Source organism: Pyrus communis, chromosome 12 (assembly GCF_963583255.1).
Source record: "Pyrus communis chromosome 12, drPyrComm1.1, whole genome shotgun sequence".
NCBI lineage: Eukaryota > Viridiplantae > Streptophyta > Magnoliopsida > Rosales > Rosaceae > Pyrus > Pyrus communis.
Window position 1 is genome coordinate 849,328 of NC_084814.1, and position 71,202 is coordinate 920,529.

At 35.1% G+C, this 71,202-nt stretch overlaps 7 protein-coding genes across 9 annotated transcripts; 1 reads left to right on the forward strand and 6 right to left on the reverse strand.

Moving 5' to 3' along the window:
• Positions 1–3,145: 3,145 nt before the first annotated feature.
• LOC137711466 (uncharacterized) lies at positions 3,146–4,773 on the reverse strand. The gene is made up of 5 exons (XM_068450711.1): positions 4,639–4,773; positions 4,438–4,489; positions 4,096–4,239; positions 3,547–3,699; positions 3,146–3,431 (listed from the first exon to the last, which is right to left on the reverse strand). The coding sequence occupies exons 2-4, from the start codon at positions 4,469–4,471 to the stop codon at positions 3,623–3,625; spliced, it is 255 nt and encodes an 84-aa protein (XP_068306812.1). The 5' UTR covers positions 4,472–4,489; positions 4,639–4,773; the 3' UTR covers positions 3,146–3,431; positions 3,547–3,622.
• Positions 4,774–7,278: 2,505 nt separating this feature from the next.
• On the reverse strand, positions 7,279–9,157 carry LOC137709805 (uncharacterized). Its single transcript, XM_068448789.1, has 4 exons — positions 9,073–9,157; positions 7,851–8,595; positions 7,670–7,753; positions 7,279–7,559 (listed from the first exon to the last, which is right to left on the reverse strand). Exons 2-4 carry the CDS (start codon positions 8,545–8,547, stop codon positions 7,513–7,515), a joined length of 828 nt encoding a protein of 275 aa, XP_068304890.1. The 5' UTR covers positions 8,548–8,595; positions 9,073–9,157; the 3' UTR covers positions 7,279–7,512.
• A 1,642-nt stretch (positions 9,158–10,799) lies between these two features.
• On the reverse strand, positions 10,800–14,438 carry LOC137710531 (catalase isozyme 1). Its single transcript, XM_068449575.1, has 8 exons — positions 14,298–14,438; positions 14,015–14,111; positions 12,969–13,246; positions 11,802–12,578; positions 11,528–11,617; positions 11,228–11,295; positions 11,055–11,148; positions 10,800–10,955 (listed from the first exon to the last, which is right to left on the reverse strand). The coding sequence occupies exons 1-8, from the start codon at positions 14,310–14,312 to the stop codon at positions 10,896–10,898; spliced, it is 1,479 nt and encodes a 492-aa protein (XP_068305676.1). The 5' UTR covers positions 14,313–14,438; the 3' UTR covers positions 10,800–10,895.
• Positions 14,439–17,915: 3,477 nt separating this feature from the next.
• LOC137709784 (uncharacterized) lies at positions 17,916–19,963 on the reverse strand. The gene is made up of 4 exons (XM_068448768.1): positions 19,851–19,963; positions 18,552–19,296; positions 18,369–18,452; positions 17,916–18,258 (listed from the first exon to the last, which is right to left on the reverse strand). Exons 2-4 carry the CDS (start codon positions 19,246–19,248, stop codon positions 18,212–18,214), a joined length of 828 nt encoding a protein of 275 aa, XP_068304869.1. The 5' UTR covers positions 19,249–19,296; positions 19,851–19,963; the 3' UTR covers positions 17,916–18,211.
• Positions 19,964–26,400: 6,437 nt separating this feature from the next.
• On the forward strand, positions 26,401–30,185 carry LOC137711245 (protein NLP5-like). Its single transcript, XM_068450474.1, is given in 5 exon segments — positions 26,401–27,392; positions 27,890–27,937; positions 28,030–28,942; positions 29,303–30,163; positions 30,166–30,185. Coding segments are annotated over 5 exon segments (2,790 nt in total). The 5' UTR covers positions 26,401–26,444.
• A 1,696-nt stretch (positions 30,186–31,881) lies between these two features.
• On the reverse strand, positions 31,882–45,761 carry LOC137710444 (uncharacterized). The gene is made up of 38 exons (XM_068449467.1): positions 45,658–45,761; positions 45,147–45,246; positions 44,901–45,008; positions 44,640–44,756; positions 43,823–43,973; positions 43,070–43,317; positions 42,745–42,930; positions 41,811–41,887; positions 41,588–41,705; positions 41,048–41,131; positions 40,633–40,728; positions 40,334–40,435; positions 39,964–40,032; positions 39,352–39,447; positions 39,127–39,234; positions 38,883–38,996; positions 38,618–38,701; positions 38,356–38,484; positions 37,962–38,160; positions 37,705–37,845; positions 37,537–37,580; positions 37,032–37,115; positions 36,848–36,916; positions 36,676–36,752; positions 36,136–36,205; positions 35,285–35,434; positions 34,962–35,027; positions 34,722–34,866; positions 34,519–34,583; positions 34,347–34,412; positions 33,644–33,737; positions 33,420–33,456; positions 33,220–33,277; positions 33,020–33,130; positions 32,747–32,814; positions 32,480–32,546; positions 32,322–32,390; positions 31,882–32,144 (listed from the first exon to the last, which is right to left on the reverse strand). Exons 1-38 carry the CDS (start codon positions 45,744–45,746, stop codon positions 32,058–32,060), a joined length of 3,843 nt encoding a protein of 1,280 aa, XP_068305568.1. The 5' UTR covers positions 45,747–45,761; the 3' UTR covers positions 31,882–32,057.
• Positions 45,762–61,475: 15,714 nt separating this feature from the next.
• LOC137711261 (probable serine/threonine-protein kinase PBL11) lies at positions 61,476–68,143 on the reverse strand. Of its 3 annotated transcripts, none has more exons than XM_068450493.1 (6): positions 67,986–68,143; positions 67,254–67,705; positions 66,186–66,321; positions 65,553–65,686; positions 65,290–65,413; positions 61,476–62,116 (listed from the first exon to the last, which is right to left on the reverse strand). In XM_068450493.1, exons 1-6 carry the CDS (start codon positions 68,050–68,052, stop codon positions 61,662–61,664), a joined length of 1,368 nt encoding a protein of 455 aa, XP_068306594.1. In that variant the 5' UTR covers positions 68,053–68,143; the 3' UTR covers positions 61,476–61,661. The 3 variants fall into 3 exon arrangements, with proteins under 3 accessions (XP_068306594.1, XP_068306595.1, XP_068306596.1); XM_068450494.1 differs by having other exon boundaries at positions 67,254–67,702; positions 67,986–68,136; XM_068450495.1 differs by having other exon boundaries at positions 67,254–67,666; positions 67,986–68,135.
• Between the last annotated feature and the right edge of the window lie 3,059 nt (positions 68,144–71,202).

The following is a 71,202-nucleotide window of genomic DNA, read 5'->3' on the forward strand; positions in this document are numbered from 1 at the left end:
CTTTGTACTACAATTTAAGGATACTTTTGTTAATTATAAAGCAGGAGTATTAGTTTCGACTTCCGTAGATGACAAGTTGACACTAAATTTTCTTAACTGACTCATTGTGTAACATAACATTATTTAAAAAATTGTTTGTCTAAAACATCAAACCTAATCAAAACTGAAGCAAAGCATTACAACCTCTTCTACCATAGAAAAGACACCAAAAATGTGAAAACAAAGGTATATGTAGTCTGGACAATTTTGGAGCAGTGATGAATTGAATTGAGATAATACACAGGTAAGAGTAAAACCCTACCTGTTGCTCTTGTTGGAGAAAACGCCGAGTAGACGAGGCAGCGTCAGTTTCTCGATATGAACTTCACAGCTAACGATACAAATGTGTTTTGAATGCTTTTCATCTTTGCATGTACAATATCATTTTTCTCTTCTCTCAGTTATAGTATTGTTTTGCATGTAGTCCAGCATTCAAGCGAACATGATTTTGGCTTCATTCATGAGCCCTGGGTTTAAAACTCATTGTTGTAATAGTTTTCAAACCCTTCCACTCCTCTTAATAATAATAATAATTTTTAAAAAATTAGAGTATTGTCTCATCAAAGAAAATCAACCCAATTTCACAAATTTTGTACCCACATTTGAGAAGAACATATTTGAGTTTGTCTTCGCTTAAATGACAAATCAAAGTGGGAACTCGATTTTATCTTCGCTTAACAAGTTATTAATGTGGAGTGTGATTAGAGATTAAATTTTTTACATTTTCTCTAAATCTAGTTAAAAAAGCTCATTAAAAAGTCCATTGAATATGCTTTTAGTCTTAGAATATCTCTAATCGTGTTAGGAAGAGAATTCATTTTAATGAGTCACATAGTCAAAAACTAACTCCAACGTAATAGGCAATTGACAAATTTTGCCTATTCTCTCAAAGTAGGCCAATAGGGCCTCACATATATCTCTATAATAAAAGTAGAGAAATATGACAAGGCTAAAAGATAAAATAAGATGTTATAGATGAAAGAAATATAATTTTGCCACTTAATTTGCTTTATCATTGGAATTAGGGATGGATTTAAAAAATCCAAAAAAATCAAACCGAACACCGAACCAAGATAAAAAAAGATCAAACTGAATTAAAAAAAATCAAGCCGAATTAATTAAATTAATATTTTTTTATTTAATTATTTGTTTTGGATATGTACATGTGTTGGAATGTGTAATGGGTCATTATTATATTATTAAAATAATTAAAGTGTGGCTGACAAAAGTTGATCAATCAAGCACATGGGTGCTTGCTTTCTAAAGACAACTCTCTCTCTCTCTCTCTTTCTCTCTCTACAACCCAGAAGGCAGTAACCACCCAATTTCATCTCGTCTTTGTTGTGACTTCTCAGCCTCTCTCTCTCCACCGTGGAATTATTGCACCTCCATGCTGCTTTGCTTTCTTCCTCTCTTCCTCCAAATCAGACTCTCTCTCCCTCTTCTTGCACCTCCATGAACCCGCGGGGCATTCCTTTCCTTCACTCCAAAGCTTGGCTGCAGACGGTTCCTTGCAAGCTCGAAGAAGGTGCTGCATCCAATCTCACCACCAGATATTCTGTCTCTCTCTTTCATAGCCATGGCATGGCAATTACTCATGACGTGATTGTGATCGTGACTTAACACCAAATTATCTTATTTTTATACTTTTCAATTCAAATATAAAAATATATGTCCACCTAACATATAATTATATTAATAATTGGGTACAAGCGAAAAATCATTCAAACGACAAGAACCAATATTAGCGTGCAGGTATGCGATATATTGCGAAACGTCGGTGACATTTTGTATGGTGATCGCAGAAAGACAGAGAGCGAGGTGGAAAAAATCAATGTGAATAATTGAGAACGGGAACGTCATGCATTCGTCCTTCCTTATCCTAGTTTTGGTGTTTTGCTGACTTCTATGCACAACCACTGATGCCGGGTGACATTGTCCGCTCCTACGCTTTGAAAACTTGAATTAGAACACCCCATTTTGGTGGTTTATTAGAGGCATCTCTTGAAGATTTATATAAAACAATCAAAACTCTTAGAAGAAATTTTTAATGGGTCAGAAACATAGTTTTGTGCATCAAGTGTCATTTTATTATGGGATAAATTTTTTGTCGAGTAAATTGTAACAATTGTCCCTTAACTTTAACTCAATTTGAGTAATGATCTCTCAACTAAAAATTCATTACCATTGGTCTCTCAACTAAAAATCTATTACCATTGGTCCCTCAACTTTAATCAAACTAGCGAAATGATCCCTTAACTTTAACCCAATTCGAGCAATAGTCCCTTAACTTTAACCTAATTGTAGCAATGATCCTTCTAACATTACTTGTTTTAACAGAATTCTGACGAAGTTGACGAAAATGATCATAGTTACACGTTTTGATGAGTTGAGGGACCCCAATTGTAGCAATAATCTTTCCAACATAACTCATTTTGACGAAGTTGACAAAAATGACCATAACTACACATTTTGATGAATTGAGAGACCAATGGTAATGGATTTTTAGTTGAGGGATCATTTCTCCAATTTGATTAAAGTTGAAGGATCACTGCTACAATTTACCCTTTTCTGTCAGTTAATAATATTATGACACTAGTAAACTGAGCCGTATTCTCAACACACTGAAAAGTTTCTACTATTTTAAAAAGTTAAATTTAGCCACACAATATTACTGTCTAGTGGTATTCCTTCTCACTTATAAGTGAGAGGTCTTAGGCTCGATTCTCGCCAAAGGCAAATTGAACCACATTATTGTTAACTCATTATAAAACTAAGTCCACCTTCTATTTTTTAATGTTGATAATATCGTTTGTTAAAAAATTAAAAATAAAAAGTTAAATTTAAAAAATTTATCTCTAATAAATGTTGTCAAAGACTATTTAATTATAGCAAAAGAGCAATCATTCTTGAAATTTAGAAAGCAACCAGTAAATTTTACCCGCACATTGTTGCGAGAGCGAAAATATAACTATAGATAATGTTTTTAACATGTAAATATGCAAAGAGTGTTATAAATACTAAACAGAAAATGGATATATCAAAATCAATTTGAACATATGATAAAAGTCCCTATGACAGCATCAAAGCAACTATAATCACAAAGAAGTTGAGAGATTACTTTCTAATTATCAAAATCACTCCTGGAGTTATGCAGACACAAAATCTCACAATATTATTACCACAACCTTATGCATAATAGGAACAACACTATAATCATCTGCCTACCAGAAATTAACTCTTCTACATCAGCAAGTTTAACAGTATAATAAATTGAAAATATCAACTTTATGGTAAATATATGAAACACTTATAGGCTTGCTCAAAGCAAAAGCTTTGAAAAGCTTGTCAACATCCTCTAAGGTAGTTGTTTTGTCAAACGAAGCAGTGATCTGAAAGGAGTTTAACATTCAGTAACCTCATGAAGTAAAAGCACTCCATCCTCCGTCCTATAGAACATTTAATGAAATAACTGATGCAAGCGACTCACGAAAATAAAAAACTTACAGTGCTCGAGTCTACTGCTCTCAAATTTAATCCAAGCTTGTTAGCAGCATCCGAAATTGCATGTGCGTCAGCAACCTTAACCTTCACAGTGTTGAAGAAGGGAAGGCTCTAAACTTCCACGGTTCCAAGTTTCTTCAATCCAACTGCAAATGCCTGCCATAGAACAATTAATATGAATAAATGTTGACAGAAATTGATAGTAACTTAATATCCCCAAAAAAATAATGAGAAAATATGAAAATCAACCCCAAGGTGATGCACAATCGGAGATTCATAAAAGCCAGACAGAATGATAGCAACAAATTTAAAAGATTAAAAAGAAGTAACTTAATATCCCCAAAAAAATAATGAGAAAGTATGAAAATCAACCCCGAGGTGATGCACAATCGGAGATTCAAAAAAGCTAGACAGAATGATAGCAACAAATTTAAAAGATTAAAAAGAAGACAACCAACCAACCTTTGAACAAAGAACACAGGGACAGAAAACATAAAATTAATAACAGGGAAAAATGAAGAACTTAAAAAGATGGAGAAAGGAATATGTGACCAAACGGAGGAGTTGAGCCCGAGTCAGTAAGCCAAGTCAAGTAACAAGTCTCAGAGAGATTGAACTCGGCAGCCAAAACCTGCAACCACTGGTCGTCTCTGTCTTCCTCCAGCAAGCAAACCGCTGCTGGGTTCCCCTTGAAAGCTGAGCCAGTGAGCACATCCATGAAAAATGAGATGGACCAATGCTTTAACCGAAACACAAAATAACCATCAAACATTATAATTCCAAAATCATTACTCAAAGTGGGCTAAAAAGGGCTATTACCACCACTAAAATTACCCTCTTGTGAATTTGAATCAGAAGTCTTTGATAAATAATAATGTGAACCTTCATAGTTACCTCCAGGCCAAAAAGCCTCTGGATCTATTCCCATGATTGATGTCTGGTTTACCTACTTAAAGATTAATGTAGACAAATGTGAATTTGGTTAGTAATTAGTAATCTTTGTTTAACCGGTATTTTTATTCCTACTTAACAAACCAATTTGAATGGCTTAAAACTCAAAAAATGCAAAATTTAAGAGAAAAGTTTCAGTCAGACCTTATTTCAAACACATTGCTCTGTTCTTCTTGAGGCTGCAGAACAACACCTCCACCAACATTGATTTACAGAATCTGTTTCAATCACTTACTCATCAATCCAATAGAGCACGATGTTCAAAGGTTACTATTTACAGCATCTATTGTCCAGTGAGGCTCATCATGGGGAAAGCACCGTCCGAAAACTTTGTCCACAAACCCCTAAAACCTGTATCAAGCAGATGAAATAGACTTCAGTTTCGGTCGGGCAGAATTCAAAACTTAAAACCGGGCCTTAGAAAAAGCTTATTAACTTCTCAACCAACAACCTTAAGCTCCAAAGCAGTTCATTACCCTAATCTCAAAATTCCTCCACCCTTCAGTGTGAGTATAAAGACATCCTATTTTTTTACCACATAAACAACAAATCACATGTGATGTGTAATATATATTTTTCTTTTCAAATTTGAATTTGGCGTATCACTACCAAAATCAGAAATTTAATCTAAGAATTGTATAAAACATACTAAAAAAATTTCTCCAACACCTAGAAAGTTAAAAGGCAAAAATCTACAAAATGATGAAAAATATACTAAACCCCAATTATATTTAATGACAAATTTGAAGTAGATCCAAATTTCACATGAGTATAAGATCCATTTTGTTATACAACGATATTTTATTTGACACAACGAGGTGAGGTACACATCCATAAGCGTTATATAGCTTAAATACTAATATATAATCCCTGATTCATTTTAATTGTGCAGTATCTCCGTTGTTTTTCTTTTTTATGTTTCATTATTTTACATAACTGTTTATAATAAATTCAATATATCTATGTAGTCGACTGATAATTATCATTCCAAAAGTCAGCAAGTACAGAACTTTTCCTGACCTAATTTAACTAAAAGCCAAAACATCATTAGTAAGGAATTCAATAATTACGAGGGGAGAGGGGTTTAGAGCTGAACAAAAAGAGGAACTATAATCATGTAATTGGCATAGAAAAAGAGGAGACATGAAATATCATTCCAATATTACTTTTACCAACATAAACATGCATTATACTATAATCCATCAATATAGGAATATACATTATATTATTTATATTATAATACAGTATGAGCACCAGCCTGTAAGAAACCATAGTCAGAAAATTAACCAAGATAAACATGTATTCAAACATATTTTTATAAGCAGTTGTTCAACTGGCACATTGTTATCCAATCCCGACGAAAACAAAGTAAAACCCTACAATTCTCTTTTTTCTTCGCTCTATTGTTTACCAGCCGTGTCAATCTACAAACTTGACGTAAATGGATAAATCCTTCCTATAAAAACAGAGTAAGCCATTCAAGTATCCGTGGAAGGAGTCTCGGAAGTTTTTGGGGTTGAATTGGTCAGGAAGACTTTTCAAATCTGTGGAACTGAGGAGACGCACGCACGGAAGAAAAATGAGAGAGGGGCAAAACCGGGTGGACACTGTTAATGAACAAAAGTCATCCACCAGGTTTTAGTAGAGAATAATATTCACCCGTTAAATATTAAAAATAATAATAAAACTAGTAGAGTTTTTTTTATTTTTTTTATTTTATTTTTTATTTTTATGAAACAAGTAGATTGGGTTTGTTAATAATAAAATATTCAAAGTCTCTTAAAATTTCTATATAAAAAGTTAAACTAAGTAGCTACTACAATTTTTTTTGATACAGTTCACTTGCTCGTTTAACAAAAATTTAGTGCTTTCTCTTAAAGATGCTTTTAGTTAGTTTTTACAAAAACGAACAGTATCACTTCGTACTACAATTTAGTAATACTTTTGTTAATTATAAAGCAGGACTATTAAGTTCGACTTCTGTAGATGACGAGTTGACACTAAATTTTATTGACTGACTCATTGTGTAACATAACATAATGACCACCAGTAATATAAATATATTATCTTAATAAAAAATTAATTTAATCCACGTGTTTTCAATTTGACTAATTTAGTTCTTGTATTGGCCTCCGTTGACGAATCTAAGACAGCATCCATTCATAATTCTAGAAATCTTAAACAAAATTGATTATTACAAAATAAATTAAAAATAAACACAATAACCAAATCGACAAACTGATAACACAAAAACTAAATGCTCCAATACAGTAACCTAAAAAACTCCCAAAAAATAATATTAGAAAAGTAATGTCTGTGGAAGCTGCCATATACTGCCAATATGATGATAAGGTTGGAAAGGGCCGTGAGGTGGGATTAGCCACAAAAGCCTGTGCCTCTCTGGCCCACTTCAATTTTTTTTATATCAAACACCCACCAGAAAAAAAAAAATCACTCTTTCATGGCTCTTGCTTCGCTCCATAAGCTCATTTAGATTTTTCTTCCTTTTATTGGTCTATAATTAAACAACTATTGTCCAATTTAAACTCTCGATTTCTCGTGTAGTAACTGTCATTCTCACATGTATAGCACGTTTGACATTACTTTTTTTTATACAAGTGATAGTGAAGAATGATATTTGAATAAAAAACCTCGAAACAAGAGTGAACGCTCTTAACCACTTAACGTACAAGTCTCTACCTGTGAGATTTCTAGTTTATCATTATATTAAAAATGGTTTGTCTAAAACATCAAACCTAATAAAAACTGAAGCAAAGCATTACAACCTCTTCTGCCGTAGAAAAGACACCAAAAATGTGAAAACAAAGGTACATGTAGTCTGAACAATTTCGGAGCAGTGATGAATTGAATTGAGATAGTACACAGGTAAGAGTAAAACCCTACCTATTGCTCTTGTTGGAGAAAACGCCATGAGTGACATATTGCAGTAGACGAGCCAGCGTCAGTTTCTCGATATGAACTTCACAGCTAACGATACAAATGTGTTTTGAATGCTTTTCACTTCCCCAATATATTTAGAGCTTTCATCTTTTGGATCTCTTTTGCTGCATAATATGCATTGATTACTAGAAGTTATTTAGTTAAAAAAATCAAAGGGAGGATCCGAAAGCAAGCACTAAACTCTGAATCATAGCACACATTTGTATAGGATTACCTTCCTCAACTGATAGCTGCATTGATCTTTTCTCTAGCTCAACGGCATGTCTGCTAAGCTCGGATGAAGGTATACAACGAAGCACTGATAACGCATTCAGAACAAAGAGATTTTCAGTACTGGAAAATTTTACTATAGCAAAATTTTATCTTAAAGAAACATTGCCAGAAGACTGACATACTCTGGAGATATTCGCTCTGATCAGACTCGTCAAAGTGTTTCAAGAGGTTCTGCAGATGTAGAAACCGTTCTGTCCTTTCCTCATCACGGTTCCTCTCAGAAAGAACTGATTGGGGAACTTCAGATTCAAGAGTAAATCTAAGGTGCTTGGAATGAGCAGCTGGAAGGCCATTACTATACTTTCTAAGAAAATTTGGAACTGGTGGTCTACTAGGTGAGAATTTAATCGGAGAAGCCCAATGCGTTGGTGAAAATGCAGGTATACAAGATGGCTCTAACTCTTGCTTCTTGTTTCTTTCTTTAGGTAGGTCTGGCTGCTTTTGCGAACAATGTCGTTTGAAATTTAGACAATCTTCCTTAACACCTTGAGCTCTTCGCTTTCCTAGCTCCGAATCTAACTTCTTCACAACCCCACCATGCATGAGATGATCACTTGGATCGCTGATTCTCGTGAACTGGTGGCAAGGAGGGCTCCGCGCAAACTCAGGGCTGAGTATCTTAGTTCCAGAAACCTTACTTGGATCTGCGAGCAGCCGTCCTAGAAAAGAATTCTCAGGATAACTAGGCGTACAGCTTCTATTATCGTTCTGTACATCTCTCAACGCCACCTTTTTTACCGGTAATGTGGATTGCTTATGGCACATAGATGAACCAAGCACAATGTTGGCCAGTGCATTGTTGCTGAGATTCGAGTTCATTATTCGAGGGACCAGCAGAACCAACTTGGCTTGGAATTAAGGTTCTGGCTGCAGAGGCATTACATAAAAATGAAAGATGAAATCAATACATGCTACAACACAGTATCTTAAGCTAAGGTTTTCAGATGCATAAGACTAAAACAATTATTATAGGGGCAACTGCAACATTTTCAGTAGGGAAGCAACAATCTATGCTGAATTTGTAAATTCCGTCCATAACGAAAGTAATCTCAAACTTATAAGATTCACTTTCTGCAATCAAATAATAAAACTATATTTCAACAGTTCAAATTCACTAATTACTCACTAGAAAACCAAAATTGATGAGCCCGCGAGTCCGATTTAGATATGTAAACAATTCGAACGAAAGAGGAACTCATATCGCAATTCTATGGACTAAACTGAGAGCAACACTCCAAGAGCCATAGGAATCAAATTGAACAAGATTCATTCATTCGATTAAGTAATACATATCTACCATCTCTGTGTGTGTGTGAGAGAGCAAGAAAGAGAGTATTGGATTACCGTTGGAGGTGAAGAAGTTGGAGCTGTGGAGATCTGCAACTGCAAGTCGTATTGGGAATGGATCTCACTCTCAGGCTTGGCTCAGGAAAGGAGAGAGTTCAAAACAGGAAAACTGGCTCCAAAGGTGGAGGTCAAAACGTTTAAAATTTGATTAATACGAGGGACCACGCTGTGCCGAAAGAGCCACCGCCCAGCCTCCGCTGTGACTCCACCCCTCCTTTTGACAACTGTCTTCTCATTTAACCTAATTTTAACTTTTGATTTTTTAATGAGTAATGTTAGAAAGATTATCTACTCAAACTATCATTTTGACACCCGTCTTCTCATGTTTACGACATCTCGCGTGATAAATTTACGTAAACCAAGGAGTTGGGCACCTCCACTCAATAGAGTTGGCGGGCTTATCAAGCCAATTAAGGCCCAATGAGAATTCCACTAGCCCAGGAGGCAGAAGGTTGAGCAGATGACATCAGCCTAAAAATGTCTGATAAGGCAAGATCTAGCAGGATACTCCAACCTACCAGCCAATTCGATTCACATTTGGAGACAAAAGGAGATAAATTTTTATGAGTAGGTCTATTGGATCGAGTTCGAAGTGATTATCAGTGACCAGACCAAAATGAAACAATACGAGCATGAGTCTTCAGAGGATTTCATTACATGATAGGTTGAAAATGAAGCGTAATTTCAACTTGTCCAACCAGCAAAGCATAGCTATTGCTCATAAGGCATTGAGCACCCTCTCAACAAGAAATTTGATGATGTTACCTTTTATGACCTCCAAGATACAGTGGTAACTACTAAGTACTCATCCACCATATAGAGCATGGATGTTTGTCTGGCCCTAAAGGGATTGGGGAATGAGAATACGATGTTGCTTTTGCAAAGATTGATATGAAAAATCCATTTGTTTTGGGAAGCACGGTTACGTCTAAAATTTTGTACTACATTGTTTACATATATAGTTCCAATTCGAATTTTGGAGGGCCATTGTGCCATTTGAGATTTGACGTGTGACTTTGTGCTATTTTGGATTAATTTGGTAATTTTGAGATATGAAGTGTGACTTTGTGCCATTTTGGATCAATGCTATCTTCCTCTTAAAGCCCATTTTATTGCTTGTAGGTACATAAAGTTTCTAAAGGATATCTCACAAATTTGTAGTTGATAGACACAATCAATAGCTTGTATGCATTAAGTCTATTAATAATGTACGACAATCTCAATTCTTAATTTGATTAAGACTCAACTTTCTTTCTAACTATATCTCATATACTTCTCCGAACTTATTTGGAAGACATTAAACTCGGACAATTATAGCATTTTAGCAATGCATACGCCATAAGAATACAAGTAAATTAGTTAAGCTTTATATCTTTTCCAAGATGTAAACGTTGTTATTCCAATCTAGTAAAATCCTGGCATGGTTTGGTCAAATAATAGACAAGGAAAACTGGTTAATCTTAAAAATGTTGAGGAGATGGTGAGTGCCGAGGCACCAACCATCCCTCCTTATTTTACTCATCCCTCCAAGAATTTCTGATTCCATTTGCTGCATCAGCCTTCATCACCATTTTAGAATCACCACCCATCCCCTACTGATTCTCTCAAATCTCTTTTTCTATTTTTATTTTTTAATTTTTTAATTTTTTAATTTTTAATTTTTTTAATTTTTTTTAATTTTTTTTATTTTTACATGCGAAATTTAGTATGACAGTATCACAACACAAGGATAAACCAATTTAACATTTGATTTCTCTCCTCCCACATTTTCCTTTCACTATGTCTTCTCGAAACTCAAACATCTTGCATTGGCATCGCCCTCAAATGCTCGGCCTCACGTTCAGACGAGATGCCAGTTTTTGACCAAAGGATCGGTCAGCCTGCATTTCAATTACCACCAGCACACATCATATTCCAGTACGAAATCACATGCAATATACCAATTCACAAATGCGAATACTTTGCACGTATGCACTCACCTGAGACCAGTACGAGATCCAAATGCTGCGAATTTCATAGGTGACACGAGGGTCGGATAGGGCATCAACCCATCGGTGGAGGAATCGCTCTTGCCTGCAATGAACATTTAGATTATGAACATGACGTTTAAATACAATTACTTCCACATAGAGACATTATAGGGTTGACAGACCTGTCGGGTGCCCAAGATCTGTATCTCTCTCCGGGTTGCTTGAAGTTGTTCTCCTTCTCAATGACGCACTGCATATCCAACAAAACCAACATACGCAAATTAAACGCAAAGTTGCTACATGAATCATGATGTGCAGCGCACCAAAAGGATTCAGAAATGCAACAAGCATTCATGCATGTATCTAACTTTTTACATTCCAAGTGCTTTCAAGTTTCAAGTAAAAAGAAAAACACAGAAAACAAGAACATGGGAAAACTAAGGGAAATTTAAATGAATTCTTCTACATTGATACAAACTGACCTTCTCACGCTTTCCAGTGCAAATATTAGAAGGAATTGGGAAGGTCTCAGCATGGCGAGCAGGATCATACCTTGATGGGAAGTAGTTAACCTACAGAAAACAGTATGGCATCTGAGCAGAGAAAACTTTGATGAACAAACAAGTGAAAATTTAAGCACATGTCTGAATCTTTAGCAATGCAAGTGTAAAAAGGCACAGACATTCAATAAGCGTCAGCAATTGAGGGAAAAAGTGGTATCGTACTTGGAAAAGAAATTCAAAAGAGCAAAAGTACCTCCTCATCTCTGTGCATGAAATTCATAAATCCTTCATGGTGATTGTTGTGATGAGAACACTTGGGAGCATTAACTGGGAGCTGCAGATAGTTCGGGCCAAGACGGTGCCTCTGAGTATCGGAATAGGAGAAGATTCGAGTTTGGAGCAACTTATCATCTGAATAGTAGACACCAGGGACAACAATGGCAGGGCAGAAAGCAAGTTGTTCATTCTCTGCAAAGAAGTTATCAATGTTCTTATTCAGCACCAAACGGCCAACCGGCTGCAGGGGAAGAACATCTTCAGGCCAGGTCTTAGTAACATCAAGTGGGTCAAAGTCAAATCTGTCTTCATGATCAGGATCAATTGTCTGAATAAAAAGTTTCCATTCCGGGTAGTTGCCAGCTGCGATGGAGTCATAGAGATCCTTGGTAGCGTGGCTGTGATTAGCTCCTCCAACCTTAATAGCCTCATCCTCCAACAAACACTTGACTCCACAAGTGGGTTTCCAATGAAATTTCACGTAGTGTGCCTTCCCGGCCTTACTGATAAGAGTATAGGTGTTAACACCAGACCCTTCCATGTGCCTGTAATCTTGTGGAACTCCCAGGTCATCCAATAGGAAGGTGAACATGTGCAGGCTTTCTGGATGGTGGGAGAAGAAGTCAAGGATCCTCCAATTCTCTTGGATGTGGGACTTAGGGTTCGGTTTTAGAGCATGGACCATGTCCGGGAATTTCATTCCATCACGGACAAAAAAAACGGGGAAATTGTTTCCCACCAAGTCAAAATTACCCTGTTTAAGAAAAATAAAGTCACAGCATGAGCAAAGAAAGGAATGCATGTATAAACAAACAACAACATTAGGACCAAATGATTTCCAAGAGTTAATAACAGTTAATAATAATGTTACAAAGAAATCAACAATCTGCAGAATCAAAACAATATTTAAAAAATAAAAGAAAAGAAAAGGAAGAATGCCATATTTCATGGAAGTCACAAGACTACTGGCTTCAGTTAATTAAATACGACTTAAGTATTTGTCACTGGAGCTGTGACTAGAGATACCACTGCGTATTTTTAACTATAAATATGCTGTTGAATATAATTACGATCATCGACGTGTCAAAACTCAACTATCATTATCCAGAGGTCATAAAACATCAATAAGCCATTGAAACCTCACCTCCCTGGTGTAAAACTTCACTGCAAAACCACGAGGATCCCTCAGGGTTTCAGGGCTGCCACGCTCATGTATAACAGTGGAGAAACGCACAATGACAGGTGTCTGAACTCCAGGGGCTCGAAGGAAGTCAGCACATGAAAGGTGAGAAATATCATGGGTGACCTCAAAGAAACCTTTTGCACTGGCTCCCCTAGCATGGACAACACGCTCTGGGATCCGTTCTCTATCAAAATTGGCGAGTTTCTCCACCAGATGGTAGTCCTCAAGCAGAATTGGACCTGACAAGTAGACAAAGAATTAAATTCTTAACTGCATCTACTCAACTCGACATAATCAACCATCCCGATTACATGCAAAAGATGTGATAAGAATGAAACTAGCGGTTATACATTTTATAAAGTATGTCAAATATACATGACTGCTCTCCCTTGTAAAGATAGTAACTTTTATTTAGTTTCAGGCAACCAGACGATCAAAAAATCCATCTTGACAACCCGAGAAGCAATGAAAAAAAGGGACCCGCAAGAATTCATTGAAAACCAACAGACTGAGAACTATAATTGAGAAATTTAAACATAAATGTCAAATAGGTAAAGTTCTAACTTCAAATACAAACTATATAAATAAGTAAATATATACATATATATATATATATATGTATATATATATCTCAAAAACAACAAGAGTTTCAAAATAGTAATCATGTTCGACTTGGTAATGATACAAACATCCAAAAAGTCATCTTGCAGCTCACAATAACACGTAGATAGACTATCGAAACTTTCTCGTAAGCCATATATATGTGCGCTTGTGTGTACACAGATACACACACACAATATATATATATATATATATATATATATATATATGCATACACAGATAACAGCATCAAAACATGAATATGATTATTCACAAGGTGCTTGAAAAGCGATGTGCGACTAAAAAAACACAAAAATGTAAAACTTTAATGCAAAATTGCAATTGAAAATCCGTCAAAAGAAAATAAATAAATAGATAAATCAAAAGTGGATTAAGAATTAAATCACCTCTGGGTCCAACAGTCAGAGAAGAGTTGTTGTTCCAAACTGGAGCACCGGAATTGGTGGTCCAGAACGGGGAATTGAAAGCACTTGAAGGGCGGTGCTGCAACAACACACAAAAACAAACCAATCCAAATCCATTAGAGAGGGCTCTGTTTGGTTGCCAAGAAAATAAACAAGAAAAGTAATTCAACAAGAAAATCAAACCTTAAATAAATCAAATTAAGAGCATAAACAAGTAAAAAGGAAAAAAATCCCAGAAAGATTAAGATTAAGATTAGAGTATTACTCTGTAAGGATCCATGGAGGAAGGTCAGGTTAGAGAGATAGCTTGATGGAGAAGGCAAGAGGAGAGCAGAGGAAATGAAAGCAAATTTGGGGGATTTATAAACGCTGAGTTTCGGCTTTGGGTATGGGCCGTGGGCGTGGCTCAATCTTTTGTGTGAAATTACCATTTTCCGCTCTCAGCCTCACGTTATTTTTATCCACACGCACAGCTGGAAGTTCACTACGTATCTTCTCCAATTTATCGTGACGAGTCGGAATGATTATCGCCAAGTCCCTTGAAACGGAATTTTGGAGCATTTACATGGCAAAATTATAAATATTAGACAAGGTTTATGTGTGGTTTATTCAATTCAATAATAACTATATAAAATAAAATAAAAAAGTGTGCCTATATGCTAAAATTGGTGTGTGAAAAATTGGTTTCTTTTTACATGTACAACATCATTTTCCTCTTCTCTCGGTTAGAGTTTATCACATATCAAGTTACATGAGTTTCTCTATTTTTAGTTTTCTTTCTATAATAGAACACATTTTGAAACATTGATGGGTGATTATGAGTTTTGTTAATATGTAAACTTTGTTTCTGATCTGATTCATCTAAAAATCACCATAGTCAAGTTAATCGACCACGACACCATTGTTGTCCCTCTTACTTAAGCTCAAATTCTCTAGTTTATAGGATTGTTTTGCATGTAGTCCAACATTCAAGCTAACATGGTTTTGGCTTTTCATTCATGAGTTATGGTTTGAAACTCCATTCTTCCGTAAATCCTTGCAATAGTTTTGAACCTTTCCACTCCCCTTAATAATACTAATAACTTAAAAATATATATAGTATTGTCTCGTCAAAGAAAATCAACCTAATTTCACAAAATTTGTACCAACATCATTGGAGAAGAAGATATTTGGGTTTGTCTCTCAATTTTATCTTCGCTTAAAGAAGCTCTTAGCATGGAGTGTGATTAGAGATTAAATTTCTACATTCTCTAAATCTAGTTAAAAGCTCATTCAAAAGTTCATTGGATATGCTTGTTGTCTTAGAACATCTTCAATCGTGTAAGGACATGAGCAAAAATTAGCTCTAATGGTGTAAGCAGTTGAGTATGTAAAATTTTGCGTATTCCCTCAAAGTAGGCAAAATAGGGCACCCACATATATTTTCGTAATAAAAGTGGAGAAAGATGACAGAACTAAAAGATAAAAATAAATATTATCGATGAAAGAAATATAATTTTGCCATTTAGTTCGCCTGATCATTGGAGTGAAACTTTTTCTAGAAGACAATTGTCAATTGAGCAGGCAACATGCTACATTAGTCTTTATAAAACATTTTTGCCTAGTTTTGATATATCACTGGAGATTAATAATGTGGGCTTCTGTAAAATCTTTTCGAAGCAAAACTATATATAAAAACATACCGAAACAAGAAAAAGAGTGCCGCATATGCTACAATATCCACTTAAAAAATATAATGAATCAACACTTTATTTATTTATTTATTTTTTAAGTAAAACGATATATTTTATATTAAGAGATGATGAAGTTCAACTAAGTCATACAATGAGCAACCTAATTTGGTATTGAATTCGTCATCTAAGAGATTCAAACATAAAACCTCACACTTACAAATAAAGATGAATATCATTAAACCGTAATATTGAATGGCAAATCAACACTTTATTAAATTCAAATATAAATATAGGGTTGGTTCGGTATGGGATACCGAACCGAAAATGGCATATCAAGTCCCAAACCGACTATTTTTGGGATGGAAATTTGAGGACCGATCCCAAACCAAAATTTCGGTATTCCCGAAATATTTTTAGTATTTCAGGATTTCCCGAAATCGAACATGAAATCATCTGAACCTGCATTAAAATTTTAAAATTTAAATCCCCAATTTAAAATCAGAAACAGTGGTGAATCGATAAAAATTGAAGGTCGAAAGAGAGAGATAGAGTGCAGAGATAGTCAAACCTTCGTCTTTCTCCTAACTTGAGCCCCCAATTCGAAACCCTAAGCCCCAATTTGAAACCCTAACCTTGATTTGAAACCCCACACATATAGAGAATCGCTGGAGAGAATCAGAGGTGGGGATGAAGCAATGAGGTGTGATGGTGGCCGAAGTGGAGAGAGTTGGCCGGAGTCTAATTGTGAGAGGATGGGTAGGTCTTCGAATTTGAGAGGAGAGACGGAAAGAGTCTGAGATTTTGGCGAAGGCAGAGATGGAGACTTTGGCGAAGGCAAAGATGGGAGAGACATTTTGTCTAAAGAGTCTGAGTCTTTAGACATCTTTCTGCAAACTTTTCTTATTTTAATATTATACAATAGGCTTTGTTTGCAGTTTGCTTGATAGTAATTTAGACAACACACAACATTCATGTGCTTTTCAACACATTTTGATTATTTTAATAATATATAATTGATATTGCGGTTTGCTTTTCTGCACACTTTGTTCTTTGATAGCATGGGAAGTACGAACCAAAAGCAAAAGGAAAAGAAGATTTCGGGATTTCAGGATTACCGAAAAATGAAATCTGAAAACCAATCCCATATCGAATATTTCGGTATTTTTCGGTACAGGATTACCAAAACTTAAGATAATTTCGGTTTGGATTTGGAATTTTTTCGATTTGGTTTGAGATTTTTGGGAATTTTTTGCAGCCCTACATAAATACATAAGTCCACCCAACGTACAATTGGGTACAAGCGCAAAATCATTCAAACGACAAGAACTAATATTAGCGTGCAGGTATGCGATATATTGCGAAACGTCGCTGATATTTTGTATGGTAATTGCAAAAAGACAGAGATCGAGGTGATAAAAAATAATGTGAATAATTGAGAACGTCATGCATTCATCCTTCCTTATCCTAGTTTTGGTGTTTTGCTAACATCTATGCACAACCACTGATGCCGGTGACATTGCCCACTCCTACGTCGCCACGTATACCAAAACACCTTGAAACGTGTGCTCTTTGTAACTGCACAATGACTGTCCGATTCCGGGATAAACTAGATATCCTCGTATTGGACTCTGTTAGCTTAATCTAGGACAGAATCCATTCATAATTCTAAAAATCTTAAACAAAATTGATTATTAACAAATAAATTAAAAATAAACATGATAACCAAATTAGCAAACTGACAACGCAAAAACTAAATGGGCCTACACAGTTACCAAAAAACTTCCAAAAAATAATATTAGAAAAGTAGTGTGTGAAAGCTGCCCTATACTGCCAATATGCTGATAAGGTTGGAATGGGCCGTGAGGTAAGACTAGCCACAAACGCCTGTGCCTCTCTCGCCCACACCAATTTTGCTACATCAAACACCCGCCAGAAAAAATCACACTTTCGTGGCCCTTGCTTCGCTACAGAAGCTCATTTAGATTTTTCTTCTTTTTATTGGTCTATAATTAAACAACTATTGTCCAATTTAAACTCTCGATATCTCGTGTAGCAATTGTCATTCTCACGTGTATAGAATGTGTGACGTTTCTTTTTTGATACAAACGATACTGGAGAATGATATTTAAATAAAAACCTCAAAACAAGAATAAACGCTCTTAATCACTTGACATACAAGTCTCTCTGCCCGTGAGATTTCTAGTTTATCATTATATAAAAAATTGTTTGTCTAAAACATCAAACCTAACCAAAACTGAAGCAAAGCATTACAACCTCTTCTGCCGTAGAAAAGACACCAAAAATGTGAAAACAAAGGTACATGTAGTCTGAACAATTTCGGTGCAGTGACGAATTGAATTGAGATAGTACACAGGTAAGAGTAAAACCCTACCTATTGCTCTTGTTGGAGAAAACGCCATGAGTGACATATTGCAATAGATGAGCCAGCGTCAGTTTCTCGATATGAACTTCACAGCTAACGATACAAATGTGTTTTGAATGCTTTTCACTTCCCCAATATATTTAGAGCCTTCATCTTTTGGATCTCTTTTGCTGCATAATATGCATTGATTACTAGAAGTTATTTAATTAAAAAAATCAAAGGGAGGATCCGAGAGCAAGCATTAAACTGTGAATCATAGCACACATTTGTATAGGATTACCTTCCTCAACTGATAGCTGCATTGATCTTTTCTCTAGCTCAATGGCATGTCTGCTAAGCTCGGATGAAGGTAAACAACGAAGCACTGATAACACATTCAGAACAAAGAGATTTTCAGTCCTGGAAACATTTAGTAGAGCAAAATTTTATCTTAAAAAGGCATTGCCAGAAGACAGTGACATACTGTGGAGATATTCGCTCTGATCAGACTCGTCAAAGTGTTTCAAGAGGTTCTGCAGATGTAGAAACCGTTCTGTCCTTTCCTCATCACGGTTCCTCTCAGAAAGAACTGATTGGGGAACTTCAGATTCAGGAGTAAATCTAAGGTGCTTGGAATGAGCAGCTGGAAGGCCATTACTAGACTTTCTAAGAAAATTGGGAACTGGTGGTCTATTAGGTGAGAATTTAATCGGAGAAGCCCAATGCGTTGGTGAAAATGCAGGTATACAAGATGGCTCTAACTCTTGCTTCTTGTTTCTTTCTTTAGGTAGGTCTGGCTGCTTTTGCGAACAATGTCGTTTGAAATTTAGACAATCTTCCTTAACACCTTGAGCTCTTCGCTTTCCTAGCTCCGAATCTAACTTCTTCACAACCCCACCATGCATGAGATGATCACTTGGATCGCTGATTCTCGTGAACTGGTGGCAAGGAGGGCTCCGCGCAAACTCAGGGCTGAGTATCTTAGTTCCAGAAACCTTACTTGGATCTGCGAGCAGCCGTCCTAGAAAAGAATTCTCAGGATAACTAGGCGTACAGCTTCTATTATCGTTCTGTACATCTCTCAACGCCACCTTTTTTACCGGTAATGTGGATTGCTTATGGCACATAGATGAACCAAGCACAATGTTGGCCAGTGCATTGTTGCTGAGATTCGAGTTCATTATTCGAGGGACCAGCAGAACCAACTTGGCTTGGAATTAAGGTTCTGGCTGCAGAGGCATTACATAAAAATGAAAGATGAAATCAATACATGCATCCTTGTTGCAGATATTACTATCAAGCTACAGCACAGTATCTTAAGCTAAGGTTTTCAGATGCCCTTTGTGTATAAGACTAAAACAATTATTATAGGGGCAACTGCAACATTTTCAGCATGGAAGCAACAATCTATGCTGAATTTGTAAATTCCGTCCATAACGAAAGTAATCTCAAACTTACAAGATTCACTTTCTGCAATCAAATAATAAAACTATATTTCAACAATTCAAATTCACTAATTACTCACTAGAAAACCAAAATAGATGAGCCCGCGAGTCCGATTTAGATATGTAAAAAATTCGAACGAAAGAGGAACTCATATCGCAATTCTATGGACTAAACTGAGAGCAACAGTATCACAATCACTACAGATCTGAGCTGGGTAACACTCCAAGAGCCATAAGAAATTAAGTTGAACAAGATTCAATCATTTGATTAAGTAACACATATCTGCCATCTCTGTGAGAGAGAGAGAGAGAGAGAGAGAGAGAGAGTATTGGATTACCGTTGGAGGTGAAGAAGTTGGAGCTGTGGAGATCTGCAACTGCAAGTGGTATGGGCAATGGATCTCACTCTCAGGCTTGGCTCAGGAAAGGAGAGAGTTCAAAACAGGAAAACTGGCTCCAAAGGTGGAGGTCAAAACGTTTAAAATTTGATTAAATATACGAGGGACCACGCTGTGCCGAAAGAGCCACTGCCCAGCCTCCGCTGTGACTCAACCCCTCCTTTTGACAACTGTCTTCTTATTTAACCTATTTTAACTCTTGATTTTTTCAAGGGTGATGCTAGAGACCATCAACTTGAATTATCCTTTTCTTACGCCCGTGTTCTCATGTTTGCGGTGCCTCACGTGGGCAAATTTTCATTGTGACAGGAATACAAGTGATACATCACGTGTTTTAATAGAAGTGGTGAAAATTTTATTTTTTAAGTTATTAACTTTTTATTACACGTATCTTATCATTTGTATAGTAACACGTAGTATACCACCCCATGTATCGATCACATTGAAAAATTTCTTCCTGATGACCCAGGAGTTGGGCACCTCCACTCAATAGAGTTGGCGGGCTTATCAAGCCAAGTAAGGCCCAATGAGGATTCCACTAGCCCAAGTGGCAGAAGGTCGAGCATATGACATTAACCTAAAAGGGTCTGATAAGGCAACATCTAGCTGAATACTCCAACCTACCAGCCAATTTGATTCACATTTGGAGACAAAAGGAGATAAATTTTTATGAGTAGGTCTATTGGATCGAGTTCGAAGTGATTATCAGTGACGTGATCAAAGTGAAACAATATGAGCATGAGTCTACATATGATTTCATTGCCTGATTCAAGAGGTTGAAGATAGAGCGTAATTTCAACTTATCTAACCAGCAAAGCATAGCTATTGCTCATAAGGCATTGAGTACCCTCTCAACAAGAAATTTGATGATGTTACCTTTTATGACCTCCAAGATACAGTGGTAGCAACTAGCAACTACTAAGTACTCATCCACCAGATAGAGCATGGATGTTTGTATGACCCTAAAGGGATTGGGGAATAAGAATACGATGCTGCTTTTGCCAAGATTGATATGAAAAATCCAGTTGTTTTGGGAAGCACGGTTACATCTAAAATTTTGTACTATATTGTTTACAAACCATTTTTGTGAGAGATCAACCATATGTAGTTCCAATTCGAATTTTGGAGCGGCATTGTGTCATTTGAGATTTGACGCGTGACTTTGTGCCATTTTAGATTAATTTGGTAATTTTGAGAATTAATGGGAACTTTTGAGATTTGACGTGTGACTTTGTGCCATTTTGGATCAATGATATCTTCCTCTTAAAACCCATTTTATTGCTTGTAGGTATAATGTCTTTGGCGTGTCAACTGGTGTCCAAATTTGATTGGCACTTCCAAAAGTCATCTGTGTCTTAAAGTTTCTAAAGGATATCTCACAAATTTGTAGTTAATAGACACAATCAAAAGCTTGTGTGCATTAAGTCTATTAATAATGTACGACAACCTCAATTATTAATTTGATTAAGACTCAACTTTCTTTCTAAATACATCTCATATACTTCTCTGAACTTATTTGAAAGACATTAAACTTGACAATTATAACGTTTTAGCAATGCATACGCCATAAGAATACAAGTAAATCAGTTAGGCTTTATATCTTCTCCAAGATGTAAACGTTGTTATTCCAATGTAGTTAAATCCTTGCATGGTTTGGTCAAATAATAGACAAGAAAAACTGGTTAAAAATGTTGAGAATAGGACCTCTTTTGCTGGCTTCTGTCTAAAGTGGGAGATGGTGAGTGCCGGGCCACCAACCATCCCTCCTTATTTTACTCATCCCTCCAAGAATTTCTGATTCCATTTGCTGCATCAGCCTTCGTCACCATTTTAGAATCACCCCCCATCCCCCACTGATTCTCTCAAATCTCTTTTTCTATTTTTTTTAATTTAAATTATTATTATTATTTTTTGCTACTTAGATTGGGGGATGTCACTTTACTTTTCTGATCGTGTGGGCTAATATGTGCTTTGGGTTCTGTATGGTTCATAAATTAATCGAGGAATTTCTATTTATACTAAGATCATCTTCAATTCTTACATTAAAATTTAAAATTTAGGTTTAAACTAACCCAATTATTTTCCAATGGGTTGGCCTAAAGTAAGTTTTAAAACTTAAAATTTGAGCACATTTAACCTAGAATCCGGCGAAGTTAAAATGTTGGCCCACCTTATGTACGTGGACACACCCATAAAAGTGGTGGTCGCAGCAAGGTGACGTGTCCAACACATGAGACGCATGAGGGCTGACAGGAAGTTGGGCCTGCCCATGAAGAAAATGTCGGCCAACCAAAACGAGCCCAACGGCTCAATGGTAAAAAAAAGAAGAAAATGCCGGATCGTTATATTTCGATCCAATGATTTCAATTATTGGATCGTTGGTTGATCCAACTGTCCATATTCAAACCTATTTAATTGTTAAATACATTAAATCCAATGACTGAGATCAAATATGATCAAATCTAATGGTAAAAAAGAAGAAGAGATTTAACAGCTCAAAATTAAATCTAACGGATGAAACAATTAAAAAAGTATTTAAATCAAAATTTATCAAAACTCTATAAATACATGATTCATGGGGTCAGTTTAGTGAATCTTTCAACTTTTCTCAGAATCTACATAAATTTTATTCAAAACAAAAAGTTACCGGAAAAATGAATTTAGCCTAAATTCATTATTTAATAATTTCGAACTAAAATCTTAAACCAAAACTATTGGAGCAAAAAAAATATTGTTTTTGAGTTAAAACCTAAATTTTCTGGATTAAAAATTTTAGGTTTTAACCCAAGGGTTAGAGAGGGTCTAAGGGGGTAAGGAGGATTTGGCCTAACCCTTAAATTGATTTCGAACTCGGAAGTCGAATCTAAGATTTATCATTTAAGTGAAATAGAATGTAACTAGACCGTTATATTATGTGGCATTGATTTAAATACCATAGAAGGTGAAAGTAATGAAGGTCCATTCGAACCTAGGAAGGGTAATGATAAAACATATTCAAAAAGAAGTAATTCCGGTTCTTTATATGGAGAAAGAAACTAAAGAATTGACACTAATATTGAAACTTCAAACACCTATTTCCAAATTGTATATTCGTTCTTTTCACCAGAAGTTTCATCCAGCTCCCCTTGTTAATCAACTACAAGAGGGTCAGGGCAGGTTTTGAGAATGGAGTAAGATTCTCTCCCCTCTTTTTTTTCTTTTCCTTTCATTTCCTTCTATTTGAACAGTCACGGTTAAGTCACGTCAACATCTTATATTAATATTTTATAGAAAGATAAAGACAAAATAGAGAATGTGAGAGGAGGAGATGGAAGAGGATGGAAAAAGGAGAATTGTGAGAGCAGACGTGTATATACAATAGGGAACATGATTTTTTTTTTTTAATTTTTCACACTTTTATTTAATTATGTCCATTACTACTGTTTGATTTACTCGACTAGAAATGAAGGGGTATTAGAAGGTAAATTGAGTGTGTGAAAATCACCTTCTATATAATATAAAAAGGGTGGTGCTATTAACATACCTCTTTTTACCTTTTACGCACCCTCTCAAATTTTGGCCTCAGATCAAATAAATTGAAAATGATTAAATAATATAAATTTATTTGAAAAGATCATACAAATTGAAAAAGATTTAGGAAATTGCTATTAGTACTCCAAAAATCTCATTTGACACTCTAAACTTTTATAATTAGAAAGAAAAATACACTTGTGAAGAGTATAGAATGAAATTTTTGAAGTGCTAATAACAATTTTCAAGATTTATCCTCAGATCAAATAAATTGAAAAATATCAAGTCCAAAGCATTACAAAATACTGAAAATTCCTCACATAATGTATATTTGACGAATTTCGGTCGTCACGAGGTGTGTCGTCTATTAAAAACAATATAAAAAGTTACAAGAAAAGTTATTTAATTTCCACAACTAGACAAGTTTTTCTTTGGTACTCCAACCCACCAGCCAATTAGATTCATGCACTTGGAGACAAATGGAGAGGGATTCCTGTGAGCAGTTCTATTGGATTGAGCTCGAAGTGATTATCAGTGATATGACTGAAGTGAAACAATACAAGCATGAGTCTATAGAGAATTTCATTGCCTGATTCAAGAGGTTGAAGATGAAGTGTAATTTCATCTTGTCCAACTAGTAGAGCATAACTATTGCTCATAAGGAATTGAGTACCCCTCTCAACTGGTTAAGGAGAAGCAACATAGCAAACATTCATCCAAAATTCATTTCTGTGAGACCAAAGTACTCATCCACCACCATCAGATAGTACTATGGACGTTTGCGTGACCCCAACGGGATTGGGGAATAGGAATACGAAGTTGCTCTTGCCGAGATTGATCTTTAAAATTCATTTGTTTCGGATGAACAATTGTATTTAAAATTTTGTACCATATTGCTTACATACTATCTTTGTGAGATATCAAACCACATGCAGTAATAATTTAAATTTTAGATTAACTTTGTGCCGTTTGAGATTTAAGGTGCGGTTTTATGTCATTTTTATTAATACGATAATTTTGGGAATTAAGTAATTAATGGGAATTTGAGCCATTAATTGCATGCACACTATCTTCTCCATAATGATCATTTTATTGCTGGTAGGCACAATGCCTTTAAAATGGGCCATTAAGGGGAATTGGCTTTGTGCCATGCTATCTTCCACTTAAAGACCATTTCATTGCTTGTAGGTACAATGCCTCTGGTGCATCAACTAGCGTCCAGACTTGGTTGACACTTACAAAAATTGTCTCGGATTTAAAGTTTATAAAGAATACCTCCCAAATTAATCTGCACTTAATAGATACAAGTACAGGCTTGTATGCATTAAAGTTTATTGACTAAAGTTTATTGACAATGCACGACAACCTCAACTCTTAATTTGATAGGGACTTGACTTTCTTTCTAACTATATCTCATACAGTTATCCGAACATACTTGAAAGATATTCCATTTAACAATTATAACATTTTAACAGTGCGTATGTCACAAGAATACAAGTAAATCGATTAAGCTTATATCTTTTTTAAGATACAACCATCACTGTCATTTAAGATGGTGAGAAAAATATTATTATGATGCAGAAGTTACATCACTGGAACTGGAATAAAACAAGGAAGGAGAGTGAGTCAGAGCCGTGCGAGAGCATCTGAAGTGGGAGATGGTTAGTGCCGGGGCACGATCCCTCCTTATTTTACTCATCCCTCTAATAATTTCTGATTTCATTTGCTTGCTTCAGCCTCCATCAGCATTTCATAACCAAGCCCCACTGATTCTCACAATCTCCTTTTCAAATTTTTAGTTAAATTTAAACGTTCCTCCTTGATTACGATTCTCCTCACAACTCAACCAATCTCTTCCCAAGCTCACTCAACTGACTCAGTCTTTCGTGAAAAAGTTGAGGTACACCGTAAAATTAAAGATTCTTCATTTTTTTAATGTGAAATTTACTCGCAACACGTCTTTTAGTTGTAGAGAAATTTTCAAACCTAACACATAAACAATATAAATAAAGTAAAATGAAGTACGTAAGACCATTGAACTTCACACATAAGATAACCTACTTTGATTGGGGTTTCATTGTAGATTCAATAGGGAGGAATGACACAACTCAACATCTCTGTCTGTACTTTGCTGAGCTATCAGCCATTGGTTGACTTTAAAGCGAGAAGTACAATGTCCATGATGGGCTGCATACGTCTGAGGTGGGGACCATGTATGCAAGTTAGAATCTTTCTCACCAATGAGGTAGCCTGGACTGGAATTATAATATATTCTTAGAAGGAAAGATGGGAACTTTGGAATTGTGGTGGGGATGAGAAGGGGAGAAGGAACTCTCTGTGACTAGGAAACAACTACCTCTTCAACTCAGAGCTCTTTTCTGAGTTTGTTTGTTGTATTGCAGTTGCAGATAGCTTTTTATGGGTTTATGCAGAAACTAGTGTCTGAATAAACCAAGAAAAAAAACAAATAAAAAACTCCAAGAATCTTCACACAGTGAGTTCTTCTTATTCCTTTTTCTTTTCTGTTGCTTTTTCTGGGTCTCAGAAACTGGTTTGCTTCTTGTATTGTGAAGTGAAATGCTTGAATTCTCAATTGGAATATTGACTGTAAGTGAATGAAAGATTGTTCCTTTTTTTTGTTTACAAGATTTGACCCACCTCTTTCTTAAGAATATGTGGAAAGTGGGTTTTATTTAATTTCTTCTGTTTTTGCCTTTTGATTTGAACCATTGACATTGGAAGATTTGATGGTTCTATGGTCATTGACTCGTATGGAATTTCTGTTAGTGGAAAGGAGAATCTAATCTTTGTACAATAACTAATATATATATTTACAGTTTAATTCTTGTTCCTTTGCTTTTGTTTAGTTATTACTTTACCTTGTTAATTCTACGAGAAGAGTTGTTTGCAATTTCTTTTGTTATTTGTTGTACTCGGAAGATTTTTTTTTAATGATTTTGGGGAATTCAAACAGACTCGGATTTGAAGGCCGGACGCTCAAGAATTGAATTCTTGCCAAGATTAATGAGCTTTGGAACCTACTGGTTGGGGGATAATCCGGAAAGTGAGGCTTCTGCAATGGATGATGGTGTTCTGTCACCAGCTACCATGTTGGGAGCTCAACCTGATTCCGCTACAGATTTAGATTTCATGGACGAACTCTTCTTGGAGGGATGCTGGTTGGAAACCACATATGGACCTGAGTTTCCTAATGAGAGCCTTCCCAGTACCGCTGCCCCCTTGAACCCCTCGTTTTTTTGGCATACGTTGGAGACCAATGGCAATATGGCCATGAACACGTCGCACAACAGTAATCAAGAGGAGACGCAAAGACCATTCCTTAAACAACTCGTAGAAGGTCCTGTGAATCCTCAGTCTCCTAGGGAGAATATGATAAAAGATGCTGTGGCGTACTCTGGTCAACCAGTGGATCCTACAATTGAAGGTCGTGAATTTAGCAGAAGGTGGTGGATTGGTCCCACTGGAAATGAAGGTTTTGCATCATCTGTGACGGAGAGATTAATGAGGGCTCTCGTGAACATTGGAGAGGTCATGAGAAACGAAGATGTTCTTGTACAAGTATGGGTGCCAGTGAATAGAGGGGGTAGACATGTTTTAACAATGAATGAACTTTTCTATCTTGATTCTAGCTGTTCCAGGCTTGCTAAATATCGAGACATCTCTGCTAAATACCAGTTCGCAACTGAGGAGGATTCAACAGAAATGGTTATGGGGTTGCCTGGCCGGGTTTTCTCAGGTAAGATTCCTGAGTGGACTCCTGATGTTCGATACTTTAGACATGATGAATATCCACGGGTTAGCCATGCTCAACAGTATAATGTAAGTGGAACTCTAGCCCTTCCCATCTTTGAACAAGGTAGTAGGACTTGCTTGGGCGTTATTGAGGTTGTTACGACCGACCAGAAGATAAAATATCAACCTGACATTGACAGCGTTTGCAAGGCACTTGAGGTCTGTGCTCTTTCCTTGTATCAAAATTTCATTCATTTGGCCTTCTTCCTTTCCCGTCACTGCAATAGGCACTTGGAGTTTATTAGGTTTGCAAGTTTCTTGCTTTATCTTCTTTTGTGTATATGCGGCATCTAACACTGTTTTCCAAACCGAGAGAATAGTTAAAGAATTAAACTTAAACTACGGGAATGAAAGCAAGCCTATCTCAACAGATACTCCGTCCCACCCATGAATTGGAAACTCAGCTCTGTTGTTTATCCCTATGAGCTTCTGAATCAGTGCACATAAACACCAATTTGAGGATGGACATATGAGTAGAAACCTCTTTTTTTCGTTCCTGTGTTTATTTTCATTCAATTTACTTAAGATAAACCTTCATGGGTCCATGCTCCTAGATAAATAGACTTTTGAATTTCATATCACAGGGGCATATAATTAGTTGTAGGCTGTTCGCATGAATCTTGTTTTCTGATGTCGACAAGCTTTAAAATTTGCAGGCTGTTGATCTTCGAAGTTCTAGAAATTTGAGTACTCAAAATGTAAAGGTAAATGCATAATTACCCTGAAGGAAGATTGATTTATCACATATTAGTATATTCTGATTTTTGTTCTAAGCTTATTTGGTGGATTATCTTAGCAGGGGTGTGACAATCCCTTTCACGCTGCGTTACCCGAGATCCGAGAGGTCTTGAGATCTGCATGTGAGACGCACAAGTTGCCCTTAGCACAAACCTGGATGTCATGCGTCCAACAAGGTAAAGATGGGTGCCGGCATTCTGATGACAACTACGTCCACTGTGTTTCAACTGTGGAGCATGCTTGTCATGTGGCTGATCCTAGTATCCAGAGTTTTCATGAAGCGTGCTCTGAGCATCACTTGCTAAGAGGCCAAGGCATCGTTGGGAGAGCTTTTATGACCAATCAGCCATGCTTCTCAAATGACATAACTTCCTTTGTCAAGACAGAGTATCCTCTATCTCACCATGCCAGGATGTTTGATTTGCATGCAGCCGTTGCAATACGTCTGCGGAGCATTGACACTGGTTCAACTGATTTTGTCCTGGAGTTCTTCTTGCCAGTGGAGTGCAGGGATCCTGAAGAACAGGAAAAGATGCTTACATCACTGTCCTTGGTTATGCAACAGACATGCCGGAGCTTACGGGTTGTCACAGACAAGGAAGTTGAGGAGGAAACTAATTTTCATGTCAGTGAGGTGATAGCTCGGTCAGAGCCCGGACCAAGTAATATTGCTTGTTTCACAGAGGTCCAACAGAATGGTAAGGATGTCTCAATGTTCCCAAACCAAAAACCACGCAAGGTGCTGAGTGTGAAATTGTCGAAGTTAAGGCAGCATCAAGAAGATTCAAAACTAAAAGGTGGTGTTAAGTGTGGACAAGAGTTTTCTGCTCTAGGTGAGGGTAGCTTTTCAAGTGTTACTGTGAGTAAGACAAGAGAGAAAAGACGTACCAAGGCAGAAAAAGATATAAACTTGCAAGTTCTTCGCAAATATTTTTCCGGTAGTCTAAAAGATGCTGCAAAGAGTATTGGAGGTAAGCATTTCTTGTGATAAACCTGCTTCCTGTTTGATGTTTTAGTTGTGAATATTCGTATGGCATTTTGGTGGCCTTTAGAGTAATGGGACTGCTGTGTATACTTGATGCAATTTATAATTGTTTTACTTGTACAATCTGTATGGTGTACGTATGCACCTTGCAATCTTCCGAAATTAAGTTTTTCGTGTTAGTATTTTCTGTTTCTCCAGCTAATACCAATTGGACTTTAAAAATATCTGCTAGCACGCTAATGCCTTGCAGCATTCTATGTTTATGTGGCTTATGTTGAACTTTCTACTATGAAGGTTTTGTGTTTCAAAATTTTAATGAATTTCTTTTCGAATTGATCATGTTTAGTCTGCTCCACAACCTTGAAAAGGATATGCAGACAACATGGGATTAAGCGTTGGCCATCTCGAAAAATCAAGAAGGTTGGTCACTCTTTACAGAAACTCCAACTTGTAATCGACTCAGTTGAAGGCGCATCTGGTGCTTTCCAGATCAACTCTTTCTATACGAACTTCCCAGAGCTAACATCTCCAAATTTATCGGGGACCAGCCCATTTTCAAGTTCAAAGCTGAGTGATCAACCAAATCAGACAAACTTGTCACCCAAAGGTGGTGTTTTGAGCCCCCAAGCTACCGCATCAAAATCTCCTCCATCTTCATGCTGTCAGAGTTCCAGTTCAAGCCAATGCTGTTCCAGCAGGACACAGCAACTTCCCTTCTCATGTAACATTGCTGGTAACGATGATCCAGTTGTTGGAGATAACTCAAGAGATGATGTGCCAAAGAGGGTCAGAAGTGAGGCAGTATTGCATGCTTTTGGCCAAGATCGAGCGGAGCTACTGCCAAGATCCCAAAGCCAGAAACTTCTCTGCGAGCAACAAAATCTGCAGTCCATTCCACATTCACTGAAAAATAATGGCCGGGTAGCTCAAGAAGGCAAGGTTCAAAGAGTAAAAGTTGCATATGGGGATGAGAAAACCCGCTTCCGCATGCAGAGTAATTGGAGACATGAAGATTTGGTGCAAGAAATCGCAAAGCGATTTAGCATACAAGACATGAGTACGTACGATATAAAATACTTGGATGATGACTCGGAGTGGGTCTTGTTAACATGTGACGATGATTTAGAGGAGTGTGTTGATGTGTGCCGATCTTCTGAGAGCCGCACAATTAAGCTCTCTCTCCAGATATCTCGTCATCACTTGAAAGGTTGATAGGTAGACCGTCATGATAGGAAGATGTTTGTCTGAGTTTGCAAGCACTGAAGTAGCAGAAGTCTGCAGTCAATAAAGTGGGGATGCATCCGTTAGTTTTAGTAGGGATGTTGAAACCTCGCTTCATAGATCGCTGCTCCGAGCATATGAAATCTTCGCAATGTAAAGATGGAAGTTTTGCGTCGTGCAGAATTAAACGAAAGGATGGTGGAAAGGAACATCTGGGATCTCCATCTGAAACTGCGGCAGCTTGAATGTATTTTGTTAGTCTAGTAGCTAGCAGTTAGTGACTTAGTGTATTCCTAACATTTTTCTTTTCCTTTTGTTAATTGCTAGTGGATAGTTGTCTGTGTATTTACATAATTTTTTGCCAGTTAAAATAGTCCTGTTTATATATTTATTTTTAAGAAAAACTAATGAAAAATGCTTGAAAACTTTGAGTTTTAACAATAATGACAAAATAAAGGATAAAGTGAATGGTACTAGCATTGACTTTTTAGTGTAAAAATATGGTTTTTCGTTAAAGTGAATAGTACCGAGAGCTTTTTGTTAAAGTTCCATTTTTAATATGTGAATTGGGAATGCTTGTGCCAGATTTCTAAGCATCGAGTCAATTTCCAGAGGAAGAATTTGCTTTCAGATGAAGCTTTAATAAAACAATTAAATGGGTTTGTTTCCTATCGGATCAGATGTTGGTAAATCTTTTCAGGGTGTTGGGAGACTTTAGATGCTTAATTGGGTTTCTGCTTTATAATGCGAATGTTCCGTGAAGGGTATTAATTGGAAGAAAGGAAAAGGGTTTAGGACTATTTCGTTTTTAGTTTTCATTTGTCTGTTACAGATATCAAAGAAAATACATTGAAAATAGATAACTGAAGTAGGATCGAAAGTACGTTTATCACTGAAGTATAAAATGTCAACTACTATAAGCATCGGCTCCCGAAAAAGTGGACTGTCGTGACTAAACCACCAGCTGGTCCCTTTAAAAGAAAAAGGAAGGGAAAAAAAACCTCCTATAAGCTTCAAGAAATTGTGTAGAATGCCTTAGAAACTACACAAATTGTGAAAACTGAAAGTATTACCAAATGTTTTGTAGGACGAATATGAAGGATTTTAAAAGAACACATAGATAACTTGAAATTTGCTCAATCAGGAACAACAAAGCAAGATCAATGTCATTAATCGTGGATTCAATTGATATTACCAAGTCACACTTGATTTGAGAAAGAAATCATTTACTTCAATTGCACACGCAAATATAATCTTTAATTAATCAATTCTCCCTAAGACCTCTAGTACATCATTTTTCAAAGAAACTAAAAACAAAGGATGAACTTCGTAAGAAACTCTCGCCATACTCTAAATATGACTTAAAAAATTCCTACGTTATTATTCCAATGCAATTAGTGGTCTTCGATTTTTATTTTCAATAAAAAAGTGTTCTTTTCTAAAATAAAATAAAATAAAAAAAAAAAAAAAGTTCTTTTCAAGGTTTGACTCCCGCATCAAAATGAGCATTCAATTAAAAATAAAAAATTAAAAACTGAAAACAGAATGGTTATCAAACAGCCTCTTAATAAACCAATAATTGGATGCATCCTAAACGGAATAGTTTTCTGAGTTCTTCCTTTGTTCTAAGGTTAACATATCTTTATACATTGATGTGATGTATGATATTTACGCCAAGGGAAGTTGATGCTAGCCAAACAAACAAATCTCAAAATCTACCATTTTCTTGCTCTTTTTTGTTTTCTGTTCCTTTGTCAGCAGCGGCAGTTCTATAATTTACACATTTAACTATTTCGATATTTCTGTTATTCTGTTCGTACATAATAATTCAGCTGTAAAACAACACGAAAGAGAACTGGAGAGGTAGTAATCCGCTATCTTCATAGTTGTGGGGAAACAGATGTCTGATCTTGTCCCTGCTCAACGGGCACGCGTCTTGAAGGCGGACCAAACATGCTCAAGAAGACCTGTAAACAAAACGTCGTTATGTACTAGTTGATCAAAATTCAAAACCAGACTAATGCAAGACATGGTTTCTATCTCTATTCAACATATTTTCTTTTCAGATGCTGGTTATTGTTCAAGAATTTTATAATTTCCGTCGAGGATGGCAAGGACGTGATAAGGGAACTGTACTAACTTACCGGCAAGAACACAAGCCCGTGTAAGAAACCAAGAAGAACCAATGCTAGGTACATTTGGAAGTAATACACCTACAAAACATAAGAGGAAAAGATGTGTTCAAAGGGGGATCCGACAGTAATGGCCAGTATGATTAGACGGTGAGTGAAAGATTTAGTACCACAAAGATTTCCGTCCTCGAGAAACAAAGTACAATAACCCCAACTAACTTTGTTAATGTGATTCCACTGCAAAAGAATGTCAAGAGAGAATGGAAATGTAAGCTTAGATCGGATAAAATTTATCACACAAAATCCTATTGGCACTGCACTTGAGACTAGCTATTTGGCAAAGAATGATCAATCGCAGAAGATGCTCGGAGATGGAACAAAACAAAGTAGGAGTTTCTCCCTTTCTTACGAAGAAGGGTTGGAATTGGGCCAAGTACCTGAATACAGAGGCACCCATGGTAGCCAGAGCCTCCTTGGTGCGCTGGTCTTTATCTCCTGTGCTAACCTGCACAACAAATGTTAATTATACACTTCAGAAGAAAAAAGGTAGCGTGTTGTCGCCAATGATAACTTTGATTCTGTTCTGTGAAGCCAAAATCAAAATACCCCAAGATTTGAAGGGACTTTAGGCATCACAAAAACTAACAATAGCGAGAAAGAGAAGGCAAAAGTAAATAACTAAAGATAATGTTTAAGAGTTTGACACTGACCGAGAAAGCATGTGTCATATGCACACAAAACTCAACCGAAATGCCCACTGCCATTACAAGATTCACAACAGAGACTGCATTTAATTGGATGTTCAGAATTGCCATCACACCCTGTAGAATGTTATCCAGTGAGCAAATGTGACCACTAATAGGAGGTATTATTTTGTTTCAAAAGAGAAATTTTAACGAAGAAAGATCACCATGAGATCCACTAAAATCATTGCCAACACCAACAGAATAATAGCTGAACTCCATATACTACAAAACAAATTTGAAGGAAGCATCAATGTATCATTATAAACACCTCTTTGCAAATTTATTTGCTAAGGAAGATGAACACAACGAGTAACCTTGCACACAATTACAAGAATTAAACGAGGCTAAGAATATGAATACTGACCTGCATGTGATAGCTAAACAAACAATAAACACAGCAGCTGGTACACCAACAATATATCCAGATTAATCCTTTTACTAAATGAAACCACAAATCTACCATATGCATATCTATAGTAGATAGATACAAGCTAAAATTAAAATCCGAGTTCCAGAGAGGTGAAATTTGAATTTTATGAATTTTTTCCCCACTAAGATATAGTATTCAAAGCTATAAAAAAAACTAACCAATGGCTATAGAAAGGTTGATCAGTGCCGTTCTCCAAATATCAAGGTATTGCTCAAAGAACATATAGTAAACTGAATATGGGAATATCTCAATCTGCACCAGAAAATAAATATCAGTTCCACAGGTATACCACGAGCAACGCATTAGTGAATCAAGCTAACTTATTATAGTTTAACTGTCCCAGTGTGAATAAATAATGAAATTATGAAGCAGTGGCTTATGGAAAGGGGCGACACAAGACTGTTGTACTCAATCTAAATGTAGAATTTGGGGTCTATTGTCAAATGAATCAAATGAACCAATGGACATTAACCCTTTTCCCATTTGCATGGGTTGTGATGTCGGCATAATAGACACCGAGTCGTTTGCAGATGTGGGCACAACCACATTGGCTAGAACAGATGTGCCACCCCCTATGCACTCAAGTTCGAATCTCCCTCCCCACAATTTAGATTAGTTTAAACTTTAAACTAGAATATTGCTTAAAAAATCTAGAATATTTGCTTGTATCAAAAACAAAAACAAAGTAAAGTATAGGAGTCATCCTTTTGCATAGTTTTCATATAGGGTTGCTTCACCACAATTCCGTTTTGAGCTATGTTTTCTACTTATTTACAATACAGATTTTGGTGTAGCTTTATAATATTAAAGTTGTACTGTAAATAAATCAATTGACTTAGCAAGTAGCCTTCAAATTTTTACCTTCAAAGAATCAGAAAGTCTAGAACTGAGCTCCCGAGCAGCTCTCATTGAATTTACGTAGTCAACCTAACATAAATTTGTAGATATTCAAGTTATGGGGCTTACTTTAGTGTTGAAACCTAGAAAAGACGGGAAGTGGTAATCTTTTTTGATTGATCACAGGATGAGATACCTGCTTGTTGAGAGGAGTATGATATGTACGAAATGATGATGCTTGAATAGTGCCACTTTCATTGCCTGATAACAAAAATATGATTAACATGTTAAAATGTAAATTCAAATAAAAAGCTACATCTAATGGAAGTTTAACCTGAAAGCAGATAAGCAGTTTGGAAAGAGAAGTCATCATAAAGGCACAATATTCCATCAACAAACCTTTGAATTCCACACTGCTAGTGTAAGCTCCATGGCCACCTTTAGCACAATCATTAGAGGGTAGAGCATTGAGGAACCATGGAAGTTTTTCTTTAAATTGTGTGGTAGAGGGACGGTCATTGTGAAGATCTGAATGACGAAAGCACTGACAACAACAAAATTGAAAATGAGAATGGATGTGTTCCCTTATAAACAAAGAAATTCAGTTAAAATATTTCTGTCATGCCATGTGTATATTACCGTAGTACAGTCTTTGCACACTCCACCAAGGCTACAGGAACTATCACTGGGAGAGCAGCAAGGTGGCTGGAAAAGTGGAAAGAGAGAAACTTAAATTTAGTATCAAGGGGATTGCAAGCAAAACAAAAACGAGATGATTTGTGCTCTTAACAGATTTATAAGCGGACAAGAAAAGCATCATTATCATAAATTCTCTTTTGCATATAAAAGAAATTCCAAAACTGAAGACAATTCAACAATTTTGAATGTAAAACAAATTCCAAACATCAGACCACGCTTCCATAAGCATACTAACAATCATACTAAGAAAAATGTACTGTCACCTGATCATCAGGAGGGCAGTAAGTCCCATCTGTAAACTTCCGACAGCACCCAAATGCTTCTGGAGATATCCACACAAGAAAATCATCAAGCCATGAAGCAGCAGGCTTAGCAATGTAACTTGATTCTGGATTTAAGGATGCTCTTGCAATCTGTGGAAACAAAAGGACAATCAACACAAAGAAAAGGACAATTCAAATTTAGACATAGAAAAACAAACAAATGATTCAAATACATACATACAAACGGACAAATCAAACACATAAATTCTGAAATTAAGGATGGTCTAGCATTTCTGCAGATGCAGAAGGACAACTCACAAATTCACACACACATACCAAAACAGAAACTAAGGGGCAATCAAACATAACGGATACCAAAACCCTGACACGTATTGGTTGATCAAAGAAGGAACCATAGGCAAAAGAATGAAGGACATGGAAAATTTAATAGCCGAGTTAAAGAATAAAAGCTCAAAGAGATATGTACCAATTCACATTCATAAGAAAATGAACAGACAATTCAGATATTAAAATGCTAGAACTTTCCAGCATTACACATCATATTAAATGTATTATGTACTAATCTCTTTATAATTACAGATTGAGAAAATATTAACATATAATATACTAATAACGCTAAATATGAATTAAGCTTAACACATCAATCACTCTGGATTAGCAGTAAGATTGAAAGGAACCAGCTTGAATTAGCAAGAGACATTAATTATTGTATGATTATCAAGGAAATACTGGCATGTGAACAAGAAAAATGCAGGGGGCATTTTATGCTCTAAAACAGCATCCAAAATCTTATAATTTTCCCATTATAAAGAGAACAAAGAATGTTTTACCTCATTCAAAAGAGAATCTGAATCACACTGGCTAATTGAGCACAACTGGTTCGTATGTCTTGATTCTGAACTGAGGGACAGAGCAACATCAGAATGAAGCAGAGATTCAGCAAACAGAAGCATTCAGATAAGTGTTTGCAATAAATAAATAATAATAATAATAATTATTGACATCGGAAATGCATGCATGAAAAGTTAAATGGAGAAAATTCCTTTTATGACTACAAATAGTTGCTTTCATATGCAGATGTATGCATGCCAACTGTCCATGGGATGCCTATTCCTAAAGGAAATAGTAGTTCTGATAGATAGCCACCATTGGGCATTTGGATGGAAAATCAAATGAAATGCTGAAGCACATTGTTGAAAGGTGAACATTTCAATCAGATTATATGTGATTTTCTGGGTAGAGTATCAGCAGCAATCTCAAGAACTCATGACTGCTATACGATATGGTTTATATGTTGACCTAAGAAGACATTCATAGCTAGTTTGGTTACATACATCAAACAAGAGTGAACATGAATAACAGTAAGATACCTATAATTGAAGTTCTTCACAACAAAGTATAGTGGGGGTCCAATTCGTAGATACTCTGAAACATTATTGAAATACCCCTGGCAATATATGAAAGACAGTGTTACCTCAAAGAAAGAACAGAGTAATCAATAGCAAAAACGCATTTTTATAAGTAGGCAACTGACTTATAGACCTGAAGATAGGAGTCTCGGGGAAGAACAATCTTTTGTTCCAAACCAGGCTGAATTCTGGTGCATAATGCCTATAAAGTTCAAAAGAATCAGAAGTTAACTGAGGAAGGTGTGGCCACAAACAGTAAAATGGATATTCACAGATATGAAATATATGATACGTTAGGAGGAAGAATCAAAACTCACAATACTAGCCAATGCAAATGCAACAAAGATGGAAATGACAACTATCTTGACTCCCCAAAGACTGAGAATGGGAGCATGGATCTCCTGGAAATGTAAAACAAACAAAAAAAGGAGAAAAAACAGCATTGTTAGAAATTAGGTAAGCAGAAAGCAAATGACTATCATCACAGAATTACCAGAGTTTTTGAAAAAATAGCATCAAACTTTTTAAGGAAAACTAATGAAAAGGGCTTGAAAACTTTGAGTTTTAACGATAAGGACAAAATAAAGGGTAAAGTGAATAGTACCAGGATTGACTTTTTAGTGTAAAAAATGTGGTTTTTTGTTAAAGTTCCCAAGTTTTTATTGACAAGCCAACATTCTATTTCTTAAAGGTTTAAGCCCTTCTACATAGAAAAGTATGAAAATCATGGTAGATTGGTAATTCCAACTGCCAATATCATCCCTACGATCCATCCACATGGTTTTGTAAGACCGTTTACTGTAGTAATAAAAAAGCAATCACCTTCATATAACGAGTCAATAAACCAGGATTCTTCTGATCAATACCTAAATAAAACAGCATTCAAAAGAAAAACATAATATGAGAATAAGAGTAGGGTTGATTGAAAATTAGTGTTGGCATTAAGGAAAATGCATCAACCTGAATCAAGTTATAAAAACATTCCGATACCTTTGTCAGAGTTAGCATATGATGAAATTTTCATGCATGGGAAACAATCAACCCTCTTATCCTCAGTTCTCCTAAAATCAAAAACAATCAAAGCTACAAATGCAGTAACTTGAAGGAGAAAGTCCAGCAGAACAGCAAGTGCTGCAGAAGAACGTGCAAAAGTAAGTTTGGAGGCCTGAGGTCAGACAGCAAGACAATAAAAACATATAACAACTATTTCATATATCTAAAAGTTATTATGGATCAGAATTTCCAACCTGCAAACATGGAGAACACGCGGCATGCTGGCATAGGAATAAAACTTCCAACTGCAAATGCTAAGACCTCTGATAGACTAGCCAGTGTTATTGATGGTCCAACTTCCACGAGTGCATTGCTTATTCGCCCTTCTAAAGGCAACTCCAAGGGTTGCCGTTTGACAGCATTCACCAGTATACACATATTATCTACCCCAACCTATACACATTATGAACAATTTGGCAAACCAAATTTTCAAGCAATATGTATATATGTATATATATATATATATAGACATACATTGTATATAATATAAACAATTTGGCAAACCAAATTTTCAAGCGATATGTATATATGTATATATATAGACATACATTGTATGTATAATATATGTAAGAATGTCGAGGAACTTACAGCTAGAACAAGAAATGGAATAACTTCCATGATGATTAAGGTAGATTTTACACCTATAACACTGAAAAATCCCACTGATCCAAGAACTGACAGCATGACAAGCACAACCCCAGAGAGACCAAGCAATACCTGGAATTCAAACGTGCACAATTATAGTGACATAAATGATGTCTCAATTTTGAATCAGAGGAAAACCAAACGCATACAAATAGGGCAGTATTTTCCAGTAACTTGAAACAAACTAAAATAGTTGAGAACATACCTTAGACGAAATGTAAAATGATGATAGACGAGGTGAATCACCCAAAGTAAGAGATATATAAGCAAACATCACAAGATAGCTTATCTGCAGTGAAATGCGAAACCATAAATAGATTAGTAATTTAAAAGATTCAAATGATAAATGAATAAAAAAAATTATTTAACACACATACTATATCATGTACAGTACTTATGCATTATAGATATTCTGAGCTTTGATTATAAAAGGAAACATGCAACTAAAATGAAAGAGAGAAACCACTTACCAATATTGTAATAGCATCTGCTGTACTTTCTCTTTTAAGTTCTTCTTCAACAGAACTTTCCGATGAAAAAGAAAGTGTTAAGTTTCTAGATTGCACCATCTGCAACAATTCATCCTATCACAAAAACGAAACAATAAACGGTTATGAGAGAAATATGTCTACTTTCATTCGGGACAGGATGGTAACACGAACAAGAATGCAAAAAGTAAACAATTACAAGAATTATGCTAGACAAAGAGTAAACCTTTGCAAGCTCAATAAAGGCTTTCTCCCATGCCACTGCTCTTTGAGTTTCATTCCCATCATTACTAAGAGCATTGTTTACAGGATAAGTTACAAGAAATGCTGATGCCTGCATTGAAGAGAATCATAATGGTCAATAAATACTCAAGGAATTCGATTTTCTTATCAACTTAAAAAGGTGAAAAAAAAATTGAATTTGTTCATGAAAAAACAGAAAAATCGTTACCTCAGAGTAGTTTTTCCCAGAGAAGCCTCCTAATGCTGTGCTAGGATCAAGAGGACCTTTAAATGCACTCATACATGTGTCAGCAGATGAATAGTGCTTCAATAACACAAAACACAAATGTTAATAGGTCTACTTTCCGTAACAGTATTGCCATGTTCTTTGAGAAATTTGGAATGGTAAAAAAAGCAAGAAAATCAATTATAGAACAAGCTGGAGAGATGTAAGTATATTAAAATGTGAGTTTGGTCATTGGACCAGATGACTACGGCTTATCTCGAAGGCAAAAAAGAGAAAATATGGACAGATCTCTATGTTCTCATTATTTGAGAAATTGAGCAGAAAATAGAAGCACATAATAATAATATAGATCAAGCAGTGTGATGAGCAACAGAGATATTAGTTTTATCCATCAGCCTTAAATAAAAATTAATAAAAACAATATTGTTTTGTGTTACCAACCCTGATATTCTAAAAATAACATACCTATAAAATAGTGATCAAGCATACTACTATAAGATGCACATATGATGGACCCTGGATCATGAATCTCATTAGACAATAAACTAGATTTACACTTCAGATAAGTTGTAGATGGAAATTATAAGAATATACCTCAAAACAATACTTTAGGTGTTCAACCCCACCATAACCATCATAATTTGCAGGATCCATTTTGAAGTACTGGAACGAAGAGAGAAACTGTTAAATAATTTTAAAAATATCTAGCCACAATGCAATAATTTTTTTTGGAATATGAAGAAATTGTGGTTTAACACCTTAAAAAAAAACCAACACACTGTCAGTGCAAGTTATACATTTAGGTACCGGCTTCAAGAACTCGTATCACATTCAGAATGATTACGAACATGTAAAAAGTGCGAAAATAAGTATAAGCTAAACGAACAAAAAATCACAAGTTTCGTTTACCATATGGTCACCCAGAATGCATCAACTAAATGTAGGCCATCAAAAAGAGTTGTACCTGTAGGACACTTTGAGTGGCGCAATCTTTGTCCATTGGCTTCATGCAAATATCAGCAAGAGATACCACGGATCCAGAATAATCTGCTTTAATTCCATCAACCTGTCAAGGATGAGTAATGTTGTATAAAGAAGTATTCTTTTACCACACGTCAATGCAGAAAAAACAGACAGAACAAAAAATCAATTGGAGTACATATCAAAACCAAGAACATTTCTAGTCTCGTATAGCCCATCCAATCTTATAAGATAAATACTTAAATTCTGAAAAGTAACACTACAGTCTGGAAGGATAAATACCTTCTTCTGTATCTCAAAAAGTAACTTAATATTGTCCTCTGTCACAATACTAGGTGAGTTACCATGCTTACCCTCTGGAATTGTTGCTAATATTAGCTGCAAAAAAAAACACAAGGTGTGACATAAGTTTCTCTGCAAGTTGAAAGCTAAAGGAGTTGAGTTGTAAATACAACTTCACCCTATACTACAGCAGGCTTCTCATACCAACAACAGAGTGATGATGATACATAATGTCCAGATAAAAAGGAAAGGCAACTCATTTCCAATATATGTCTGTTGGCTCTATGCTTTTTAACCTTTTTTACTTCCCAGTTCTGCTACCTTGGAAAGGTAACCTCATTGCATCGCGTAAAGTGTAACACCTCATAAGATGAAAAATGGTTCACCAAAAACAGAGTGTGTAACAATGTAGTACCTGCTCAATTCTGTAGAAAGGGGCTAGGTGGCTATCAAAAAATTGCTTCTCTTCTGCTGCTTTACTCCCAGGCCCTACCCACAGCTGCAACATTACACAACTTAAGTTGAACAGAATGGTACAACTCCAACAATAACATAGAATGCTCTGGCCATAACAAATTAAAATGTAAAACGTATATATCTAGTGACATAAAAAAATGTGGCATGCATACAATAGTTGTTTAAATGCTAAACGCCCACAAAAGAACCCACGTCAAGGTTCAGAGGGGAGAGAGTATAATTGTGAATAAACAGTGGGTTGAATACTAACTTCACAAGATTTGAAATTGATGAACCTCATGAGTTATCTAGGCACACGTTCCATTGTATAAAAAACAGTCATGGTTCCAAAGGCCAAAAACGAGAAAAAGAAAATTTTGTAAAATAACTGAGAGCACTAGAACTCATTTCATTCAAAATAGTGCAACCGATCACATTCACATTTTTTTTAAGTATAAATTATTTAACTTAAAAAGACTATTCAAGTACCGAACCGAACCTTTTCAGGCCTTGTTTCCACCTTGAAACGGATAAGACCCAAACAAAGCAGAAGAACTACAGCCAATGATGAGCACAACACCATAATTGGATTCCTAGCAACCCATGTTCCATATCTCCTGTACATCAAAATGTAATAATTTAAGAAAATAATTCTGCCTTAACTGAGTCACTGACAGAAAAGTTTGACATGGAGCAATCACTCTGCAAGGGATAGCAATCACCTGAAAAATTTTGAAATGTATCCTTGCACAATTGAAAGTTGGACATCATTTCTAACGTGAGGAGCATCTTCAAATACCTATGACCAACAATTTTAGTGAAATATATGCTTACAGACTCGAGATGGCAGTGATATAAGTTGAGCACACCAGAAACACAAAGCAATTTCATGAAGCGAGTTAACCAAAAGCTAAAGAGGAAGACAATACTGGTAGAAAGCGACATATTACAGGGACAGTTTTTATGGCAAAGAACTTTGCTATATAGAAGCAAAGAAAAATTCTATAAGCATATGTCAACTAGAGAGCAGTCTCAGTAAACTAAAGAATATAACAGTAAAATAATTGGGGCACAATACAGAAAATATATCAAGCGTTTATACTACTGAAAGCTAACGAGGAAGACTATACTAGAAGAAGAGGTGATAGAAAAAAATCCAGTGAGAATTCATCCTTTGTTAGAAAATGAAGAAATTAACTAAAAAAAAAAAAAAAAAAAAAATCCTAAGCATATCCCCGCTTTTATGTGCTTAGTTCATCAATGTAGATTGGTAATCTGACATGATATAAATAATAAATTCATTATTAACAGGAGAATTTGCAACGAATATGAAAATGACAACATAGCAAGGAAAACAAAACAAAACATAAATCGAGGAATGGGGCAGGTGAGGTCAGGAATGACATATATGATCCATAAAGCTTCGCAGATAGATGAAACAGACAGCTAGCTAAAAGTAGCAGAAATATATGGCGTATGTATGATAGAATGCACACAAACTGTCAAATGAAAAAACCAAAAAGCAGATTTAAACATGTAAACACGGAAGACAAAAATGATATAAATTTCAGATCAACACATGAATAAGTAAACTATTAATATATGCGTGTATTACATATGTATATCACGAAAAGAAAAAAAGAAATTGGTTTCCACCTGCATCGGAGGGTTCTCATTCTTCTCCCTGTTAGAATGAACTTCGCCATCATCCATTGCACTCCACCATGGTTTTGTCCCAGAAGCTGGCTTGGTTTTTCTAGTCCGATGAAACAAAACCCACCCAAAAAACACAGAAACCAGTGCAATATATAGAACAGCAACAGCAAGGTCAATACATTTAGCCTGCAGTTGTCACAGAAGTAAAGCGTATGAACAAAGAGTATAGTTCCTGACATGCCTACATGAAATATTCATCCGATATGACCAAGCTAATTCATGTGAGAGCCAAAAGCTTAAAATATCCTAAACCATGCTCTCTCACCTTAATCGATCCAATTCTCACTGAACATGAACCTCCTTTTCGGGAAACTGGAGAAACTGTGTTAGAACAAACTGTAGCTGAAGGGCAATCACCACAGGAACAGCCCAGTGAATTATCACCGCATGAATAAGTAGATACATTCATAGGTTTCATCCCAGATGACTCAGTAACACTTGAAGGGAATCTAATGGCATATGGAGAACCTGGCATACTAGGAGGTGCTTGTCTGCCGATAAAAGCAAACCAGTCTGCCATAACCAACAGTAAAAGCACAGCTAGTTATTAAACAGCACAAACTAAGGCCAGGCATACAAGCACTTGACCTTAGAGCAAAAATGTAGGCCTCAATTGCATAAGGTAAACAAAGAGATGTTCTTGGAATTCTATAGAACAAGGAACATCACTCAGAGATGCCTTGTCTCTGCCAATTAAGTATCCAATGGTCAATCAATTCCCACTACCAGCAAAAGCAAGAGGCTAAAAGACCCACGTTTCATGATAAACTAAATAGTGAAGCGTTATTTCCACAGTTAGATCTTATCAGCTATCGCAAAAGTAGCCACGTCACTTGATTAATATATGCCATTTTGATATGCTTATCTTTCTATTATCATGCCCCACTTAAGGGTAAAATCCATGTAGTGTACATTTGTCTGTCTGTGTGTACGTGAGAGAGAGAGATAAGGAGAGATGGAGAGTGAGAGAGAGAGAGAGAGAGAGACCTAATTTGCAATTTCAAAAGAATAAACTTACCTTTAAAATTTTTAGCACCAGCACCAATAAATTCTATAGCTCGAGAATTCATGGTACCGAACTTGACATCCTTGCAGGAGTTAAATAACCCTTCACCAAAGTCATCAGTTATATAATATTCAATCCCATCGACAGTCATGTTTCTGTTAACCTGAATACGGAATAAGCTTCATTAAGTATTGTCTCTCTCTAAGAAGACATAATCATATTCTCTATTCGATAAAAAATAAATTTAAAAAACAAAATTATTTCCAAGTAAAAGACTAAATCCTTGCAAAATTCAAACTTTAATCAACGAATCAAGTGGGTAACAACATGCTCAAGTAATAAAAGAATTATCTGCTTCCTTTTCCCATTTTTCATCAACTAAATGAAACTCAAAATGTTCATGTCCCAAACTATCAAGTAAATTAAACATAAGGATGAATGTCAAACGATTTCTGGGACATAATCCTTTTACCATATAACTCAGAGCTTTCATTTCTATTTTTAGTTGATGCAACAGTTATAAGACTACATAGAGACCAATTGATACCATATTGGCATGTTAGATATAATTCTAATATTCTATACAGACATCATACATCACAAAAAACAATCTACTGCACTAGGTCGCTTCGGCAAGCCAAGAGATTTAAACACATCTCGATTGGCAAGAAATTTTGTAAAAGCATGAATCAATGTCTCTTGTTGTGCTTGAGATCATATATAGCCTTCTTATTTGTATAATTAATAAATCATAAGATTGTACTGCAGGATGAAGGGAGCATAAAATATTTCAATATGGAACAGTAAAATACGAAGAGGGTTTTCTGACCTTGGCTACAGAAGTCACATTGATAAATAAACTCTGATTTGGAGAGCACGTAAGCTCACAAAACAAGTTCAAAAAGTTTCTTAAGCATGCCGGACAACCTACAAGAAAGGGAATCGCCTGCAAAAAATAAAACACAAGTTAAAAGAATACTAATTATATATTGTGGGGTGAGGGTGAAAAGATTATGGAGAGAAAAATGAATAACCTAGTTTCTTAGCAGAGAGGGATTACGACCAACTCTGAACAGAAAAATATACTTACTTGCTGGACCTGTGCCCGTAGTGTGTCAAATTGAGCTTCTGTACAACAAACATTCCCAGTAATTGTTGGACAGAGACTTTGGACCTTGGACGAAAGTAAATCATCCGGCTGGAACACATAAAATATGCGATATTTGGGTTAATTAAAAATCTTAAACACACACATTATGATGGAATAAGAAGCAAGGAGGACTTAAAGCTACATTTTTATCAGCACTTTTACTGATAAAAGAGTGACTGCTTCTACCTTAACGGATGGGGTACCGAAAGGGCAGTTTATGTACTTTCCATCACTACGTTGCCCGCAAATGCCATACATTGCGCAATACCCTTCCGAATGTCTTTCCCTAGACAACAAGAAAAATAAAGTGAAGAACAAATTCAAGAAACCTCGAGTTCAATCGTCATACTATTTTTTATTCATCGGATAATTAATCCAGGAAATTAAAATTACGATTCCCAGAACTAAAGATAGTTAATTGAACAACCATCATAGAAACACCACATGAGCAGGACATAATTCAGACCAGGAGCGATTTAAAAACAGCTAATTTAAAACTAACTTCCAGTCACCATTTATTTTATTATTATTATCAATATTTTAGTGAAATTTAACTAAAACACACCATATGCATCATGAAGTGCCAAAATTAAGTAGAAGTAACTAAATTAAATAACAATGAAGCCTCGGAAGTTTGCTAATACGAAAAATAAAGTTGATATCTTGTGCATGTAAAATGTCAAGGAAGCCGCCTCACCCCGCCACCGTAGCATTAGACGTCACGGAGGTCTGAGCAGCATATGCTACGCCCAGAATAAATAACACCTGCATAAACAACACTTGCATCAGTGAAAGTAAGCAAAGTGAAAATGTTGTTAATTATACTCGAAACGAAGTCGAACGCGCCTCAACTAATTCAATTCAATTCAATTTTGAAGTGAAAATTCTGTTTGGTTACTGAGAAAACTGTAAGAAAAACTTGGGAAAAAAAAAAAAAAACAAATCGAGAAAAAAGCTCAAATTCTTTTTCCGTTTCTTCATCTTTTCGTGGTCCTCAGGAAAAAAAAAAAGTTGGAAAGTCGGGAAACGAGCAAGAAATTCCGTCGGAGTTTTTATGGACATATTCGGAAAAAGGAATTAAAAGTGCTTGCCTGGAAGACAGAGAGGGGGAGGAGGAGCCCCGGACGGCGGAGGGCCATTATCCTCTGCGTGCGACCTCAATCCTCAATCCAGTACGGAAGAGTCCAAAACGCAGCGAATAATGCGGAGGAAGACGGAGACGACCACTCCTCTGTAACTGCGTAGGCGCGTTTATCGTTCTGTGCTCTCTGTATTTGTTTGTTGGAGACAGAAAGCGAGGAGAGAGAGAGGACTGAGAGAAAAGAGTGAGAAAGTGTATTTATAACTACAAAAAAATATAACGTTTCCTTCCCTTCGCTGCTTGTATTGGCTTTCGCCTGTATGATGACACGTGTATTAATTTAGTTTCAGTGACTGAGATATTTTTGAGTGTGGGTGAGATTTTTCATTGTAACCGTCATAGGTAGTACATCACGTATCGTTATATAAATGGTAGGATATCTGTGTTAAAAAATTAATAATTTAAAAAATAAAATTTTTCATCACTTACATAAAAACACATGGTATACAACCCGTGTTCCTGTCACAACTAAAAATTTATCATGAAACACACACCACATATCACTACATCAATAGTGGTGAAACGTGTATGGTAAAATGTTAATAACTTAAAAAATAAAATTTTTCACTGCTTATATAAAAACACGTGATGTACCATTTATGTTTTTGAAAAAAAATTCAGAATGATTTGAACACGGTTTTAGGGCAGGTTCTTCCACTCTTTCTTTATCTCTCAGACTCTCACAAGTCACACCATCTTCAAGGGGCAGCGAAATCAAGGACACCACGGCAATAAGAAAATTACCGGTCTCATTTACGAATTTGCCCTTGCTTTCGGTTGGTTTGTCGGAGCATCTCAATGATTTTTAAGCAAGTACGACAGGGATTCATATCACTAATTACATAAAACTGATTTATTGAATTTTTTTGTCAAATAATTGATTTTATTAGATTAAATGTTAGATTAATCATCGATAGAATGTGTATCCACATCGTCACGCAATGGTTAATATATTTTTATTATTGTGATAAATGATCACTTAAATTGATGTATTGTAACTGTAACAATTCGATTCTTATATAAAAATTAACATATAACATTATATTATTGAATAAAAACATTACATGACAGTAAATTTAGTTTATTTTAGTCATTCTCCTTATTGGGACGTGGCTGTTTTGGTAAGTTGAAAATACGTTGACAAGGAGTGGATTTAGGTCGATAGAGAGGTTTGATTTAGTGATTACGTAAGGATGAGATGAGATGGTTGATTTGTGAGCTGGAATTAAGTCCGTTTTGGAAGAGAGACAAGCCAAAGTGGTGGACTAGAAGTGTGAACATAATTTTCTTCTTGTTAGTGTGAAAGTGCGCAAAATCTTACGCAGACCTATGATATATGGCCTTGGGATTGAGTGTGGTTGTTAAGCGATAAAGACGTATGGCATGCCCACAATATCAAATCAAAAGATTTATTTGTGACACTTATTTCTCAGCTGTTATCAATATGAACTATGTAGAAATTTACGAATTGCGTATTAATAAGAACGACTGACAGTCTAAAATATTACTCTATAATGTAATAAACTCCTTAAAATAGTAAGAAATTTTGGTCTCAATATCATGGTATTTTTTGTGTTGACTTTTATGTCTCTCAATACTTTGAAAAATGAGATAAGCTTGTCCCGTCAGGCACTTTGTTTCTTATTTTAAGGAATAAATAAATAAAATTAGATAGAGTCACCCCTGTTTCAACTCCCATTCGACACTTTGCTGATCTGTGTATCTCAACTTTTTTTTTTTTTTTAATTGATGCTTTTAATGACTTTACGAAAAATAATTTTATTGTTGAAATTTTGGAATGGGTAGTTTTTCATGATTATTAGCAGTGGTTTTCACATGCACTTTGTTTTCTCTTTTTATACTCCTTTTTTGGGTTTCTTGATATCTAAATGCTAGATAATACAAGTGAATGCAAAGAAGAAAATAAAAGTTCAAAAATCGCTTTTTATTTATATATTTATTGAGCTAATTGTGAGTAAGGACTCGAGAAATACTCAAAGTTGTTCCAATAATATTAGCATTCATTTTACTTTTACAGAAACATATAACATTTATATAATTTAGCTTCACACACATTCTGATTTATGCCAAGCAATACTCTAAAGTTTTTATTTTTTTTTATTTTTCAAACAGACTAGATGTTGGTGGCGGTTTATCTTTTCAAGAGTCTGGAAGACTCATAGAAGCATTTCAACCTCCTCATGCCCACTATCGTGTGATTTTTCAACGTCAGAAATCGAACTCAGAACATGCCGTATGGAATATAGGCCTGAAATTTGTCTCCAATCACCAGACCATCCCGTTATGGTTAAAAGTTTTAGAAATAGTAAGTTTGTTCAGCATTATTGCCGTTCATTTTAAATTATTTTTTGGTCCATACTATTATACTAAACAAAACTATTTCAGTTCAACACAAGACAAAGGCAACAATTATAAACAAATTTAAAAAAAAATAAAATAAAATGCCCACCAAAAAGTGCACCTTATTATTTCGGGTGGGGTAGTTTGAGATCCCAAAATGATACGAACTTCTATGGGTCCAAAGATGTTTTAACTAGTTTGACTTTTTTGCGGTCGCCACTGGGATTACGGTCTCATGTTATTTTCTGTATTTGTACTCAGGTTTTAAATTTAGTGGTGAGTATACCAAAAATAAAAAATAAAAAAATTAGGGTAGTGGTGTTTAAAGGGGTAAATTAACATATTGAGTTGTTAATTTGTACTCGTTAAAATTTATTTAGTTTGATTTCAACTTACATCATCGTCACCATTAGGTCAAATACCAATCTCACGTCTGTATTGAAGTGATATTAAATTAAATGCCTCTTAACATGTATCCACTCACAACCCTATGGTTGATTTGCCACCTTTACCGATATCCACACAAACATTTTTTATTTTCCACACATCGTTGTTAATTTTTATTCATTAATATTTTTCAATTCATCCGATATGAGAACATGAATTTAAGAAAAATGTTTGAAATATATAAATAGCACTATCTTAATTTAATTTCTACGATTGACAGCCGTCATATCAAATTATTAGGATGAATTTACTGCATAGCCTAACTCAAATTAGGTGATATGGCAATAAACCCATTAAATTAGGTGATGTGGCAATAAACCCACATTCCTTGTGCGTAGGCTTCTAGATGGTGCCAGGTAATTTCACCGCAAGACACATCAGTGGGTCAGTGCGGTCGCTGTGGATTTTAATGGGTCGAACCAACTACCAACAAACCCCAGTGACCCCGCGAGTGACTAATGCTAATTAGCACCAATCCATATGATATTATAAAAGATGATGTTTAACGAGACGTAGCATCGTAGTCGAGCCTATTTTATTAAGGGTTTTTAGGAGCCGCTGCCTCGTAAGTCAAAATTTTAGACTAATGGTTTACCATTCATTCTTTTGATTGAGAGATAAATTGAATATACCGCGGTGCGACGTGTTACATTAAAATCTAATCACGATTTATAGTTTTTAGAGATGGGAAGTACTATTAATGTGGAAAATGTTAAAGTTTTACAATAAAATTAAGGGAATTGTTATTAGCACTCTAAAAATCTCATTTAACACTCCAAACTTTCTATAATTAGAAAGAAAAATACACTTACGAGGAGTGTAGAATGAGATTTTTGGAGTGTTAATAACAATTCCCAAAATTAATTGACAATATATATAATAGTTTAACTATTTTATAAATGCATGTAAATTCCTTCCTCTAAATATTGTAAAATTTATTCTCAACACGTCCTCTTATGTGTGGTGAATTTTCAAGCTTAACATGTAGACAACATAACTCGAGTGACGTGGAGCGTGTGTGACCATTGGACTTCATACATAACACAACCTATTCTAAAACTATAAAGAAAGTTGATGTTCCACCGTAAAAAAAAATTGATAACATAAAGAGTAACCCAACTATTTTATAAGCACATGCAATGTCCAGTCTCTCATCAATGTGAAATTCATTCTCAACGTAATGTAGGACTCATATACGTCCTAAATAACATTGTTGTTGTATATCCACTTGTGGCCGTATTAGAGAGTGCACACTGACAGTGCTGATTCGATGAAGCTAACACAGCCTTAGAGAAATTAACACTGCAGTTATATATATTATCAGCTCATTTAGTACATGATTGTCTCAGTTAACTACAATGCATGCATATGTCACATCTCGGTCTGGGGGGACCACTTTTCGGGCCTGCTCCACTACCGTAGCACGATATTATTCACTTTAGGCCCCGATCATGCCCTCACTGTTTTGTTTCTGGGAACTCACACGAGAACTTTCCAATGGATCACCCATTCTGGGAATGCTCTCGCACGCTACTCGCTTAACTTCGGAGTTTCGATGGAACCCGAAGCCAGTGAGCTCCCAAAAGGCCTCGTGCTAGGTAAGGATGAGAATATACATATAAGGATCACTCCCTTGGACGATGTGGGATGTCACACATATCGATAACTTTCATGATTTTGCATAGGTACGTATATGAATATGAACAGTGTGGTGATTGGGTGATATACATGAGAATTGATGCATGGGGCTATATTTAGCACATGAGACAACCTGCTGCTCTGATATCATAAAAAAAATTGATGTTCTACCATGAAACTAATTGGCAATATAGAGAGTAACTCAACTACTTTATAAGCACATGCAATGTCTATTCTCTCATCAATGTGAAATTTATTCTTAACATAACGTAAGACTCACAAGCGTTAGTCAATATGTGCCTAAATAACATTGTTGTTGTATATCCACTTGTTGCCGTAAGTTAGAGGGTGCACACTGTCAGTGCTGATTCGATGAAGCTAACACAGCCTAAGAGAAATTAACGATGCAGTTATATATATTATCAGCTCATTTAGTAAATGATTATGTCAGTTAACTATAATGCAATGCATATCTAGAACTTTCATGATTTTGCATGGGTACGTACATGACGACAGAAGTCGAATATGGACAGTTAGGTGATTGGGTGATAACATGGGGCTATATTTTAGACACAAGTTTAAAAATTTATCTTTAGGTTATTAGATTTAAACATGTTGACCAGTACTTAAGATTTAAAATATAAACGGTTTAAATCGTTAAAAAAAATTATGAAGTAGGTTTTACAAAATGGATGTTAAAATATGTTAAAAATATTAGCGTCATCAGATCATAACCTATATATATATTGTACATTATCTTTCACTAGATTTTGAGGAACTCACAACATCATAGTTCATATTTTGCAAACTGCAGGCTATATATATATGATATCATATGTACTTTTTACGAGTGGAACTCATTTTCTCCTAGGATGGGTATGGGTTAACCAACTTTCTGCACGCAGCTTAATTTTCTGTGCAAAAGTAAAGGTCAAGACTTTCACTTAAAGCAAAGGCTCCTTTTGGCTAGACATGGCAAAGTGATCGATCACAAGTTGAATTGCATTGCACTTAATATTGCATGCGTCTTTTATCATTTTTTTGCATGTAAGTAGTTGTAACGTTGCATATATTCTGCATGCGTCTTTTATCTTCTTTTACATCTAATAGTAGTTGTAACGTTATTCGACCAAAAAAAATTGTAACGTTATATATATTTTGGATGAAAACGCTTGCATACCAAATTACCAATAACGTACAATATACTTCAGTCGTCATGTATATGTATAAGCCTATGATTAGTTACCCATCTTTGGAAGTAAGTTCAAATAAAATTAACAAGGATGAGAAGTCTTTCATTTTTGAGCTATCTTTGCAAAAAGATGACAACTTAGCCAATTAGTGGTATAGGTCTATACCTTTCAAAAAGTTAGAAGAACAACAACGCAGAGAAAATCAATTCATTTATAGTACTACTTTGCATCCTTTGAATAGTTGGCCGGTTTGTTAATGATTGATATGTATACATGCATTTTTGAGATATGAATTATGCTAGGTAGACTAATATTTTAAACTAAATTTGTAAACTACATGATGTGTCACCAATAAGTAGTAAGCATCTTAATCAATACTTCAGTAATAATTTAATAATAAGCAATCATGTCATATAGTTTATAAAATATAGTTTAAATGAATGATCTTCCTAGCATTACCCGATAAGATATGTATAATTTAAAGAGATAGACGTTTACGATAGTAATTCTACCATCTTAAGTGCCACTTTTTAAAACAATAATATCTATACTAAGAAGTGGAGAATTTGAACGACTAGTATTAATGAACTTGTCATCTATAAGTGCCGAATCTAAAACTTGTACTTACTAGTAAAGATAAATACAAATGGATCATAATGCTATAGACATTATCGCCTTCTTTTTTATCCACAATATTAGAGAGGCTCAAATATAATACCTCAAGATATGTTTTTATACAATTATTAGGTTGTTGCAAATTAACTTGCTTCTTTGGTGATATTTTGCTGATAATGTAAATAGTTCCAATAATTTGGCTATTTATTGGTTGCTTGTTTCTGCCCTTTACTTTGTTCACTGTTAAGCAAAAAGGAACCTGAAATGCAAAAAAATAAATGAATAAATAAAGGAACCTTGTAAGCTTAATTTGTTTTTCTGCTGTCACCAGCATAATGCTGGCAGGGCACAGCAGATTCGAACTCTGGAAGTTTAAACCAAGCAGCCCCCTCCCTAATCAATCTGAGAGTCAGTCAGTCAGATTTTCTTAGTGGGGTTTTTTTTTCACCTATTGCCGTGACTGATAGGGATCCAGATAGGTAGAAGGAGGAAGATAATTAAAATGAAATTAATAGATTAACTAAGGTACCGTATAAAATTAAGAAAAGTATTAGGTCAAACTAGTAAGTAGCTGATGATCATTATATATAAAGAAAACTAATAAAAATAGTTTGAAAACTTTGAGTTTTAAGACAAAATAAAGGGTAAAGTGAATAATACCATGATTGACTTTTTAGTGTAAAAATGTGATTTTTCATTAAAGTTAATAGTACCGGAAGCTTTTCGTTAAAGTTTCCTTATATATATATATGCTTAAATACCATGCAGTTTGGGGATGGGCAATTAAGTAAAATAAACAAAGGCTAGAGCTGCATGCTGATTAATTAAGATAAAAATGATATTCATTAAGTAGGACAAGAGATGACACGAGTATACTATTACGGTGATGTTTATTATAAATAATACGAAAATATATGAAGAAAAATTAACACATGTTCTTATATTATTGGCATAGAACGCAACCCTGACTATATACTCATATTATACAAGTCATTTTGCCATGTAACAGTCACGAGTACACTATTACAATGACGTTTATTATCAATAATACAAAAATACATAAAAAAAAATTAACAAATGCTCTTGTATTATTGACATAGAACGTAAACATGACTATATATTCATATTATATAAGTCATTATGCCATGTAACAGTTGGCAAGATGATAATCTATCCAAAGCTAAGTGGGATTAATGATGCGAGTGATAACCAGATTCTACTTGTAGGACCTACTCTTCACTCGGTCAGCGACTCACCACACCGGATGATGATTAATTTGAGAGAGAGAGAGAGAGAGGGAGGGAGGAACACAACACACTCGGAGAAGGGGCTTTTGGCCTTTTAGATTTAGATTAGGCTTTTTAGCTAGTTCAAAAGAAGAGAAAAAAGAAAAAAGAAAGAGAAAAAAGAGAGGGATTGCCATTCAGGTTCATGATTGCCACTCATTGGAATGTCATCATCACCATCAGCGGCACGCCTGGACTGATGATAGATATATACATGGCCTTTCAGCATATTCACGCTCCGACTCTCATCTACTTATTTCGAGAATTAAAGAAGCATGTGTTGAATAATAAGAAAATAAGTTTTTGAGATTGATAAAATATGAGATAATGTTTGTATTCTTCTTCTTACTTATAATTAACGTATCCTCTCCATATAAACATCGGAACTATTTATTATTTTTATCATCCGTTAAAGATCACGTATACAAAAAATAACTCAATTTAGAGAATCTTTAGCCATCGATATTCATCAAATAAATGGTTGTTTCATCATGAGGATAATCCTTGTTATCAAGACCGTCGTTTGGTTTTACATGCATTGATGGCTAAACGATTTTCAAATTGAATGATTTTTTGCATATATAATTTTTAGATGATGATAAAGAGAATAAACAGATCCGATTATGATGTTAATTTGTATGGTAAAAATACATTAATTATAAGTAATGAAACAAGTAGGTTCCCCAACACAAGTTTCATAAATTATGCGAGTGTATGTTATTTTATTAGGGAATAGTATCCAGGTTACTTGTCTAACCAAAGATTGTTTTTAGGTGTAACAAGTATTTCATTAATTGAATAAGACGAAGAACTCATTCCTTAGGAATACCATTTCATGATTATAAACGTAGCAGAAATACAATTCCAAACCTATCCATATAACCACATCTAATCAAACGGAAAGATAATGTTCACCAGGACAAAATTTTGCATCACTTTGTAATGAACTTGCAAAAGATGACGCTCATTCGGCAAAGAAGCCCTGCTATGAGATATCACGAAGATGTCCTCATAGTCCTTTGTCAAGCGACAAACAACTAAACCACAACAAAAGAAAAGGATAAACACAAAATAAACTCTTCAAAGTATGATTCCTCAATCACAGAAGACCCACACCTGACCACCAGGAAAGTTAAGCACACAAGGCCTAAGCCCTACAAGCCGGACCTAACACCGTCAAGACACAAGAGGTAAACATTGTACCATCACTTGAAGACTTTGCAACGACAAGAAAACATGATTGTGAATCCCTTGAACCACTACAACTACCCAACAAAGGAAAGACCGAATCACTCTTTGATGAGCTTGCAATCGTCGACAACAATTCTTGCCCTGATTCACCTCAAACAAACGTCGAGCTTCCTCTACATAATCATTGCCAAGCACACAAACCACAACATCACCACCTCAAATTTGGTCAACAATTGTCGCTTTAAGATCTGTGGTTGAGCGGTAAATCATAACTGCTACAAAAGCTCTCCTCCTAAAAAAGAGAGTGACCACAACTACCACCACAACTTACTTTTGGGGTCTCATCGGTCATCACATACAATTTGATCCTACAACTGGAATGGCAACCTTAACTCCCACTTGATTTCTTCCGATCTTATTGGTCTCTTGGCAAAGTTAATAGCTTTCTGTTTTTATGTTTGTAATTTTTCTCATGCATGTTATTCTAACATTTTCTCTATCGTTCTAATTTTATGAGATATCTCCGAACTCCGAAGAGACTTGTATTTTTAATCTGCCCTTTGCATTATTTAACACTTAATTATTATCTTGCAAAGTCTTACGTACTTTTAAATTTATTCGTCCATCTGCATACTTATTATCTTGTTTTGTTTGGTCCTTCCAAAACCAAACGTAGCTGTCCCATATAGATTTGCAATATGCACAACAACACAAGCTGCCATGTATATAGCTGTAGTCTTCTCTTCTATAAATGATGCATGCATGGATCCAAGTACTTGGATGGGACTTGTGGATCTCCAGCCGTGAAAATGATAATGCCAGAATGAGATTCCAACTCATTCACATGATAAAAGCAAATCTCATTCACATGATAAAAGCAATAAAATGTGAGCTATGTTTACACTTTCAAATGTGAAAGACGTACTTTAATTTCATCAGTGTCACGCCTTGAAAACCTGTCACGAGACAGAGGCACGTAGAATCCCGAGAATATAATGCTCAATTGTCAAAGCGTTCTATTTCCAAGTACCTTCAAGATATGTTGAGCCTTTTTTAAGTGAAAAAGGGTGAATAAGAGGTTATAATAACAACGAAAATTAAAAATATTTGAAATATTTTACAATCGCCAACTGAAGGTTACAATAGTATAGTAGGTCTATGTAACCATAATTAAGATAAATACAGAGGAGCTGAAAAATATTTTTCCAAAATTCTTATAATAATTTCATTGGGTCTCATAATCAATGTTTAGAAAACTTTCACTACTAGAAAATATCCCTATAACAATTTGCGATTGGATTGTTGAAACATGTAGACAACATGAACTAGAAAAGTGAGCAACAACTACTCCCATATAGTTGCTATTTGGTTTCTGATGTTGGAGTAACAATGATGTTATCAATGTGAAAATGATGGAAAAAGATTAATATATATATATATATATATATTTAATACATTAGTCATTGTAGATAACGAAATTTCAGTGAAATAAATGTTCATCAATGCATTAAAGTTTCGACGTGTCAGGATATATGTGGCATGCGCCACATTCACACAAATTGTACAAATAGCATGTGATTCAACAAAATCGGCCGAGTCATCCAGAAGGACGTGTGTCAACACTTGGCGGAATGAATGATTTGATTATAATTTAATTTAATTAAATACTAATTGATGGAGTCAAATCACGAACCGATCCACAAATCGAGTTCTGGTTCTTTCCTCAATTAACCAAGCCACAAATCAAGGCCAAATCCATCCGTAGTCAAGGCTCGGAGAGTTTATAAATAGGAGGCTCCAAGACAAAGGAAAGATTGATAAATCATTTCACGCCCAAGTAGTGAAACTTTGAAACTCTAAAGCTCTCAAACATCCAAATTCCTCAAATTCCCAAATACACAGAAGAATTCAGAAAGCCCTCTACGTTCTTTGCCAAAACCTTTGAAGAATCATCAAGCACCACTACACATGCCGGTTCTTCCCTCGCCACTAGCCAATTCCTTGCGACATCCGTTCATCCAAGATCAAGTCATCGTGACCCTTAGATTAACAACACTACATGTTTGGAGATTGAATCAGAGGATTCAAACTGTAAAGAGATTGTAACCCTAAACTCGTTTATACAACTATTCTTTGTACATGTGTTCTTGTCTCATTTGTCGCAGGAAATTCGTGTTTACAGTCACTATTCTGGTATAGCTATTACTTACTTTTTAGATTTTTGTCAAATTTTTTTCGTTGGCAACACCATTATTATTGCAACAACAATAACCAAATAACTATGGAAATTGAAGGGAATTCTAAGGTGCAAATATAGATTATTATTCGAGATTGGAAATTGAAGGCTCCAGTGTTGACTCTTCGACTACAACTCTCAAGATTGGAAATTGAAGGTTATTCCAACGTGCTAATATAGATTATTAATCGAGACATTCAATTACAATGGAATATCAGATCTCTATTGTTCAAGATATTTGGCATTCGTTGGAGCAAGATATCACAGTTTTCAGTTACACGTATTTTTGTCACCTGTTAAAGATCATGTACACGAAAAATTACTCAATTTGGATAATTTTTAGCCATTCATATGCTTCAAATAAATGGACATTTCATCATGAGGATGATACTTGTTATCAAAACCTTTTGGTTTTACATGCATTGATGGCTAAACGATCTCCGAATTGAATGATTTTTTACATATATAATCTTTAGATGATGTAAACAGAATAAATGGATCCGATCATGATGTTTGTATGGTTAAGATACACAAAATATAAGTGGTGTAACAAGTAGGTTCCCCAACACAAGTTTCATAATCCAGGTTACTTATCTAATTTTTTTTTTTTTTTAGCGTAACAAGTATTTTGTTAAGTGAATAAGATGAAGAACTCATCCATTGGGAATACAATTTCATGATGATAAACATAACAGAAATACAATACAAAATGTATCCATATAACCACATCTAACCAAACGGAAAGAAAATAATCACAAGGACAAAACCTTCCATCATCTTTTGATGAACTTGGAAAAGATGACGCTCATTCGACAAGCTATGAGACATCACGAAGATGTCCTCATAGTCCTTTGTTAGGAAGCAAACAACTAAACCACAACAAAAGAAAAGGATAAACACAAAATAAACTCTTTAGAGCTACGAATCCTCAATCACGGAAGACACCCACACCTAACCACCAGGAAAGATAAGCTCACAAGGCCTAAACCCTACAAGCCAGACCTAACACCGTCAAGACACATGAGGTAAACATCGTACCATCACTTGAAGACTTTGCAACAACAAGAAAACATGATTATGAATCCCTTGAACCACTATAACTACCCAACAAAGAAAAGACTAAATCACTCTTTGAAGAGCTTGCAATCGTCGGCAAAAATTCCTGCCATGAGTCATCTCAACCAAAAGACGAGCTTTCTCCACATAATCCTTGCCAAGCACACAAACCCCAACATCGCCACCTTAAATTTGAACAACAATTGTCACTTTAAGATTCATGGTTGAGTGGTAAATCATAACTGCTACAAAAACTCTCCTCCTAAAAAAGAGAGTGACCACAACCACAATCACAACTTACTTTTTGGGTCTCATCAGTCATCACATACAATTTGATCCTACAACTGGATTGGCAATCTTAACTCCCATTTGATTTCTCCAGATCTTATTGGGTCTCTCAGCAAAGTTAACCAGCTTTCTGTTTTTGTGTTTGTAATTTTTCTCAATTCATGCACGTTATGAATTCTAACCTTTTCTCTATCGTTCTAATTTTGTGAGATATCTCCGAACAACGAAAAGACTTGTAGTTTTAATCTGTCCTTTGTATTATTTAACACTTAATTATTGTCTTGCATTGTCTTACATAGTTTTGAACTTATTCTTCTATCTGCATATTATATATCTTATTTTGTTTGGTCCTTCCAGAACCAAACGTAGGTGTCCCATATAGATTTGCAATCTGCACAACACAAGCTGCCATATATAGCTGTAGTCTTCTCTTCTATACATGATGCATGCATGGATCCAAGTACTGGGATGGGAGTCATGGGACTTGTACATCTCCTGCTGTGACAGTGATAATGTCAGAATGAGATTCCAACTCATTCACATGATAAAGTAATAAAATGTGAGCTTATGTTTACACTTTCAAATGTGAAAGTAAGAATTTAATTTCGTCAGTGTCACACCCCGAAAATTTGTCACGAGACAACAGCACATAGAATCTCAAGAATGTATCGCTCAATCGTCAAAGCGTTCTATTCCCAAGTACCTTCAAGATACATTGATCACTTTTTAAATAAATAAAAACTGGTGGATCAGACGTTATAATAACAACGAAAATTAAAAATATTTGAAATATTTTACAATCGCCAACCAAAGGTTACAATAGTATGGTAGTTCTATGTAACCATAAATATAAATATTGAGGAGTTGAACATATTTTTCCAAAATTCTTCGTCTTTGATAATAAATTCTTTGGGTCTCACAATCAATGCCCAGAAAACTTTCCCTACAAGAAAATATACCTATATCAATTTGAGATTGGCGTGTTGAAACATGTAGACAACGTGAACTAGAAAAGTGAGCAACAACTACCCCATATAGTAGCTATTTGGTTGCTGTTGCTGGAGTAACAACGATGTTATCAATGTGAAAATGGTGGAAAAGGTTAAAAATATGTATATGTGTGTATATATTTATATATTAATGCATTAGTCACCATTGTGGTATGGCTATTACTTACTTTTTGAATTTTTGTCACATTTTTCTCATTAACAACATCATTGTTACTGCAACAATAACAACCAAATAACTATGGAAATTGAAGGTAATTCTAAGGTGCTAATATAGATTATTAATAGAGATCGGAAACTGAAGGCTCAAGTGTTGACTCCGACTACAACTCACCAGGTTGGAAATTGAAGGTGATTCTAAAGTGCTAATATAGATTATTAATGGAGACATTCAATTACCATGAAATATCAGATCTGTTGTTCAAGATATTTGGCATAAGTTGGAGCAGATCTCACAGTTTTCAGTTAAACATATTTTTCGTGCTGTCTAGCAAATTTAGGACATGCTTTATGACCATTTATGTGTTTGGTTTGGAAAAGCTTCTAGTATAGTATTACTAGGTTAAAATTTGACTTGTATGGGTAAGGATTTATAGAGGATCCTTGTTGTAATTTATTTCGGCTTTCAAAATTGATGTTGCGGTATTGATGTTAAAAAACCGTTCCATATAAATTTTTCTCTTCGGGTTGAGTTGTAAGAATTTGTGTGGTCGTTAGCTTTTAAAAGTGAAGCAAAATAATGAAGATTACGTCAAATTGCAACATAAGCCATAAAACACCAATTTGACTTTTACATGTGTTTGGGCTTCATTTTGTAATTAGCCCAATAAGAGAGAAAATAGGGCTTGGTGGGTTGCGTTGAACATTCCATTTAATTACTCAAACCCCAATCGTTTTAAGGCCCAGTGGGTCAAAGGGGCAGAAATGTCTATGCAGATCAACCAACTTGACGGATTAAAATTTACTTTCTCAATAGGAAACAGTTGTGCCCTGTACCACTGGAAATATATGGAAGTAATTTTTCTGAGAAATTTTACGGTTCGTGATTTCTAATTTTCAAGAGGACATTACGACGCAGGCTAGTAAAACATGCGCGGAGATTGCGAAATAATATAAGGTGTCAAATTTCAATTAAAGAAAACGCCCAAGGAACAAGGGAAGCATCGAGAAGAGTTCAAGACCAACCCAAGGTTCAGAAATTAATTAAACATGTAACCAATACTAAGAATGATGCATGATATGAACATATAATGCAAATACCTTCCACCTAAATTGAGATTCTAAATTATTCAGTTGTTATTCCATACGATTGATAGTATCATAAAATTTATCAGTTCATATCAACGAAATGATGAAGCTGTAGACTATCAAATTCAAGCACATAATAGCTTGAATCATTTTTATGCACGGTTGCTCCTTACACAACGAAATGATAGAGAGTTATAGGAATTATTTGGGTTTCACTCTTCCATGTGGCACATGTTAGGTACTCAAGCCCAAGGGAAGAGCTCAACCCAAAAGACTAGTCCAATAGGTGGGAGGACCCAAAGAACTTAAGAACCCCTACACCCCCATAAGTGTAGTTGATGTGGGATCATAACATTACACCACCCTTCAGAAGCCGACGCCCACGACGACCCTTACTTTGGTGGCTTTCACTCTTAACAATGGCGCACCCTTTGGTCGTCTCATTAAGGTAGCCCTTTCCAGGTAGCCCCCTCCGCCACGTCGGGAACTTAGGCTCTGATACCAATGTTAGGACCTACTCTACATCTTCCACAATTGCAAAGAGAGAGAGTAACAGAAAAACAATACCAACAATACAATTTCATTAACTCATTTTCTTCTCTTACAATGTACTATTTATACTAATACTCAACTCAAACTGTCACCACAAGTTGATGCCATCTGGCATCCTAACAGCACAAGGGATGGCTAACTAATTAAAACCCTAACTCTAGTTCAATTCAGATACAACCACGTAAACCAATTAGGGTAGAACATTATTATTTGACTCTAACAAGTATAAGGTATAATTAAATTTGCATGTTTTTATGGAATTATATGACGTGTGAGCGCAATAGTAACTTAAGTTTTGCATCCATCGACATTCGACAGCACACTTTAAACTAGTTATATATAATAAAACATCAACACGTGAAATACAAAGTAGATAAGTACAATACAAGGAGAAAAAACACCTCAATTCAGAACATGTTACAATGCTACAAATCTTGATTAATTAATACAGACGATGTTGAGAACTAGCTCTAACACCGCCGTTCTTTTGGTGATATGGAGACCTGTTACTACTATGATGGTTATGTGCTGAAGAATATGGTTCCTCATCATGTCGTCTCCCATTGGATTTTGTACATTTTGGTTTCTTCTTAATGTCGTTAATCTTCTCCAGAACTGTCAAAACCTCTTCCATGGAAGGTCTGCTTTTAGGATCATGTTCTAGGCATTTGAGAATAAGCTCAGCCGCTTGGAAGGCACCTTTTAACGAGTATTCCTCTCCAAGCCCTGGGTCCATTATCTTCTTCAGCCACTTTTTCTTGTGAAGCGACGGCCTCGCCCAATCTACCAAACTGTACTCGCAAGATGGCCGATTACTGTCAACTGCCGGTAATCCCGTTAGCATCTCCAACAATACGACACCGAAACCATACACGTCGCTCTTTACGTACAAGTGCCCTGCAGTTGAACATGCATGTTAAGTGTTTGGAAAATGTTCATTTGCTCAACTACTTTACATGTAGAATTTATATTTTTAAACATAAATAAATATATAAAGGCATATAAAGCACCAATTGCAGGATATTTGCTACAGACTTTCTCATCGTCTTATATTTTAAAGCATGTTGAAGTCGCATGATCTATTGAAAATGAAAGATTATGTGCTCTAAATCTAATCCTCCTTGTTTTAAAATATATAGTAGAATTAACTCATTAAGTATACAAATGAAATACATTACATCTGTTGATTTAAATATTTTGAAATTTAATCACTTTTATATACTTTTATTGGAAATTGTCACAGTGGGTCGATAGTATGATAAATAAATAAATAACTATATATATATATATAGCAGTCAAGTCAAGTCACCTACACGTACGTTAAGTATTGTTAATATCTTACTGTATGTATACGGTATACCCTATACGTACGATAAGCTGATACTAGCTTAAAAAATCATTTAGCAGTCAAGTCACCCAATGCAATATTTTTCTTGGCCGTAAGTTAATATATTATTATAGTCTCTGTGGAAATCGTGTATCTCGGACTATTGAGAAAAGTAAGTTTTTCAATCATTGACTCAAATCTCGTCGAACCCCACCAAATGGACATGGAGGATCCATGTACCTTAATCTATAAAATTCACGTATTTAAATTATTAAAATTTGATCAAACAGTTAAAATTATTATAATTTTTAAAATAAATCTCTATTTATAACTGTTGAATTAAATTTCAATAATTTTAAAATTATTATAATTTTTAAAATAAATCTCTATTTATAACTGTTGAATTAAATTTCAATAATTTAGATACATAAATTTGGTAAATTAAGATACATAAATTCGAAAAGGACCCATGTCCCACCAAATGCAACGTAGAGTTTCTCTCCTTTTCCCACTTGATCAAAAAATTCAAAAGAATAAATACTAGGAAGACGACATAAAGTTTTCCAAAATGAAAGTCACTACTTAAAAAGGACCTCCCTTCAATAGAAATAGGCAGCGTGAAAGCTGGGTCTACTGACAAAAGAGTGATTTGCCTATATGCAATAAGACACTTTTAGATCCAAGTCCAAAAGTATAGGTTATTTTCTAGGGTGAGTCTAGTTATTTAATTACATATTTTCATATTAATTTTGTCTTCTTAGATAAAGATATCTAAATTCATTAACTTTTGTGATAAAGTTAGATTATAAAAAGAAAAAGTATGTAATACAATTAATCTGTGTTATAGGTAGACTATGAACAAAAACCTATGATATATGTAGATAAACAATTACACATATATTATACCTATAAGCATATGAAACCTAACTAAAAGATACAAAAACATTTATATACCTTCAAGCAAAACATATTAATTAGTGATACATGTTGATATAAAAAAGAATCTTTCACATAGATAGATAAATAAAATTAACTTGTGATATAAGTAGATTATAAAAATTAAAAATAAAATCTATAAATGGGGTTTAGAGTAGAAAGAAGAAGAACAAGAAAAAAAGAAGAAGAAATAATTAAAGAGATAATTAGGAAGAAATTAATTTTTATAGTAAATCTTATGAATAAATAAATAACTAGTGATAACAAAAAATCCTAAATTTAAAGGATTGGACTTATTCTAATAAATTGGATTATTCCTAATATTGGTTAAAACAAATTGGACTTAATTGATCAAACAATGGATTATCTAACTTAATCGATTAGTTTTTGGTCTAGTGTTATTTTCTTTCCAAAGTTTGAAAAGTTCCTAAGTTAAAATTTGTTGGAGTTAGGCTAGAGTTCATATAATTAAACGCCAAATAAAAACAATGCTCAGTGACAGTAAAGAAAAAGTTGTATGATTGAGCTAGTTTATATACATTTTCATGTGAATATATATAAATAAGGAGATTACATCCGACTATTGAATCGATAATTGTATTAAATACTTGTAATTATTGGGGGAGTTTGGCTAAGCCACATAATGGGCAGCCTAATTTGGTATCGAATTCATTATCCACGTGATTTGAACCTAAGACGTTTCATTTTTAAGTGAAGAGGAATACCACCAAACCGTAGTACTGAGTGGTATTATTATTCTTGATAATGATATAAAACTGGATTCACGGTGGCTTAATGGTAAGGAAGGCAAGTAGGGCAGATCAATGAAGACAGGACACCAAAGACCAAACCATACAATATATATGGTTTCGAAACAGAGTGATATTCTCACTGTCTTGGGATTTGTTAATGGTTCAAAACTGTAGCCTTTTGTTTGTTTCCCATTTTTAGGTTTTTTGTACTTGGCACAGGGGATCTGATTTTTGGAGTTTAGTGTTTTTGGGAATTCCATGGTGGGTAATACTTTTTCAGTAGTATTAGTTGATATCTCGTGCCAATTTGATTACATGCTATGATTAATATGATTTTATTAGTGGATAATTAAAGTGATTAATTAGTTGCGCTTTTCTTTTGTTTGATTGATATATGTAAAATTATGTACCGAAATTACAAGAAAAACTTTGGAGAAGCTAGTTCGGAATCTATAGATCCTTCAACTAAAAATTTTGATTCCAAGGAGTAAAAATGCTGAATTCTCCATTGTATATACATATACACAATAATCCCTTACTAAACACCACCAAGTGGGTCAGGGCCAGTTTAGTGTTGATGTACGTTTGTATAGAAACTACTTAGTGTTTTAAAAATAATCAAATGTAAAGAGAAGCCGTTAAATGTTTGGTCATAAATTTTAGAAATTAAGATAACATATGGTAATTATAATTTATGGTGAAGGATTTTGTAGTAATGTCCAAATAAGATTACCACAATAAAAAAGTTGAAGTTTACATAATAGATTATTATTTTTTGAACAGACGATATTATTTACACTAAGAGAGTGAGAAGTTGGCTAAGCCTTACAATTTTCTTAATTATAAGAAAAATGTTAGAATTTAAACTAAAGCCTCACTATTTTCTTTGAGGAAAAGTTCTAACGAAATGAGAGTTATTAATTGCACTTTATAAAAAGTTATCATGCACTTCCTTGTAAAATACCCAAAAAAAAAAAAAAAAAATCAATGAAGAGGAGTCCAAAATGATATTTTTAGTGTCACAAAAAATATATTTATCTTGAAAATTGTATTACCGGTTGCGACATATTCTGGAGCTGCATATCCCTGAGTTCCAATAATACGCGTGGTTACATGGGAGTTTCCATTCATCGGCCCTGTCTTCACCAGCCCAAAATCTGAAAGTTTTGCGTTGTAGGCCTAGATAACAAAATTACCACCAAGAATAAAGTCAATAAACGAAGGAAAAAAATGTCAATTTAGAAATTGGTGTCTCATTTTCTTCTACTTTGTTGTTTGGTAAATGACAAGGAAAAAAAACAAAGAAAGAAGAACGTACAAAATCGAGCAAAATATTGGAGGCCTTAAAGTCACGGTAGATGACTTTTTCTGAGGTGTGCAAAAAGACAAGGCCTCGCGCAGCTCCAATTGCTATCTTTAGTCTTATTTCCCATGGAAGTGGTTGTTGACCTTCTGTAGAATTATCATGATCTCTTGTTAATCATATATATTTACTGCCTACTTTTTGACTGAAGTGTAGTAGACCAAAACAGACATGCATGCAATATTGCATTACAACTAATCAACGTGAAACATGTGTGTATCCCAGTGTTTAAAATATCGATATCGTTGAAAATATCGATATGTAAATTTGTGAAAATATCGACGGACATATCGAATATTGATATCGGTTATTTTTGATGGAAATGACGAAAATTTAAATTGAAACTTTAGGGATTGTCAAACACTGATTTGGACAAAATATAAGAGTACCCGATATTTAAAAAATGTGTTAGAAATATCAACAATATTTGTCGATTTTAGCATGAACTTAAAAGTTTATCCGATACGAGATGAAGCCCGATTTCCAAATCTTTCTTTGATTTTTTTTTGGATATTTACATGGAAATATTGATTGTATCAAAGAAGTTTTAAACATTGGTGTATCCTTGTTTATATATGTTAATCTTACTTCTGAAAAGGTGGCCTTCCAAGCTGCCTTTCGGCATATATTCGTAGACAAGAAGGAATTGGCTTTCTTCACAGCAATGTCCCAGCAGCCTCACAAGGTTTGGATGATGACACTTCCCCAAAAAATTAACCTCCGCCTGCATATATACCAACCCAACTATTTAATATCATATATGGAAAGAATTAACTATTTATTAATTAGTCACTGCTAATAATTTATTTTCATGCAAATGCAAATATGTTTTGTGTTTATAAATGGAAGACCACTAAAGCTAATCATGATTCATCAGCCGCTAGTACGTAGTACTGCTACCTTAACAACTAAAGCCTGCAATCATGGAAGTCGTACTGTTCGATCCACTAGTTTATATACATTAGGGTTTTTTAGGTTTATTGGAAGGGTAATGTTATGGCGACTAAATTTGAAGACTAAGTTTTGAAAATTAAAGGACATGAAAGTTGATGATTTGTTGATTACTTAAACGTTGATAAACATGCTTATTCTTATTGGTGACACATCATTTAGTTTGAAAATTTAATCTCTCTAGCATTACTCTTATTGGAATCACATTTTATGTGTTAGTGAGGGATGATTGATAAACATTTTATTTTTTAATTTTGTTTTCACCTTTTTATTTTATTTAGTATAGTTGTTTTTAACGGAAAACTGAAAGTTTTGTGAGTTTCAAATTTTGGTTTGATTTTAATTTTTATATTCATTTTTTTAACTGAAAACTAAAAACAATTAGGAAACAAGTTTTTAAAAATTTGACTATTAGTTACAATGACATCTTGTGCCCAATAATTCAGGCCATGTCTAACATGAGGAGAAACATTTAACTCAAATATAGGGTGCCATATGCTTAATTAAGCCATACTAATTAATAATACTAGGCATATAATCATGTCAAGTTATATATACTAATATCATGCAAATTAATTTTACTTGGCTGGCAAAAGTAATTAAGCCTTTACCTAGTAGCCAAAAATATTGTGCATATAAATATGTGCATTATATTACTAATCTATCGGCAAACCCTAGCTAATTAAATAAAAAAGAATGACTTGCCTGCCATTCTTGGTGACCTTGATAGCTGTCTTCGCTGGACTTCTTGACTGCGACGGCCAAGCCAACGCCGACCTTAGACGGGGCATATGTGACGGGATCGACCCAGCCCTTGAAAACCCTTCCGAAACCTCCCTCACCTAGTATTGTATCTGGTCGAAAATCTCGAGTACACTTCTTCAGATCTGCTAACGTGAACTCTTTCAACTTTGGTATACATTCAATTGGAGCAGCTGTTGCTGCCGCAGCAGGAGGAAGAGGAAGAGCCACACCTCCAGCTGCTTCAGTATAATTCTTTCTGCTGCTGCTTTTGCTTAATATCACTTGTGCCTTGCTATCCCTTCTCTCCGTTGTTCCACCAGTACTTCTTTTGCCACTAATATTCCTAGGAACTTTTTTGGTGCTGACACCTTTTCCTACGAATCCATTGTTCTTGCTAATGTATCTCGATGCTACTGCCAATATATATAAATATTTTCATAAACGTGCATGTGATTAAATCCTCTTAAATAAATTCGCATTAATGAACACTTAAAACTTGAAAACCAAACAACTTTCATGGCAAAGAGAGGACGCAAGAAAATTGAAGTTTTCATGGCAACCAAACAGAAAATAAAGGAAAGAAGCAATTGAAGAATTTACTTTGGAGGGGAATATTTGTAGTAACTATGCATATATAATATATATATATATATATATATATATATATATATATATATATATATATATATATACCTAGGGTAGCCGGTTTGGTTGTAGATGCTGAACTATGATTGACAGGAGCTCCAAAACAGATTCCCATGGCAAGCAAGCAACCGATCGATGATCACTTAATTTGATCCAGATATATAGTGATGTGGTCTTCTGGTGTCTGTCTCCAAGTTCCAGGAAAGAGTGGAAGAAGCAACATAGAAATAGCCAAGCAAGAAAAAAGTAGCCACCTATAGAGCTCGACATGTACGTAATAAGTGTGTATTTGAGACTTTTGCCTTTGGACTTTTTCACAAACACTGAGACAGGGACATGGGCTTCAATATATATATTTTTTAAATAGAACGATATTATTCACACTGTTATGTCGCTTTTTCATATTATTCCCGCATCTTAGTCAATATATACTCTTTCTTGCCCCATATTTGTGCTAGTATTGAGGGAGATAAGCTAGTATATAGGATGGTGTTATTCACACACTCATTTTTACTTCTTACATAATCTTTTTAATTTCTGGTCATTGAATTGAATGAATTGAAGAATATTAATGGACACAAATTAATAAGGATGTGTGAAACGTAAAAATAGATGTGTGAATAACATTATTCCATATATATTAAAAAAATGGGAATAAAAGCTCAGACTATTAGAGGATTAGGACAAAATGATAAACAAGTGGAATTTTACGTGGCAGGTCAATGGCAGAGTCACGCAGACCAATCCCCACTTTGGGCGGCAGCTGCAAGAATCATGCAAAGATAGCTGCGACTTTTATCGACGAGAGGAATGGCGATTCGGACGACTCTGGCGACAAGAATCGAAGTACGACGATTATCTTGAGGACGAGCGTTGCCGATTCTCGGCAGTGGGCAGTAAAGATGAAGATGCCAAGTCATGACAGTTTAGTTAGCATAATCAGTCGATCATTTAGTTACATGTGTATGTAATTAGTTAGTTTGTTATAGTAGGTATGTAAATAGGTTTGGCTATATATACCAAAACAATGAAAAGAGGAATATTCAGAGAGACAATATTCTTTGGTTTCTTTTAGGCAGGCCTCCAGCCCCGCGTTCTTGCAGCGCGCGTTGGCCATGGTCTGCAAAAGGGACTCTTTTGAGAACCCAGAGAAACATAGAATTGCGAATGAGTGATTCTCTTAATGTCACTACAAAATTAAGAAGAAGTAGAGGCGTTACGTTAATAGTTGCATCCATTAGATAATCTTAGGGGCAAAAAATGAAAACTCTGCATCTAATAGTAAGGAGGGATAGATGACGTAATTGCATCCGTCTCTAATACTCTCATTGCCACGTAAGCATGTTTATTGTTGAAAAAAACAATAGGTTCAGATAATCAAATTATTAGGGGCATTATACTATTTATTCTCCAAATCTGTGTAAACCTTGGTTAATTTTCAAAGTCAAATGTCGGTTTGGTTTTCAAATCCTGAATTATGTTATATCATCAATATTTACTTTAATTCATTAATTAATTAAGTGAATGTATGTTCTTCCGCTTTAGTCTGCCATTAGAATTTGATTTAACTTGGTCGCCTTCTATGTAAGTTCTTCCTCTTGAGTCTGCCATGGCCATGACCTGTAAACAAAGAAAAATGAATCTGTCGTATAAAGAAGAAAAAAATCACAAATTAACCAAAACAAAATCTATAGAAAAGTAACTATGAAGAAGATTTCTGAATACAAGAAAAAGGGTTAAAAATTATAAAGCAATGACACCTTCAACATCCACCGCTTGAGCATTCAATCTTCAACAAGAACACAAATCAAATGTAAGTGAGCTAAACCAAATTTACGTGAGAAAGATAAAAAAAAAAAAACCAATTTATAGTTACATGATTTACCCAAAAAATGTAACAGATTTATCAAATCCAAAAGAAAAATTATACCGAAAAACACACCTTATCTAAAGAGGTAAATTCCTTAAGTTAGAGTAATGTTACACTTTTGCATTCCATTTAACATTTTCTGGAGACATAAATAATGTGAGTTGTACTTCAATGGTAGAGATGTAAACTTAGAATCTCATTTAGTTTTTTTTTATTTTTTTTATGGGGCCCCTAGAAGGGTCGTTGAGGGAGAGCGAAAAGTGCAGTCGCACAGAGAGCCCCAAATTTGAAGCCCCCCCCCCCCCCCCCCCCAAAAAAAAAACAAAAAAAAAATATTGTTACCATCTAATATTATGTAATAATGTTCTATATTTACAAAAAAGTACTTTTTTAGCACTTTAAAATCTCATTGTGCACCACTTATAAGAGTAATCCCCCCCCCCCCCCCCTCTTCTAAATATAAATTTTTGGATACAATGAGATGAGATATTTTCTAATAATAACACACTCAAAATGATATTTTTTTTCTTCCAATTTTATTAGATAATAGTGTTATATGTTCAAGTGAACTTCAAAGTTAGAGTTTTGAAGTTTTTTGTATTTCATGTTTGGTTGTTCAAGAATAAACAACTTTTGATTATTTAGTGAATGTTATGTTTGTAACTCTTTTTACTTATAATTAATTAATGACATTTGTAAACTTGCAATCAGTTAGTGCTAAAATTTATTTCGATTTAATTGATTGTTTTCTAGTATCAATATATTGTCATTTTTTTAAACTATCTTAAGGAGGGGCCCTTTTTCAAATTTCAAGCAAGGCCTTCGAAATTTCAGAGACGGCCCTAACGAGGCCCTCCTTCAAAAGATGTAAAAAAATATGCAAGTTTGCATTTTAATTTACATTTTTCGATCAAGATGTCAATTTTACATCTTTTCATTGGAGGACTTTCCGGCCAACCGAAAATATAAAATGCTCATTTCAAAACATTTTACATCTTCAATTGGAGATGCCCTCATGAAGAAAGTTTATCTATTCCAATCCTCTCTAAAATAATAGTATTAATGTGACATTCCACATCGCTCAGGGGAGTGATCCTTATATGTATATTCTCATCCCTACCTAGCACGAGGCCTTTTGGGAGCTCACTGGCTTTGGGTTCCATGGGAACTCCGAAGTTAAGCGAGTAGCGCATGAGAGCACTCCCAGGATGGGTGACCCATTGGGAAGTTCTCGTGTGAGTTCCCAGAAACAAAACCGTGAGGGGATAGTCGGGACCCAAAGCGGACAATATCGTGCTACGGTGGAGTCGGGCCCGGGAAGTGGTCTCGCCCGGGCCGGGATGTGACAATTTGGTATCAAAGCCCGGGCGAGACCACTTCCCGGGCCCGACTCCA

What these genes read in the sequence shown, in the direction of transcription:
- LOC137711466 (XM_068450711.1), bottom strand. Translation starts at nt 4,471, where the DNA reads ATGGGAATAGATCCAGAGGCTTTTTGGCCTGGAG. An exon ending in AGAGGCTTTTTGGCCTGGAG is followed by an intron (nt 4,240 to 4,437) that starts GTAACTATGAAG and finishes TCACTGGCTCAG; the next exon opens with CTTTCAAGGGGAACCCAGCA. An exon ending in GGGCTCAACTCCTCCGTTTG is followed by an intron (nt 3,700 to 4,095) that starts GTCACATATTCC and finishes GTTCTATGGCAG; the next exon opens with GCATTTGCAGTTGGATTGAA.
- LOC137709805 (XM_068448789.1), bottom strand. Translation starts at nt 8,547, where the DNA reads ATGAACTCGAATCTCAGCAACAATGCACTGGCCAACATTGTGCTTGGT. An exon ending in TCAGAGCGAATATCTCCAGA is followed by an intron (nt 7,754 to 7,850) that starts GTATGTCAGTCT and finishes ATGCGTTATCAG; the next exon opens with TGCTTCGTTGTATACCTTCA. An exon ending in GCAGCTATCAGTTGAGGAAG is followed by an intron (nt 7,560 to 7,669) that starts GTAATCCTATAC and finishes CATATTATGCAG; the next exon opens with CAAAAGAGATCCAAAAGATG.
- LOC137710531 (XM_068449575.1), bottom strand. An exon ending in TCTGACTGTTGGACCCAGAG is followed by an intron (nt 13,247 to 14,014) that starts GTGATTTAATTC and finishes TCTACTTGTCAG; the next exon opens with GTCCAATTCTGCTTGAGGAC. An exon ending in TCATGCACAGAGATGAGGAG is followed by an intron (nt 11,618 to 11,801) that starts GTACTTTTGCTC and finishes TGTTTTCTGTAG; the next exon opens with GTTAACTACTTCCCATCAAG.
- LOC137709784 (XM_068448768.1), bottom strand. Translation starts at nt 19,248, where the DNA reads ATGAACTCGAATCTCAGCAACAATGCACTGGCCAACATTGTGCTTGGT. An exon ending in TCAGAGCGAATATCTCCACA is followed by an intron (nt 18,453 to 18,551) that starts GTATGTCACTGT and finishes ATGTGTTATCAG; the next exon opens with TGCTTCGTTGTTTACCTTCA. An exon ending in GCAGCTATCAGTTGAGGAAG is followed by an intron (nt 18,259 to 18,368) that starts GTAATCCTATAC and finishes CATATTATGCAG; the next exon opens with CAAAAGAGATCCAAAAGATG.
- LOC137710444 (XM_068449467.1), bottom strand. Translation starts at nt 45,746, where the DNA reads ATGCAAGTGTTGTTTATGCAGGTGTTATTTATTCTGGGCGTAGCATAT. An exon ending in TACGGGCACAGGTCCAGCAA is followed by an intron (nt 44,757 to 44,900) that starts GTAAGTATATTT and finishes TATTTTTTGCAG; the next exon opens with GCGATTCCCTTTCTTGTAGG. An exon ending in GTGAAGAACTTCAATTATAG is followed by an intron (nt 36,206 to 36,675) that starts GTATCTTACTGT and finishes TCTGTCCCTCAG; the next exon opens with TTCAGAATCAAGACATACGA.
- LOC137711261 (XM_068450493.1), bottom strand. Translation starts at nt 68,052, where the DNA reads ATGGGAATCTGTTTTGGAGCTCCTGTCAATCATAGTTCAGCATCTACA. An exon ending in GGAAGGCCACCTTTTCAGAA is followed by an intron (nt 65,687 to 66,185) that starts GTAAGATTAACA and finishes ATAATTCTACAG; the next exon opens with AAGGTCAACAACCACTTCCA. An exon ending in CCAATATTTTGCTCGATTTT is followed by an intron (nt 65,414 to 65,552) that starts GTACGTTCTTCT and finishes TTTGTTATCTAG; the next exon opens with GCCTACAACGCAAAACTTTC.